Genomic DNA, 71,489 nt, shown 5'->3' with positions numbered 1-71,489 from the left:
TGCGCTCACCCAATGTAAATTAAAGAAATTAAGAGATGAGAGTTTGTCTCGTGATTCAGTTTACAGAGATGGATGATCCATAAGTTGATATGAAGGCGCAGAGCAACAGATGGATTGAATAGTGGTGGAGAACTTATCTCAAAAAATAGTGGTGGTGAATAGTTTCAGATCGCTGGGAGGGAGACGAAGTGAAAAGATCCAGGCCCTGTTCTTATCTGTAGTTGCTATTTCTTTGGGTTCGTGTATGTACTCGTCTCATCGATGGGAGAGGAACAGGTGCAAGATGAGGCGATATGGAACGGATTCCACATGGAATGACTGCGGCTATCGCTGGTTCTACGACAAATGAAACACACGAGGTTTGTGGTTTGTCTTATGTTGGTTGGGTACGACTGGAAACTGAATCGCGTCACATGGCGTGCATGCATGTTCTGAATTGATGACATGGCAAGATTGCTGAGGTGGATGGGCTGCATGTTGAGAGAAATAGGATGGTGGGGATGAACTATTTAGGTATTATAGATTGGTGTTAAAACTACTGTATTCCAACTTCTCTATGGTTTATAAACTATTTTACTAGCCATAGATTCATCAAAATAAGCAAACAACACATGAAAAACAGAATCTGTCAAAAACAGAACAGTCTGTAGTAATCTGTAGCTAGCGCAAGATCTGGAACCCAAAAAATTCTAAAAAAAAATTCTGGACGTGAGGAATTTCTCTATTAATCATCTTCAAAAAGAATTAACTAAATAGCACTTTCCAAATAAAAATGACAGCAGTTCTCGTGAGCGCTAAAGTTTCTGTTTTTTACAGCAAGTGTAACAAGACTTTCCCCAAGTCTTCCCAACGGTTCTACTTGGCACAAACACTAATTAAACATAAAAAACACAACCAAAACAGAGGCTAGAAAAATCATTTATTACTAAACACGAGCAAAAAGCAAGGAATAAAAATAAAATTGGGTTGCCTCCCAACAAGCGCTATTGTTTAACGCCGCTAGCTAGGCATAACAAGCAAGGATAGATCTAGGTATTGCCATCTTTGGTAGGCAATCCATAAGTGACTCTCATGATTGATTCATAAGGTAATTTAATTTTCTTTCTAGGAAAGTGTTCCATGCCTTTCCTTAATGGAAATTGGAATCTAATATTTCTTCCTTCATATCAATAATTGCACCAATCGTTCTAAGGAAGGGTCTACCAATAATAATAGGACATGAAGGATTGCAATCTATGTCAAGAACAATAAAATCTACGGGCACATAATTCTTATTTGCAACAATAAGAACATCATTAATTCTTCCCATAGATTTCTTAATAGTGGAATCCGCAAGGTGCAAGTTTAGAGAGCAATCGTCAAAATCACGGAAACCTAACAAATCACACAAAGTCTTCGGAAACGTGGAAACACTAGCACCCAAATCACATAAAGCACAGCATTCATGATCTTTAATTTTAATTTTAATAGTTGGTTCCCACTCATCATAAAGTTTTATAGGGATAAAACTTCCAATTCAAGTTTTTCTTCATAAGATTGCATCAAGGCATCAACGATATGTTTAGTAAACGCTTTATTTTGACTATAAGCGTGAGGAGAACTTAGCACGGATTGCAACAAGGAAATACAATCAATCAAAGAGCAATTTTCATAGTTAAATTCCTTGAAATCCATAATAGTGGGTTTAGCAACATCTAGGGTTTTAATTTCTTCAATCCCACTTTTATCAATTTTAGCATCAAGATCAAAAAATTCCGAATTCTTGGAGCGCCTTCTAGGTAAAGGTGGATCATATTCAGTCCCATCATTATCAAGATTCATATTGCAAAACAAAAATTTAATATGGGACACATCAATAACTTTTAGATCTTTATCTTTATTTTCGTAGGAACTAGAAGAACACGCTCTTATAAAGGCATCTTTCTTAGCACACATCCTAGCGGTTCTTTTTTCGCACTCATCAATGGAAATTATCATGGCTTTGAGAAACTCATTGATATCATGCTTAGGTGGAATAGATCTAAGTTTCAAAGAATAAACATCAAGAGAAATTCTATCAACGTTCCTAGCCAACTCATCAATCTTAAGCAATTTTTCTTCAATCAAAGCATTAAAATTCTTTTGCGAAGTAATAAATTCTTTAATATTAGATTCAAAATCAGAGGGCATCTTATTATAATTTCCATAAGAATTGTTGTAGGAATTACCATAATTATTAGAGGGATTACTAGGATAAGGCCTAGGATTGAAATTTCCTCTATATGCGTTGTTACCAAAATTGTTCCTACCAACAAAATTCACATCCATAGATTCATTATTATTCTCAATCAAAGTAGACAAGGGCATATCATTAGGATCAGAAGAAACACTCTTACTGGCAAATAATTTCATAAGTTCATCCATCTTTCCACTCAAAACATTAATATCTTCTATCGCATGCACCTTTTTATTAGTAGATCTTTCAGTATGCCATTCAGAATAATTAACCATAATATTATCTAGGAGTTTAGTAACTTATCCTAAAGTGATTTCCATAAAAGTGCCTCCCGCGGTCGAATCTAAAAGATTTCTAGAAGCAAAATTCAATCTGGCATAAAAAAATTGTATAATCATCCACAAATTTAAACCATGAGTAGGGCAATTACGTATCATTAGTTTCATTCTCTCCCAAGCTTGTGCAACATGTTCATGATCAAGTTGCTTAAAATTCATAATATCGTTTCTAAGAGAGATGATCTTAGCGGGAGGAAAATACTTAGAGATAAAAGCATCTTTGCACTTGTTCCATGAATCAATGCTATTTTTAGGCAAAGACGAAAACCAAGCTTTAGCACGATCTCTAAGCGAAAAAGGAAATAGCTTCAATTTAACAATATCATTATCCACATCTTTCTTCTTTTGCATATCACAAAAATCAACGAAGCTATTTAGATGGGTAGCGGCATCTTCACTAGGAAGGCCGGAAAACGGATCTTTCATGACAAGACTCAGCAAAACAGTATTAATTTCACAAGATTCAGCATCGGTCAGAGGAGCAATCGGGGTGCTAATAAAATCATTGTTGTTGGTATTGGTGAAGTCACACAATTTAGTGTTATCTTGAGCCATCGTGACAAACAAGCAAACTAACACACAAGCAAACAAAAAGCAAGCGGGCAAAAAGAGGCAAAGAGAGAAAGAGAGGGAGGATAGAGAGAGGGCGAATAAAATGGCAAGGGTAAAGTGGGGGAGAGAAAAACGAGAGGCAAATGGCAAATAATGTAATGCGGGAGATAAGGGTATGTGATGGGTACCTGGTATATTGACTTTTGCGTAGACCTCCCCGGCAACGGCGCCAGAAATCCTTCTTGCTACCTTTTGAGCACTGCGTTGGTTTTCCCCGAAGAGGAAGGGATGATGCAGCAAAGTAGCGTAAGTATTTCCCTCAGTTTTTGATAACCAAGGTATCAATCAAGTAGGAGGCTACGCGCGAGTCCCTCACACCTGCACAAAACAAATAAATCCTCGCAACCAACGCGATAAGGGGTTGTCAATCCCTACACGGCCACTTACGAGAGTGAGATCTGATAGATATGATAAGATAATATTTTTGGTATTTTTATGGTAAAGATGCAAAGTAAAATAAAGAAAAGTAAAAAAGTAAAGGAAATAACTAAGTAGTAGGAGATTAATATGATGAAGATAGACCCGGGGGCCATAGGTTTCACTAGTGGCTTCTCTCGATAGCATAAGTATTCTACGGTGGGTGAACAAATTACTGTTGAGCAATTGACAGAATTGAGCATAATTATGAGAATATCTAGGCATGATCATGTATATAGGCATCACGTCCGAGACAACTAGACCGACTCCTGCCTGCATCTACTACTATTACTCCACTCATCGGCCGCTATCCAGCATGCATCAAGAGTATTAAGTTAATGAAAACAGAGTAACTCCTTAAGCAAGATGACATGATGTAGAGGGATAAATTCATGCAATATGATGAAAACCCCATCTTGTTATCCTCGATGGCAACAATACAATACGTGCCTTGCTGCCCCTACTGTCACTGGGAAAGGACACCGCAAGATTGAACCCAAAGCTAAGCACTTCTCCCATTGCAAGAAAGATCAATCTTGTAGGCCAAACCAAACTGATAATTCGAAGAGACTTGCAAAGATAACCAATCATACATAAAAGAATTCGGAGAAGATTCAAATATTGTTCATAGATAGACTTGATCATAAACCCATAATTCATCGGTCTCAACAAACACACCGCAAAAATAAGATTACATCGAATAGTTCTCCACAAGAGAGGGGGAGAACATTGTATTGAGATCCAAAAAGAGAGAAGAAGCAATCTAGCTACTAACTATGGACCCGTAGGTCTAAGGTGAACTACTCACACTTCATCAGAGGGGCTATGATGTTGATGTAGAAGCCCTCCGTGATCGATGCCCCCTCCGGCGGAGCTCTGGAACAGGCCCCAAGATGGGATCTCATGGATACAGAAAGTTGCAGTGGTGGAATTAGGGTTTTTGCTCCGTATCTGATCGTTTGGGGGTACGTAGGTATATATAGGAGGAAGGAGTACGTCGGTGGAGCAACAGGGGGCCCACGAGGGTGGAGGGCGTGCTTGGGGGGGGGGGGGGGGGTAGGCGCGCCCCCTACCTCGTGGCCTCCTCTTTTGTGTCTTGACGTAGGGTCCAAGTCTCCTGGGTCTTGTTCGTTGAGAAAATCACGTTCCCGAAGGTTTCATTCCGTTTGGACTCCCTTTGATATTCCTTTTCTTCGAAACCCTAAAACAGGCAAAAAACAGCAGTTCTGGGCTGGGCCTCCGGTTAATAGGTTAGTCCCAAAAAAATATAAAAGTGGATAATAAAGCCCAATAATGTCCATAGCAGTAAATAATATAGCATGGAGCAATCAAAAATTATAGATATGTTGGAGATGTATCAAGCACAGAGATCCAGCGTTTGCACTCATTCACTATTTGTCTCCATCCTTCAATTTTGAGGCATCCATCTAGTTGGCGTTCAACCGAGTATCTATATTTGAAACTAGTCTTCAAAGGGAAAATAAATTTCAATCTCACCTTCAACATCCACCAGCGCAGGCACAACAACATTTGGGAGCTTCTATTGAAGAACATAATAGTAACATAGTTAGCAATGTAGTTTACTTAAGAAGAATGTATGAAAAAGATGGACTAGTGACACGATAGTAAAAATCTTACCAAGATATTTCTACGAATGTTCGCATCGCTCAACTTGAGGACCAGTGGCACGTATCCTATCGAAGGTTATTCTCATACACTTCTCAAATCTATAAGCCTTGCATAATCCTCTCCAATTTGTACAATGAAAATACGTGTGACCTACTTGATTGTAGATCGTAGCATCAAAAATGAAACCATGTTTCATCTTAAGGTAAGTTTTCCTATTATCCGGCTTATCCATATCATCGAAAGACAGCTTCTCTAGTAAATAATGTCTTGGATAGCAAGGGATGCACTAGTCGAATTATAAAAATCAAAAATTACACGTTAATGGAAAATCTTAAGGCATGCTTAATTAATAAGAAATATGTGCACTAAAGTCACATACCGTACAATATTCAAAGCCTTCTTTAAGCGCGAGGCAGAAGCACTTATCCTTTTCCAAGTGAGGATTGTCGCACATACCCTCGTTGTCGGTACAGTCATCACACTCGGGGATCCTGTCGTCGTCATCCATTTGATGTGTTCATAATTGAAAGATTCAAAATCAACGGCAGACCGGAAAGTGAAAACACGGATCACTATTCAGCATGGGTTAACTTTCGGTTTGTCGAGTCTCCCTTGAACAACTCTCATCTTTGGTGGTGTATATTTCAACTGTCAATGATGGTCGCTTCCCCTTCTTCTCCGGGTACATTACCAAGGTCTAGCACAAATAGAAGAGGGGGAAGCGACCCCCACAACAACTGTTGGGATTCTTCCTTCAAGAACATCAATCTATCACACATGGAGTCCCATAAGACTGAAAGTCAACCCTAAGCATCGACATTACATATATTGAAAGTCATGCCGAAATGTCCGGGTACTTGATATGTCCTACTTTTTAGCAAAAGTCATGCCAAAATCTACAAAAAAAATTGTCATGACCTTTGCTAAAAATAGGACATATCGAGTGCCTGAAATTTGCCAGAACAGAAATTAATCAACATTTCGACAAAAATAGGAACTCATAAGTTCCCTGTAAAACATTGCATCATATGTGGATTCATGTTGTTAGACAGTTGCCGAAATGGACTTATATTTTTCAAAAGAGCATATATATCTTCATTATGTTTCCCTCGTGTAGACAAATCCTAAACTAAATTCCAGGAGGTCATAGGATCAAATCCCGGGACAACCCTTATCTATAGCTCTTTTGGGTGCAGATCCTATATATGTTTTCTTAAGTTTTGTGTCTATTGCATCTACATACCATTTGCATGAATTTATCATTTTTTCTAGCCTTTGTTTGATCTTCTCAAAGTAAGCATCTTATTGTTAACCTGTAATTTTCTCAGATTTCCGTAAAACTTGGCACTTTGCAAAATTCTTAACTTAATCCATGTGCATCATATCATGTATATAGATGTGTCGCTCATTTTATCTGTACTACATGCCCATGTCATTTGCATTCTCACTAAAACTCATTAGCACATTGTTTGGAGCGGGCAAAGTACCTGTGAGAATGTTTCTTCCATGTGGACACTTAATGAAATTTCAAAGTGGCGCATAGTATTCCTCATGTAGAGTGGAGGAAGGGGAGGGGAGGGAGGAACGAGGAAGGCCGGTGCCCCGGCGCCGCCGGCCGAGCAGCCTGACCTAGGCCTCTGGGAAGAGTGGAGGAAGGGGACGAAGGGAAGAGAGGAGGATTACTTTGGTAGGGGACGACGAGAGCATGCCGGGGAGGCGGGGACGGCGGGAGGAGGAGCCAGAGCGATGACGAGAGAGGGAGGGAGAGTGAGGAACGGGCGGTAGGGAGAGGATAAGGGTCGTTTAGCTGTAGCGCAGGGCGCCGGCGAGGCCCGCGCTACTGCTAAGACCATTAGTTGTAGCATGGGGCTACGCGTCGCGCTGCTGTTAAGTGGGGGCCACCGGCTGGCCCTGTGTATTGACAGTAGCAGAGCGGGGTATACAGCTCACACTATTGCTATCTTGTTAGTTGTAGCGTGGGTTATATACCTCGCGCTACTACTATGGCCTGCCACGGGAGGCATGGTGAGGACCACTTAGTAGTAGCATCGTGTAAGCATACCCGGGCTACTACAACTTTGTACCTATAGCACGGTATTTTACCCCGTGCTACTACTAAGTAGCAGTAGCGCGGCTCACTTATCCTGCGCCGCTATTAAGTGGCTGCCTATAGGGATTTTTCTAGTAGTGTAAGGTTGTGTGGCGAGTAGGTTAAGGGATTGGAGTTGTTTTTTTATAAGAAAAGCAGTGCAAGAAGAGTCATGCTGAGAAGGAGAAGCATGAGTGAACTAGTTTGTGTGGGGCATGCATTATACATGGGCCTGAAGGAAATATGCCCTAGAGGCAATAATAAAGTTATTATTTATTAAAGATGGTTAAGTTTTCTAGCCATAGACATGAGTTGTCATTTGATTAACGGGATCACATCATTAGAGAATGATGTGATTGACTTGACCCATTTCGTTAGCTTAGCACAACGATCGTTTAGTTTGTTGCTACTGCTTTCTTCATGACCTATACATGTTCCTCTGGCTATGAAATTATGCAACTCTTGAATACCGGAGGAACACTTTGTGTGCTACCAAACGTCACAATGTAACTGGGTGATTATAAAGGTGCTCTACAGGTGTCTCCGATGGTACTTGTTGAGCTGGCATAGATCGAGATTAGGATTTGTCACTCCCATTGTCGGAGAGGTATCTCTGGGCCCTCTCGGTAATGCACATCACTATAAGCCTTGCAAGCAATGTGACTAATGAGTTAGTTGCGGGTTGTTGCATTACAGAACGAGTAAAGAGACTTGCCGGTAACGAGATTGAACTAGGTATTGAGATACCGACTATCGAATCTCGGGCAACTAACATACCGATGACAAAGGGAACAACGTATGTTGTTATGCGGTTTGACCGATAAAGATCTTCATAGAATATGTAGGAACCAATATGAGCATCCAGGTTCCGCTATTGGTTATTGACCGGAGACATGTCTCGATCATGTCTACATAGTTCTCGAACCCGTAGGGTCCGCACGCTTAACGTTCGGTGACGATTGGTATTATGAGTTTATGTGATTTGATGTACCGAAAGTAGTTCGGCGTCTCGTATGAGATTGGGGACATGACGAGGAGTCTCGAAATGGTCGAGACGTAAAGATCGATACATTGGACGACTATATTCGGACATCGGAAAGGTTCTAAGTGATTCGGGTATTTTTCGGAATATTGGGGAGTTACGGGAATACGGGGAAGAAGTATTGAGCCTCATGGGCCAAGTGGTGGAAGAGAGGAGGCAGGGCGCGCAGCCCCCCTAGCCCAAACGGAATTGGACTAGGGGGCCGGCCCCCTTTCCTCCTTTTCTCCCTCTCCTTCCTTCTCCCCTTCCCCCTTCCTTTCCTCCTCCTAGTAGGAGTAGGAAAGGGGAGTCCTACTCCTACTAGGAGGAGGACTCCTCCTCCTGGCGCGCCTTACAGGGGCCGGCCGGCCTCCCCCCTTGCTCCTTTATATACGGGGGCAGGGGGCACCCCAAGACACACAAGTTGATTGTTCCAAGCCGTGTGCGGTGCCCCCTCCACCATAATCCACCTTGATCATATCGTAGCGGTGCTTAGGCGAAGCCCTGCGTCGATAGCAACATCATCACCATCATCACGCCGTCGTTCTGACGGAACTCTCCTGTGAAGCTCCGCTGGATCGGAGTTCATGGGACGTCATCGAGCTGAACGTGTGCTGAACTCGGAGGTGTCGTACGTTCGGTACTTGGATCGGTCGGATCATGAAGACGTACGACTACATCAACCGCGTTCTCATAATGCTTCCGCTTACGGTCTACGAGGGTACATGGACGATACTCTTCCCTCTCGTTGCTATGCATCACCATGATCTTGCGTGTGCATAGGAAACTGTTGAAATTACTACGTTCCCCAACAGTGGCATCCGAGCCAGGTTTATGCGTAGATGTTATATGCACGAGTAGAACACAAAGGAGTTGTGGGCATGGGTATATACATATTGCTTGCCGTCACTAGTTGATTCTTGATTCAGCGGCATTTTTGGATGAAGCGCCTAGACCGACATTACGCGTACGCTTACGCGAGACTGGTTCTACCGCCACGCTTCGCACACAGGTGGTTAGTGGGTGTCTGTTTCTCCAACTTTAGTTGAATCGGTTTCAATGAACATGGTTCTTTTTGAAGATCCAAAGGCAATCACTATACTATGTTTGTGGTTTTTTATGCGTAGGTAAGAATGGTTCTTGCTCAGCCCGTAGTAGCCACGTAAAACTTGCAACTACAAAGTAGATGACGTCTAACTTGTTTTTGCAGGGCATGTTGTGATGTGATATGGTCAAGACGTGATGATATATAAATTGTTGTATGACATGATCATGTTTTGTTGAAGTTATCGGCAACTGGCATAAGCCTTATGGTTGTCGCTTTATTGCATAAGATGCAAGCGCCAAATAATTGCTTTACTTTATCGCTATGTGATAGCAATAGTTTCAAGAGCAATAGTTGGCGAGGCGACCATGTGACGACACGTTGATAGAGATCAAGATGATGGAGATCATGGTGTCATGCCGGTGGCGATAGAGATCATGACGGTACTTTGGAGATGGAGATCAAAGGCGCAAGATGATCATGGCCATATCATGTCACATATTTTGGTTGCATGTGATGTTTATCCTTTATGCATCTTATTTTTCTTAGTTCGGCGGTAACATTATAAGATGATCTCTCACTAAATTTCAAGGTACAAGTGTTCTCCCTGAGTATGCACCGTTGCCAAAGTTCATCGTGCCGAGACACCACGTGATGATCGGGTGTGATAAGCTCAACGTTCATCTACAACGGGTGTAAGACAGTTTTGCACACACAGAATACTCGGGTTAAACTTGACGAGCCTAGCATATGCAGATATGGCCTCGGAACACTGAGACTGAAAGGTCGAGCGTGGATCATATAGTAGATATGATCAACATAGTGATGTTCACCATTGAAAACTACTCCATCTCACGTGATGATCGGACATGGTTTAGTTGATTTGGATCACGTGATCATTTACATGACTAGAGGGATGTCTATCTAAGTGGGAGTTCTTAAGTAATATGATTAATTGAACTTTAATTTATCATGAACTTAGTCCTAATAGTATTTGCATAACTATGTTGTAGATCAATAGCTCACGATGTAGCTCCCCGTTTATTTTGATATGTTCCTAGAGAAAAACTAAGTTGAAAGATGTTAGTAGCAATGATGCGGATTGGATCCGTGATCTGAGGAGTATCCTCATTGCTGCATAGAAGAATTATGTCCTTGCTGCACCGTTAGGTGACAGACCTATTGCAGGAGAATATGCAGACGTTATGAACGTTTGGCAAAGCTCGGTATGATGACTACTTGATAGTTTAGTGCACCATGCTTTACGGCTTAGAATCGGGGCTTCAAAGACGTTTTGAATGCCACGGAGCATACCAGATGTTCCAAGAGTTGAAATTAGTATTTCAGACTCATGCCCATGTCGAAAGGTATGAGACCTTTGACAAGCAATTTGCCTACAAGATGGAGGAGAATAGCTCAGCTAGTGAGCATGTGCTCAGAATGTGTGAGTACTACAATCACTTGAATCAAGTGGGAGTTAATCTTCCAGATAAGATAGTGATTGACAGAATTCTCTAGTCATTATCACCAAGTTACTGGAACTTCATGATGAACTATAATATGCAAGGGATAACGGAAATGATTCCCAAGCTATTCGTGATGCTGAAATCGACGAATGTAGAAATCAAGAAAAGCATCAAGTGTTGATGGTTGACAAGACCACTAGTTTCAAGAAAAGGGCATAGGGAAGAAGGGGAACTTCGAGAAGAACGGCAAGCAAGTTGCTGCTCAAGTGAAGAAGCCCAAGTCTAGACCTAAACCTAAGTGCTTCTACTGCAAAGGGACTGGTCACTGGAAGCAGAACTGCCCCAAGTATTTGGCGGATAGGAAGGATGGCAAAGTGAACAAAGGTATATTCGATATACATTTTATTGATGTGTACTTTACTAGTGTTTATAGCAACCCCTCAGTATTTGATACTAGTTCAGTTGCTGATATTAGTAACTCCAAACGGGAGTTGCAGAATGAACAGAGACTAGTTAAGGGTGAAGTGACGATGTGTGTTGGAAGTGGTTCCAAGATTGATATGATCATCATCACACACTCCCTGTACTTTCAGGATTAGTGTTGAACCTAAATAAATGTTATTTGGTGTTTGCGTTAAGCATGAATATGATTTGATCATGTTTATTGCAATATGGTTATTCATTTAAAGTCAGAGAATAATTGTTGTTCTGTTTACATGAATAAAACCTTCAATGGTCATACACCCAAGGTGAATGGTTTATTGAATATCGATCGTAGTGATACACATATTCATAATATTAAAGCCAAAAGATGCAAAGTTAATAATGATAGTGCAACTTATTTGTGGCACTGCCATTTAGGTCATATTGGTGTAAAGCGCATGAAGAAAATCCATGCCTGATGGGCTTTTGGAATCACATGATTATGAATCAGTTGATGCTTGCGAACCATGCCTCATGGGCAAGATGACTAAGATCCATTCTCCGGAACAATGGAGCGAGCAACAGACTTGTTGGAAATAATACATACTGATGTATGCAGTCCGATGAGTGTTGAGGCTCGCGGCAGGTATCGTTATTTTCTGACCTTCACAGATGATTTGAGTAAGATATGGGTATATCTTCTTGATGAAACATAAATCTGAAACATTTGAAAAGTTCAAACAATTTCAGAGTGAAGTGGAAAATCATCGTAACAAGAAAATAAAGTTTCTACGATCTGATCATGGAGGAGAATATTTGAGTTATGAGTTTGGTCTTCATTTGAAACAATGTGGAATAGTTTCGCAACTCACGCCACCTGGAACACCACAGCGTAATGGTGTGTCCGAACATCGTAACCGTACTTTATTAGATATGGTGCAATCTATGATGTCTCTTACCAATTTACCACTATCGTTTTGGGGTTATGCATTAGAGACAGCTGCATTCACGTTAAATAGGGCACCATCTAAATCCGTTTAGACGACGCCATATGAACTGTGGTTTGGCAAGAAACCAAAGTTGTCGTTTCTTAAAATTCGGGGTTGCGATGCTTATGTGAAAAAGCTTCATCCTGATAAGCTCAAACCAAAATCGAAGAAATGTGTCTTCATAGGATACCCAAAGGAAACAGTTGGGTACGCTTTCTATCACAGATCTGAAGGCAAGACATTCGTTGCTAAGAATGGATCCTTTCTAGAGAAGGAATTTCTCTCGAAAGAAGTGAGTGGGAGGAAAGTAGAACTTGATGAGGTAACTGTACCTGTTCCCTTATTGGAAAGTAGTTCATCACAGAAATCTATTCCTGTGACTCCTATACCAATTAGTGAGGAAGCTAATGATGATGATCATGTAACTTCAGATCGAGTTACTACCAAACCTCATAGGTCAACCAGAGTGAGATCCGCACCAGAGTGGTAGGTAATCCTGTTCTGGATGTCATGTTACTTGACCATGACGAACCTACAAACTATGAGGAAGCGATGATGAGCCCAGATTCCGCGAAATGGCTTGAGGCCATGAAATCTGAGATGGGATCCATGTATGAGAACAAAGTATGGACTTTGATTGACTTGCCCGATGATCGGTGAGTCATTAAGAATAAATGTATCTTCAAGAGGAAGACAGACGTTTATAGTAGTGTTACTATCTACAAAGCTCGAATTGTCGCAAAATGTTTTCGACAAGTTCAAGGTGTTGACTATGATGAGATTTTCTCACTCGTATCGATGCTTAAAAGTCTGTCTGAATCATGTTAGCAGTTGCCGCATTTTATGAAATCTGGCAAATGGATGTCGAAATTGTATTCCTTCATGGATTTCTTAAAGAAGAGTTGTATATGATGCAACCAAAAGGTTTTGTCGATCCTAAAGGTGCTAACAAAGTGAGCAAGCTCCAGCGATCCATCTATGGACTGGTGCAAGCATCTTAGAGTTGGAATATATGCTTTGATAAAGTGATCAAAGCATATGGTTTTATATAGACTTGAAGTGAAGCATGTATTTACAAGAAAGTGAGTGGGGAGCACTACAGCATTTCTGATAAGTATATCTGAATGACATATTGTTGATCATAAATAATGTAGAATTTTCCGGAAAGCATAAAGAAGTGTTTGAAAAGATTTTTTCAAAGAAAGACCTCGATGAAGCTGCTTACACATTGAGCATCAAGATCTATAGAGATAGATCAAGACGCTTGATAAGTTTTTTCAATGAGTACATACCTTGACAAGATTTTGAAGTAGATCAAAATGGAACAGTCAAAGAAGGAGTTCTTGCCTGTGTTGCAAGGTGTGAATTTGAGTAAAGACTCAAAACCCGACCACAGCAGAAAATAGAAAGAGGATAAAAAGTCATTCCCTATGCCTCAGTCATAGGTTCTATAAAGTACGCTATGCTGTTTACCAGTCCTATTGTATACCTTAGCATCTTTCTGGCAAGGGAGTACAATAGTGATCTAGGAGTAGATCACTGGACAACGATCAAAATTATCCTTAGAGCACTAAGGAAATATTTCTCGGTTATGGAGGTGATAAAAAGAGTTCGTCGTAAAGAGTTACGTCGATGCAAGCTTTTTACATCGATCTAGATGACTCTAAGTCTCGATCTGGATACATATTGAAAGTGGGAGCAATTAGCTAGAGTAGCTCCATGCAGGGCATTATAGACATAGAAATTTGCAAAATACATACGGACCTGAATATTGCAGGCTCGTAGGCTAAACTTCTCTCACAAGCAAAACATGATCACTCTTTGGGTGTTAATCACATAGCGATGTGAACTAGATTATTGACTCTATTAAACCCTTTGGGTATTAGTCACATGGAGATGTGAACTAATCACATAAAGATGTGAACTAGATTATTGACTCTAGTGCAAGTGGGAGACTGAAGGAAATATGCCCTAGAGGCAATAATAAAGTTATTATTTATTTCCTTATATCATGATAAATGTTTATTATTCATGCTATAATTGTATTAACCGGAAACTTAGTGCATGTGTGAATACATAGACAAACAAAATGTCACTAGTATGCCTCTACTTGACTAGCTCATTGAATCAAAGATGGTTAAGTTTCCTAGCCATAGACATGAGTTCTCATTTGATTAATGGGATCACATCATTAGAGAATGATGTGATTGACTTGACCCATTCCGTTAGCTTAGCACGATGATCGTTTAGTTTGTTGCTACTGCTTTCTTCATGACTTATACATGTTCCTCTGACTATGAGATTATGCAACGCCTGAATACTGGAGGAACACTTTGTGTGCTACCAAACATCACAACGTAACTGGGTGATTATAAAGGTGCTCTACAGGTGTCTCCGATGGTACTTGTTGAGTTGGCATAGATCGAGATTAGGATTTGTCACTCCCATTGTCGGAGAGGTATCTCCGGGCCCTCTCGGTAATGCACATCACTATAAGCCTTGCAAGCAATGTGACTAATGAGTTAGTTGTGGGTTGTTGCATTACGAAATGAGTAAAGAGACTTGCCGGTAACAAGATTGAACTAGGTATTGAGATACCGACTATCGAATCTCGGGCAACTAACATACCGATGACAAAGGGAACAACGTATGTTGTTATGCGGTTTGACCGATAAAGATCTTCATAGAATATGTAGGAACCAATATGAGCATCCAGGTTCCGCTATTGGTTATTAACCGGAGACGTGTCTCGATCATGTCTACATAGTTCTCGAACCCGTAGGGTCCGCACGCTTAACGTTCGGTGACGATTGGTATTATGAGTTTATGTGATTTGATGTACCGAAAGTAGTTCGGAGTCTCGGATGAGATTGGGGACATGACGAGGAGTCTCGAAATGGTCGAGACGTAAAGATCGATATATTGGACGACTATATTCGGACATCGGAAAGGTTCTGAGTGATTCGAGTATTTTTTTCTCGAAGTACCGGGGAGTTACGGGAATACGGGGAAGAAGTATTGGGCCTCATGGGCCAAGTGATGGAATAGAGGAGGCAGGGCGCGCGGCCCCCCTAGCCCAAACCGAATTGGACTAGGGGGCCGGCCCCCCTTTCCTCCTTTTCTCCCTCTCCTTCCTTCTCCCCTTCCCCCTTCCTTTCCTCCTCCTAGTAGGAGTAGGAAAGGGGAGTCCTACTCCTACTAGGAGGAGGACTCTTCCTCCTGGTGCGCCTTACAGGGGCCGGCCGGCCTCCCCCTTGCCCCTTTATATACGGGGGCGGGGGGGCACCCCAAGACACATAAGTTTATTGTTCCAAGCTGTGTGCGGTGCCCCCCTCCACCATAATCCACCTCGATCATATCGTAGCGGTGCTTAGGCGAAGCCCTGCGTCGGTAGCAACATCATCACCGCCATCACGCCGTCGTGCTGACGGAACTCTCCCATGAAGCTCTGCTGGATCGGAGTTCGTGGGACGTCATCGAGTTGAACGTGTACTGAACTCAGAGGTGCCGTACGTTCGGTACTTGGATCGGTCGGATCATGAAGACGTACGACTACATCAACCGCATTCTCATAATGCTTCCGCTTATGGTCTACGAGGGTACGTGGACGATACTCTTCCCTCTTGTTGCTATGCATCACCATGATCTTGCGTGTGCGTAGGAATTTTTTTGAAATTACTACGTTCCCCAACAGGGCCTAGGATCATACCTACACCTGCTAACAAAGTAGAAAAGTCAGAGAAAAGTAAGATTCATTTTGATGTATATGGTATACTTCTATCTTTCCAATGCAGTTTAAAGTATTTTCTCTCATCACACGGTAATCAAGACCAATAGCATTTTATACATAGTCTTCTTAATTTCTACATGCACTTAGCTCATTGGGGGTTGGATAATTAAAAAAGAGAGAGCTAGTGGCTTGCATCTTCCCAATGCATTTCTTACTTCTCTTTATAATTTGTCCTAAAATTTCTAGATGTATACTTTTCATCGAACGGAGGGAGTAATGGTCAATCCGGTTTATGTAGGATAAAAGGCGATGGTGCACACGAAAACAAACAACTAGGGATGGAAACACCATCGAACATCATAACCTAATAAATCCAAAATATCGATCGATTCACTTCAGTTCGACTCTTCATTTTTTTTGAAGCCGCCAGCAATTGCTAGCCATTATATTATGGGGGTAGGGAGCAATATTTACACAGCCGCTGACGCGGTTTGAGGTGAGAAAAGGAAGAGAAGAGAAATGAAATGAGGGCCAGGCCCCTAAGCCATACTTGGATGATCTCTCACGTTGCGTCCCCAAAAGGGGGCTGCAGACATTTCGCTCCCGCCAATCTCCAAGCCTCCAGGGATCCTCGCACTGCCTGGATAACAGCCCAGGGCGCAACGATCTTGTTGTGAAAAACTCTACGGTTTCGCTCGAGCCAAATTTCCCATGCGATGAGCATGGTGAGCGACCTGATTCCTTTCTGATGCTCGGCGTGTGTGTTGTCGATGATGTGTGCCCAGAACATCTCCGATCTGTCGCCCTCTGGCCAGGTGGTTGGAGCAAGAGCAGCGCAGCCGTGCCATCTTGCCGCTGCAGTCCAGATCGTCCTTGCCACCGGACAGTGCCAGAGCAGGTGCACTGATGATTCAAGATTCCAGACGCACAGCGGGCAGAAGTATTCATTTGGCCAGCCGTGCCTTTGCAGCCTATCAGCGCACCACAACCTGTCGAGCATTAGCAGCCAGGTGAAAAACTTGCAGCGTGGAGGAGCCCAGGCCTTCCAAAACATATTTTCGAAGTCTGATCCTATCCGGCCAGCGAATTGTAGCTTGTAGGCGGCCGCTGCACTGTAAGTGCCGGAGAGGCTTGTCTTCCAGATGATACTGTCCGGGACATCTGGCTGCAGTGAAACCTGGGCCTCGTTGATCATATTCCATAGCCTCCTGAATTCAAATATGTTGGCATCCAAAAGGGGTGGACGGCGGATGTCGTGAATCCATTTTTGGCCTTGCAGTGCATCCTTGACTGTGCAATTCTTGCACCTGCATCGGGCAAAAAGAGAGGGTGAGATCGCCTTTGGCGGCAACGGCCCCAGCCAGGTGGATTCCCAAAAGAGTGCGCGCTCGCCGTTGCCAACAGAGATGCTTGTTGCAGCAGCAAAGAGCTGGCGATCCTGGTCGTCACACGACAAAGGAAAGCCATTCCATGGCCGGTTAGCCTCATCCCACGACAGCCATAACCATCTCAGCCATAGTGCCCTAGCAAATTTAGTACTATCTAAAACTCCTAGTCTGCCAAGATCGGTCGGGGAGCAGACCATCTGCTAGTTTACTTTGCATTTGTCGCCGGATAGCTTCTCCTCCTGAGCCCAAAGAAAGCGCCTGCAAATCTTTTCAATGTCCTTCAAGACTCTAGCCGAGGCTTTGATTCCAGCGAGCGCGAATGTAGGGATGGCTAGGAGCACAGAGCGGACCAGCGCTCGTCGTCCCGCATAGTTCATCAGCCTCCCCTTCCATCCAGCCAGCTTGGCTTTGATGCGATCAAAAATGAACTAGAGGTGCACCTTCTTTAGTCTTCCTAAGGATATCGGCAAGCCTAAATATGTGATCGGGAAACTTGTCCGCCTTCCAGGGAAACCTTGCAGTATATTATCTAGATCCAATGACTGGCATTGGATAGGCGTGACAGTGGATTTTGAAGGGTTTACTCGCAGACCCGTTGCCTCCTCGAACTTTTCCAGGATAGTTAGCAAGCAGGAGACCTCCTCGTTGCATGGATTGGAGAAGATGATTGCATCGTACGCGTAGAGGCTGATGCGCAGCTTGACGTCGCGCCCAGGAAGTGGCGCCAGGTATCCAAGGGCGGCAGCACGATCTAGAATCCGCTGCAGCATATCGATGGCAAGGATGAAAAGAAAAGGGGAGAGCGGGTCACCTTGACGTAGTCCTCTGTGGTGGTCTATCAGCTCGCCCTCCACACCATTTAGAAGGACTGCAGAGGAGGAGGATTGCAGTAGCAGAGCGATCCAATCACGCCATCGTGCAGAGAAACCTAGATTCTGAAGTAGCTCAAGTAGATATTCCCACGAGATTGAGTCGAACGCCTTCGCTATATCCATTTTAAAGAGTAGTGCAGGTTTCTTCCTACGGTGCAGGCTGCGTGCGGCATTTCTAACGAACAGAAAGCTATCGTGGATGCACCTAGTCTTCAGGAAAGCACTTTGCGCTGGAGATATGAGACTGCCAAGTTTTGGGGCGAGGCGCAGGGAAAGGATCTTGGCGATGAGCTTAGCAAAGGAATGTACTAGGCTAATTGGTCGAAAATGGCCGACGTCAGTTGGATCCGGAGCTTTTGGAATTAGCACCACCATTGTTGTATTGAGGTCTTTGAAGCTGTGGCCACCGTTGAGATCATGGAATTGTTGTAGGGCTCGCATGAGATCAGTTTTTATGATGCGCCAGCACTGCCTATAAAAGACGCCGGAGAAGCCGTCCGGGCCAGGGGCACGGTCAGCCGGCGATTGTTTGATGGCGTTCCAAACTTCAGCTTCCGAGAAAGGTAGTTCTAGTCCCGATGTGTCTGGTTGGGGCAGCTGAATTTCATTCCAGTTTAATGTGCACGCACGGCGTTGTTGAGTGCCTAACAGTCTGGTGAAGTGATCCTTGATCACCTCCTCCTTTTCAGAATGACTTGTCACCGGCACACCATCCTTGTTCAAGGATAAGATGAAGTTTTTCCGTTTTCTAGCGTTGATCTTGGCGTGGAAAAAAGCCGTACTAGCATCTCCAGCCCGCAGCCAGTTTATCCTGGAGCATTGCCTCTTCCTCGCCCTATCAATGGTTGCTAAGCCCAAAAGGCGGAGTTTAAGCTTTTTCCTAAATTCTAGTTCAGCGGGTGTAAGTAGGCACTTTTCCTGAGCTGTGTCGAGGCGTAGGACAAGTTCCTGGGTCATGTGGAACTGCATTTTGGCATTGGAGAACAAGCTCCTACTCCAGATCTTCAGGGCTTTCGCAGTGCGTTGCAGCTTTGTATGCAAGGTCCGGACAGCACAACTAGAGCTACTCCCTCCTTCCATCTATATAGGGCCTAATGCGTTTTTTAAGACCGCTTTTGACTATTGACAAGATTAATAGTACATGACATACACAATGTGAAAACTATATCATTGAAAGCTCCTTTCACACACGAATTTAACGATGTGCTTTGTGTAAGTTGCATGTCATATATTATTGCTCTAGTATTTGGTCAAAGTTAACTTTGAAAAACACATTAGGCCCTATGTAGATGGAAGGAGGGAGTAACTGGTTTGGACCATGCAGATAGGACTGTATCATGGAAGCCGGGAAATTTTGGCCAAAAAGCTTCGAATCTAAACCTCGGTCCGCAAATGGGAGGTTTAGCACTGGTAAGGACAAGGGGGTTGTGATCCGAGACAGACGTAGATGCCGCGTGGAGCAGCATAGAGGGGAACAAGGCATCCCAGGCAGGGTTGCAGAAAACACGGTCCAGGGCAACCATGGTGGGGGGCTGCTGCTCGTTGCTCCAGGTGAATTTTCTGTTTTTGCATCTAATCTCAAAAGGTTCAGCATAGTTAATGGCATTTCGGAATTTACCCATGAGCCTACGATTGAGGTTGAGGTTATTTTTGTCCCTGGCTTCATATATTTGGTTGAAGTCTCCGAGCACAATCCATGGGTGGCCTAGTGGTGGTGCAGAGCCGCACATCTCAGCTAAGAAGCTGTCCTTGAGGCTATCATCTACTGGTCCATAGACCATGGTCAGGCAGAAATGCGAGTGGGAGGTCAGCAATCTAATGTTTCCAGTAAGGTTGAATTGCATGGCTATCAGGTCAGATGCGTGCACAAGGGCGTTGTTCCAGAAGAGGCTAATGCCGCCCCTGGTGCCCGCAACAAGTATGTGGAAGGCTTGATCAAGCAAGGATCCACCAATATCTCTGGTGGTGGCAGGGTCCCAGGCACTGATCTTGGTCTCCTGCAAGCATACGATTGCAGGTTTCCAGACTGCGATTGCTTCGTGGACAGCTAGACGTTTTGCCGGCATGTTGAGACCTCTAACATTCCATGAGACAATTGAGCAGCGGTTTTCACACATGATAAACTAGATAAGCCAGCCGAGGGATAACATTGCCACTTGATACGTCTCCAACGTATCTATAATTTTTGATTGCTCCATGCTATATTATCTACTGTTTTGGACTATATTGGGCTTTATTTTTCCACTTTTATATTACTTTTGAGACTAACCTATTAACCGGAGGCCCAGCCCAGAATTACTGTTTTTTGCCTATTTCAGTGTTTTGAAGAAACGGAATATCAAACGGAGTCCAAACGAAATAAAATCTTCGGGAACGTGATTTTCTCACCGAACGTGATCCAGGAGACTTGGACCCTGCTCCAAGGAACAAAAGAGGCGGTCACGAGGGTGGGGCCCCCCTAGGGCGCGCCCCCCTGCCTCATGGGCCCCTCGTTGCTCCTCCGGCGTACTTCTTCCTCCTATATATACACACGTACCCCCAAACGATCAGAACAGGAGCCAAAAACATAATTCCACCGTCGCAACTTTCTGTATCCACAAGATCCCATCTTGGGGCCTGTTCCAGAACTCCGCCGGAAGAGGGCCGTCATCACGGAGGGCTTCTACATCATCATAGCCTCTCCGATGAAGTGTGAGTAGTTTACCTCAGACCTTCGGGTCCATAGCTAGTAGCTAGATGGCTTCTTCTCTCTCTTTGAATCTCAATACAAAGTTCTGCCCCTCTCTCGTGGAGATCTATTCGATGTAATCTTCTTTTTGCGGTGTGTTTGTTGAGACCGATGAATTGTGGGTTTATGATCAAGTCTATCTATTAATAATATTTGAATCTTCTCTGAATTCTTTTATGTATGATTGGTTATCTTTGCAAGTCTCTTCGAATTATCCGTTTGGTTTGGCCAACTAGATTGGTAGTTCTTGCCATGGGAGAAGTACTTAGCTTTGGGTTCAATCTTGCGGTGTCCTTACCCAGTGACAGAAGGGGCAGCAAGGCACGTATTGTATTGTTGCCATCGAGGATAACAAAATGGGGTTTATTTCATATTGCATGAATTTATCTCTCTACATCATGTCATCTTGCTTAAGGCGTTACTCTGTTTTTAACTTAATACTCTAGATGCATGCTGGATAGCGGTCGATGAGTGGAGTAATAGTAGTAGATGCAGAATCGTTTCGGTCTACTTGTCACGGACGTGATGCCTATATACATGATCATGCCTAGATATTCTCATAATTATGCACAATTATATCAATTGCTCAACAGTAATTTGTTCACCCACCGCAGAATACTTATGCTCTTGAGAGAAGCCACTAGTGAAACCTATGGCCCCCGGGTCTGTTCTCATCATATCAAACTCGATCACTTTTATATTGTTTTGCTATTTACTTTGCCTTTACTTTTTACTTTGCATCTTTATATCAAAAATACCAAAAATATTCTATCTATCAGATCTCACTCTCGTAAGTGACCGTGAAGGGCTTGACAACCCCTAATCGCGTTGGTTGCGAGTAGCTATCGCTTTGTGCAGGTACGAGGGACTTGAGCGTGGGCTCCTACTGGATTGATACCTTGGTTCTCAAAAACTAAGGGAAATACTTACGCTACTCTGCTGCATCATCCCTTCCTCTTCGGGGAAAACCAACGCAAGCTCAAGACATAGCAAGAAGGATTTCTGGCGCCGTTGCCAGGGAGTCTACGCAAAAAGTCAACATACCAAGTACCCATCACAATCCCTATCTCTCGCATTACATTATTTGCCATTTGCCTCTCGTTTTCCTCTCCCCCCAATTCACCCTTGCCGTTTTATTTGCCCTCTCTCTCTATCCTCCCTCTCTGTTTGCCTCTTTTGTCTGCTTGCTTTTTGTTTGCTCGTGTGTTAGATTGCTTGTTTGTCGCGATGGCTCAAGATACTACCAAATTGTGTGACTTCACCAATACCAATAATAATGATTTCCTTAGCACTCCGATTGCTCCTCTTACCGATGCTGAATCTTGTGAAATTAATACTGCTTTGTTGAATTTGTTATGAAAGATCAATTCGCCGGCCTTCCTAGTGAAGATGCCGCTACTCATCTGAATAGCTTCGTTGATTTATGTGATATGCAAAAGAAAAAAGATGTCAATAATGATGTCATTAAATTGAAGCTATTTCCTTTTTCGCTTAGAGATCGTGCTAAAGCTTGGTTTTCGTCTTTGCCTAAGAATAGTATTGATTCATGGAACAAGTGCAAAGATGCTTTTATCTCTAAGTATTTTCCTCCCGCTAAGATCATCTCTCTTAGAAACGATATTATGAACTTTAAACAACTTGATCATGAACATGTTGCACAAGCTTGGCAGAGAATGAAATTAATGATACGTAATTGCCCTACTCATGGTTTGAATTTGTGGATGATTATACAAAAAATTTATGCCGGATTGAATTTTGCTTCTAGAAATCTTTTAGATTCGGCCGCGGGAGGCACTTTTATGGAAATCACTTTAGGATATGCTACTAAACTCCTAGATAATATTATGGTTAATTATTCTCAATGGCATACTGAAAGAACTTCTAATAAAAAAGTGCATGCGATAGAAGAAATTAATGTGTTGAGTGGAAAGATGGATGAACTTATGAAATTATTTTCTTCTAGGAGTGTTTCTTCTGACCCTAATGATATGCCTTTGTCTACTTTGATTGAGAATAACAATGAATCTATGGATGTGAATTTTGTTGGTAGGAATAATTTTGGTAACAACGCTTATAGAGGAAATTTTAATCCTAGGCCATATCCTAGTGATCCTTCTAATAATTATGGGAATTCCTACAACAACTCTTATGGAAATTATAATAAGATACCCTCTGATTTTGAATCTAATATTAAAGAATTTATTTCTTCGCAAAAGAATTTTAATGCTATGATTGAAGAAAAATTGCTTAAGATTGATGATTTGGCTAGGAACGTTGATAGAATTGATCTTGATGTTGATGCTTTGAAACTTAGATCTGTTCCACCTAAACATGATATTAATGAGTCTCTTAAAGCCATGATAATTTCAATTGATGAGTCTAAAGAAAGAACCGCTAGGATGCGTGCTTCCAAAGATGCCTTTATTAAAGCGTGTTCTTCCAATTCCTATGAAAGTAATGATGAAGATCTAAAAATTATTGATGTGTCTCCAATTAAATCTTTGTTTTGCAATATGAATCTAGATGAAACTGAATATGATCTTCCTTTACCTAGAAGGCGTTCTAAAAATTCGGAGTGTTTAGATCTTAATGATGAAATTGATGAAAGTGGGATGGAAAGAAATAAAAATCTAGATGTTGCTAAACCCAATATATTGGATTTCAAGGAATTTAATTATGAAAATTGCTTTTTGATTGATTGTACTTCCTTGTTGCAATCCGTGCTAAATTCTCCACATACTTATAGTCGAAATAAAGCCTTCACCGAACATACTGTTGATACCTTGATGCAATCTTATGAAGAAAAACATGAGTTGAAAGTTTCTATACCTAGAAAAATCTATGATGAGTGGGAACCAACTATTAAAATTAAAATTAAAGATCATGAGTTTTATGCTTTGTGTGATTTGGGTGCTAGTGTCTCTACTATTCCCAAGACTTTGTGTGATTTACTAGATTTCTGTAATTTTGATGATTGCTCTCTAAACTTGCATCTTGCGGATTCCAATATTAAGAAACCTATGGGAAGAATTAATGATGTTCTTATTGTTGCAAATAGGAATTATGTGCCCGTAGATTTCATTGTTCTTGATATAGATTGCAATCCTTCTTGCCCTATTATTCTTGGTAGACATTTCCTTAGAACGGTTGGTGCGATTATTGATATGAAGGAAGGGAATATTAGATTTCAATTTCCATTAAAAAAGGGCATGGAACACTTTCCAAGAAAGAAAACAAAATTACCATATGAAACTATCATGAGAGCCACTTATGGATTGCCTACCAAAGATGGCAATACCTAGATCTATTCTTGCTTGTTATGCCTAGCTAGGGGCGTTAAACGATAGCGCTTGCTGGGAGGCAACCCAATTTTATTTTTATTCCTTGTTATTTGCTCCTGTTTAGTAATAAATAAATTATTTAGCCTCTGTTTAGGTTGTGTTTTTTGTGTTTAATTAGTGTTTGTGCCAAGTAGAACCGTTGGGAAGACTTGGGGAAAATCTTGTTGAACTTGCTGTAAAAAACAGAAACTTTAGCGCTCACGAGAACTGCTGTCATTTTTATTTGAAGAGTGGTATTTAGTTAATTATTTTTGCAGATGATTAATAGATAAATTCCTCACGTACAGCAATTGATTTTATAATTTTTGGGGTTCCATATATTGCGCTAGCTACAGATTACTACAGACTGTTCTGTTTTTGACAGATTCTGTTTTTCGTGTGTTGTTTGCTTATTTTGATGAATCTATGGCTTTAAAATAGTTTATAATCCATAGAGAAGTTGAAATACAGTAGGTTTAACACCAATATAAATAAATAATGAGTTCATTAAAGTACCTTGAAGTGGTCTTTTGTTTTCTTTCGCTAACGGAGCTCACGAGTTTTCTATTTTGAGTTTTGTGTTGTGAAGTTTTCAAGTTTTGGGTGAATTCTTTTGATGGATCATGGAACAAGGAGTGGCAAGAGCCTAAGCTTGGGTATGCCCATGTCACCCCCAAGATAATCCAAGGACACCAAAAAGTCAAAGCTTGGGGATGCTCCGGAAGGCATCCCCTCTTTTCGTCCACTTCCATCGGTAATTTACTTGGAGTTATATTTTTATTCACCAACATGATATGTGTTTTTCTTGGAGCGTCTTGTATTATTTGTGTCTTTGTGTCTTAGTATTACACAATCATCCTTGTTGTACACACCTTTTGAGAGAGCCATACATGAATTAAAATTTGATAGAATACTCTATGTGCTTCACTTATATCCTTTGAGCTAAGTAGTTTTGCTCTATGTGCTTCACTTATATCTTTTGAGCTAGATAATTTTGCTCTATGTGCTTCACTTATATCTTTTGAGCGTTATAATTTTGCTCTATGTGCTTCACTTAGATCTTTTAGAGCACGGTGGTGGATTCGTTTTAAAGAAACTATTGATCTCTCATGCCCCACTTAAATTATTTTGAGAGTCTCTTACTAGCATGGTAATTTGCTTAATAATAATATGCTTGGTATTCAAGATTTGCGAAACTTTCTTTTGAGTGTGTTGAATACTAAGAAAAGATTGAAGCATGATAATTGTTTTGAGATATGGAGGTGATAATATTAAAGTCATGCTAGTTGAGTAGTTGTGAATTTAAAGAATACTTGTGTTAGAGTTTGTGATTCCCGTAGCATGCACGTATGGTGAACCGTTATGTAACGAAGTCAGAGCATGATTTGTTTATTGATTGTCTTCCTTATGAGTGGCGGTCGGGGACGAGCGATGGTCTTTTCCTACCAATATATCCCCCTAGGAGCATGCGCGTAGTACTTTGCTTTGAATACTTCTAGAATTTTGCAATAAGTATATGAGTTCTTTATGACTAATGTTGAATCCATGGATTATACGCACTCTCATCCTTCCACCTTTGCTAGCCTCTCTAATACCGCTCACCTTTCGCCGGTATCATACACCTACCATATACCTTCCTCAAAACAGCCACCATACCTACCTATTATGGCATTTCCATAGCCATTCCGAGATATATTGCCATGCAAATTTCCACCATCTAGTTCATCATGACACATCCATCATTGTCATATTGCTTAGCATGATCATGTAGTTGACATAGTATTTGTGGCAAAGCCACCATTCATAATTCTTTCATACTTGTCACTCTTGATTCATTGCATATCCCGGTACACCGCCGGAGGCATTCATATAGAGTCATACTTTGTTTTAGTATCGAGTTGTAATCATTGAGTTGTAAATAAATAGAAGAGTGGTGATCATCATTTAATAGAGCATTGTCCCAAAAAAAGAGAAAGGCCAAAGAAAAAAAAAGAGGCCCAAAAAAAGGGCAATGCTACTATCCTTTTTTCCACACTTGTGCTTCAAAGTAGCACCATGATATAGCGAGTCTCATATATTGTGCTTCAAAGTAGCACCATGTTCTTCATATAGAGAGTATCATATGTTGTCACTTCCATATACTAGTGGGATTTTTACGTTATAGAACTTGGCTTGTATATTCCAACGATGGGCTTCCTCAAATTGCCCTAGGTCTTCATGAGCAAGAAAGTTGGATGCACACCCACTAGTTTCTTTTGTTGACCTTTCATACATTTATAGCTCTAGTGCATCCGTTGCATGGCAATCCCTACCCACTCACATTGATATCTATTGATGGGCATCTCCATAGCCCGTTGATACGCCTAGTTGATGTGAGACCATCTTCTCCTTTTTGTCTTCTCCACAACCACCATTCTATTCCACCTATAGTGCCATGTCCATGGCTCACGCTCATGTATTGCGTGAAGATTGAAAAAGTTTTGAAAAAGTTAGAGTATGAAACAATTGCTTGGCTTGTCATCGGGGTTGTGCATGATTTAAATACTTTGTGTGGTGAAGATGGAGCATAGCCAGACTATATGATTTTGTAGGGATAACTTTCTTTGGCCATGTTATTTTGAGAAGACATAATTGTTTTGTTAGTATGCTTGAAGTATTATTATTTTCTATGTCAATATAAACTTTTGTCTTGAATCTTTCTAATCTGAATATTCATACCACAATTAAGAAGATTTGCATTGAAATTGTGACAAGTAGCACTCCGCATCAAAAATTCTCTTTTTATCATTTACCTACTCGAGGACGAGCAGGAATTAAGCTTGGGGATGCCTGATACGTCTCCAACGTATCTATAATTTTTTATTGCTCCATGCTATATTATCTACTGTTTTGGACTATATTGGGCTTTATTTTTCCACTTTTATATTATTTTTGGGACTAACCTATTAACCGGAGGCCCAGCCCAGAATTGCTGTTTTTTGCCTATTTCAGTGTTTCGAAGAAACGGAATATCAAACGGAGTCCAAACGGAATAAAATCTTCGGGAACGTGATTTTCTCACCGAACGTGATCCAGGAGACTTGGACTCTGCTCCAAGGAACAAAAGAGGCGGTCACGAGGGTGGGGGCGGCCCCCTAGGGCGCGCCCCCTGCCTCGTGGGCCCCTCATTGCTCCTCCAGTGTACTTCTTCCTCCTATATATACACACGTACCCCCAAACGATCAGAACAGGAGCCAAAAACCTAATTCCACCACCGCAACTTTCTGTATCCACGAGATCCCATCTTGGGGCCTGTTCCAGAGCTCCGCCGGAAGTGGGCCGTCATCACGGAGGGCTTCTACATCATCATAGCCTCTCCGATGAAGTGTGAGTAGTTTACCTCAGACCTTCGGGTCCATAGTTAGTAGCTAGATGGCTTCTTCTCTCTCTTTGAATCTCAAGACAAAGTTCTCCCCCTCTCTCGTGGAGATCTATTCAATGTAATCTTCTTTTTGTGGTGTGTTTGTTGAGACCGATGAATTGTGGGTTTATGATCAAGTCTATCTATGAATAATATTTGAATCTTCTCTGAATTCTTTTATGTATGATTGTTTATCTTTGCAAGTCTCTTCGAATTATCCGTTTGGTTTGGCCAACTAGGTTGGTAGTTCTTGCCATGGGAGAAGTGCTTAGTTTTGGGTTCAATCTTGCGGTGTCCTTACCCAGTGACAGAAGGGGCAGCAAGGCACGCATTGTATTGTTGCCATCGAGGATAACAAGTTGGGGTTTATTTCATATTGCATGAATTTATCTCTCTACATCATGTCATCTTGCTTAAGGCGTTACTCTGTTTTTAACTTAATACTCTAGATGCATGCTGGATAGCGGTCGATGAGTGGAGTAATAGTAGTAGATGCAGAATCGTTTTGGTCTACTTGTCACGGACGTGATGCCTGTATACATGATCATGCCTAGATATTCTCATAATTATGCACAATTCTATCAATTGCTCAATAGTAATTTGTTCACCCACCGTAGAATATTTATGCTCTTGGGAGAAGCCACTAGTGAAACCTATGGCCCCCGGGTCTATTCTCATCATATCAAACTCGATCACTTTTATATTGTTTTGCTATTTACTTTGCCTTTACTTTTTACTTTGCATCTTTATATCAAAAATAACAAAAATATTCTATCTATCATATCTCACTCTCGTAAGTGACCGTGAAGGGCTTGACAACCCCTAATCGCGTTGTTTGCGAGCAGCTATCGCTTTGTGCAGGTACGAGGGACTTGAGCATGGGCTCCTACTGGATTGATACCTTGGTTCTCAAAAACTGAGGGAAATACTTACGCTACTCTGCTGCATCATCCCTTCCTCTTCGGGGAAAACCAACGCAAGCTCAAGATGTAGCACTACTGAGTACACAATCCTGACTAGCAAGCCACACCACCGACGACCACCACCAGTAGCACTCTACGATCATCGGCGGACTACAGCTCCTACCCCGCACAAGGAGGGACGCAACACTGGACACCATCCAAACTAGCAAGTAGATGCAGCGAGGGGCACCACCAGTAGCACCAAACCCCTGGCTCCGGCGAACTGCATCTGCTAACCCTAAACGAAGAAGAAAGGGCCCTAATACCGGCCGGCGACATGCCGCCGGCCTCTGCTAGAAACTACATTGGCTTACTGGCATAATCAAACTAGTCGGCACCTATGGCCGAGCTGCTTGGGCCCTCCAACCCCGCCGCGACACGGAGTGTCGCACCGTCTAGGCCGGTGAGAGCCGCAAATGCGTCGATCTCCTTCTGGCTGATTGGCTCGTCGAAACGCTTGATGAAACTCTGAGCGGCCTCCTTCATCATCGCCTCCTCCGGGCCAAGATCGCCCAGCGCCCGAACTAGACGCATAGTCGCACGATTGGCAACCGGGACATCGCATTTTGCTTTTGCGTGGCGTGCGCTCCGCCTGGTAGGAGCAGTCGCCGGCTTCGCTTGTTTCTGGTGAACAGTCTTCGGGGTGATGGAGATCAGCGGCTGCGGGACGGTGGAGAAGAGGGTGCGAGCCACCGGTGGCTTGTTCTGCCCCAGTTCTAGCCCCCCACCATGGAAGCCAGGTATTCAGCAGCAGCGGTTGGCGGGCTCTTCTTGGGGGCAGAGGTGGGCCGTGCCCTGAGAGGGGTGCGGCTGCCAGTGCGGGCCGGGGTGCGCGCCGTCCCCTGCACCTTGGTAACGGCAGGGGAGAAAGACAGTGGCTTGGCGAGCGCTGCTTCAGCAACAGCGTTGATCTCGAAAAGCATGTTGTCCGTCCAACGGGGAGGGGTGAGGGCGGTGTAGCGGTTTGTGAAGAATTCTGCCACTGGATCTTCAGGGCTAGCCATGTGTTGCTCATCTCCAGGGGCGTCAGCATGCAGCGGCGCATCCCCCTGCTCATCAGCTTGTGGCAGAGTCTCCATGTCGGCCGCGGGTTGTGGGAGTGGATGTCCGTCCGCAGGCAGCAGCTGCTGGGGGAGCAGAGGCCTGGGTGGTGCAAGCAGCCGCACCAGACCTGGCTCTGGCCTCGGAGTGGCTGCAGGGAAGGGCGCAGCGTCGGCCTGGGCCTGGGGCGCCTGTCGTGGGAGCTGATGACGGTGGTGGCGCGGGCCAGGGGTCCTGCTGCGGTGGCGCTCCATGCTTGAGGATCGCGGCATCGATGAGGCCCTGCTCTGGCGCCCAATGCCGAGCAGGGTGTCCTTCCATGAGCGACGGCTAGGGCCGCTCCCATCATCTTGGTCACCACGCCGAGACGGGGCTGGCATGCCCCGACAGCCCGTGGAGGCGACGCGTGGGGCCAGCCTGCGCCTGGTAGGAGCTGTTGGCGGCGGGGGCGGGGCTTGCAGCAGAGGGGCCGGTGGAGGGGCTGGGGCAGCAGGTTGGAGCAGCATGTGGGCTGGTGCAGCAGCAGGGTAGTACGGTCGGCGATCTTCTACGTTGAAGGTCCAGTCAAGCGAGTTGACCTGAGGGAGAGGTCGGCGCTCGTCGTCGTCCGATCCAGAGGACGGCAGCCCGCTGACAGCAGAGGCAGGGGAACGCAGCTCGCATGGGGTCCAATCTTCGACGCGGTCGAGGTGGAAGAGCAGAGAGCTCCTCTCCCCCTCCGGAGGCTCTGGCACCGTGCGACTGGCCTGCAGCGGGGGCGAGAAGCCCTGCATCTCCACCACGCGCCCAGCGCCGTCTTCAAAGCAGGAGAGGCAGTGCCGGGTGGGGATGTCGGTGAGGCTCCACACCCACGCCCAGCAGGCGAAGGTGCGCATGTCCCGGCGCTCGCTGGTGTGGCTGTCAAGCCTGTCGATGATGCAGAAGGGGCCGAGCACCTCCTCCGCGCCCTCCAGCGTCCACATGTACAGGGGCAGCCGCTCGATGACGATGCGGACATGCAGCAGCCATTTCTGGCGAACAGCATGGTCGTCCGGCCTCCAAGGCTTGGTCCGGAAGGGCACCCCGTCGACGCTGATGGTGTTGTGGCGCAGGAGAGCGTCGCGGTCGGCGGGAACATCAAAGTGGACGAGGAAGTCTTCCGGATGATGACGGGTGACACGCAGCAGGTGCAGGCCGATTCGCAGCAAGGCCTCAATGGTACGGCCCACCAGCATCGAGTTGGCGGCGTTGAAGCTGTCAGTGGCCGTCAGGAGCACGGCATGGTGCCTGAGGACGAAGCGGGCGTGCTCCATCGCCCTGGAGCGGATGACCACCCCATGGCTCTGGCGCTGGCGGCGAGGCGGGGATGCAGGGACGAAGGCGGCATCCATCGCCGTTTCCGGGGGCGGTGGCGGTTGCAGACGGATCGGAGGCGACGGCGGAGGTGGTGCTACTGGGGTGGGGAAACGTAGTCGATCACGGACAGGGCCCCGGCCCGGCGGGGCTGGGGCGCGGGGCGGGGCGCCGGCCGTCAGCAGCGGTTTCTTGGCAGGGCACGCGCTAGATTGGTGGCCCGGGAGACGACAGGTGAGGCAGTGAGTTGGGTCTCTGCATTCAATCCTCCTGTGCTCCGAGCTAAGGCACCGCACGCATAGGCCCTTGCAACGCCTTAAGAAGGCCTTTCTAGCAGCTTCAATCTCCTGGTTCTGGCGGCGTTGGCGCATTGAAGGTGGAGGGGGATTCCCATTACCCAGGGGATTGACGCGGCGCAGCTTCCTTGAATGCGCCTGCGTCCATCCATCCTCGGACACCGGCTGGAAAACAGTCGGGGATCCGGCACTGGCGGATGGGGGATGATGATCAAGGAGCGCAGACTAGGACCTGGCGGATCAGCGGGCGCAGCGCATGGGGATGCGCGGGGATCCTGGGATCCGGGGCCATCAATGCCCGGAGCAACTACAATTGATTTCAGGCGAGCGACCTCACCAGTGCGAGGCAGCGGGCGGGCCAGCAGGGCAGGGGCAAGAACTACTGGATCTGGAGCGGGGTGCGCAGCCAAGCCTCGGGGAGGCGCAGAACACAGCGGATCCGCGGAGGCCGAAGGCAACGGGATGGGAGATGGAGAACCAGCATCAGATCTGACCTCACCTTCCACCGACGAGGCCCAGTCGAGCGTCTCCGAGTCCGCCGGGGGAGCCGGGGAGGGTGGGCGTGGACTGGGCATAGGCGCGGAGGGGGGCTGGGGCACGCTACTGCCCGGCGGGCAAGGGGGGGGCGGTGGCCGCCGCGGCCGGAGTGGCCAGCGGTGTAGGGCTGCGGGGAGAGCTCAGAGGTTGCGGTTTGATCTTGAGGACTCTTCATTTTTTAGATGTAAAAGTGTTGATCTCTAATTGTAATGACCCGTAAAAACACTCGCAGCCGACAAACGGCGGAAAAAATCTACTAGCAGGTTTACACAATACTCCCTCCTTCGCAAAATATGAGATGAGGTTAACTTTTTTGGTCTTTATCGCTCAACTTTCACTATACTTTTCACTCATTTGTATGTCTACAAATTGGTATAAAAGGCATATGAAACAAAATTAATTTACAAGACAAATTTGATAATACCATTTATACATGTTTAATTCATATACGTTTTGCCATATACTATTCCTTCGTCTCAGAATGTAAGACTAGTGTCAAAAATCGTTTTACACTATAGGACGAAGAGAGTACGTGTATGAGATGTCGTGAAAAGTCAAGCATGCCTTATATATTTTTTCCCGCAAAAAAGAAAAAGAAAAACATGCATTACAGTTTAGGAGGGAAGGGGTGCAGTAGCCATGAAAACAAGATAGAGCTTTTTCTCCACGAACTTTCTGATCGTAACAAGCACATGGCGATCTCAAGTTGCCGCCGGTAGGTGGTAAAAATTAATAAACAATGCAAAAAAGGGTAAAAACAAACGTGACAAATCCATTCGAAAAGTGGGGATAATACTGTAATCCAGTAGCTCGACACTCTACTGATCGTACTTGCCGGCGTAGGAGCAGACTCTGACAGCCTATTTGATAAACACTTGGCAAGGAAATGAGAGTTTGCACAAGAATGTTTATAAAAGAATTAGACATGGAAAGTAGATTTTTACTTCCATTCCCTTGTTTGACATATGATGGGAATTCACGTGAGATAAAACTCTTCTTACGAATTAACAGGATACCCCTGGAAAGAAATCGATGGGAATTGGCTTTCCCAACTCCCAGTCTCCTTCCTATTTAAACTCCCATCCCCTCTAATCAAACAGTGAATTTTTAATCTCCTTATCCCTTAACTCCCAGTCTCCTTATCTTTAATTTCCCTGAACCAAACACGCCGTGAGCCTCAGCCCGTCAGTCCAAGTCAATCAATCATAGCATGGAGAAGAAGATATGATTGATATATTAGTCGTTTAAAAATTGTACTAGATGAGACAGCGCCGTTGTAACAACCTCCTCTTTTGGACCCACCGATCACAGCCTGCTCCTCGCAGCGTACACGTCGACGCCGTCGCCGTCGCCGTCGCCGGCGTGCCGGCGGACGAAGTCCGTCACCTGCGCGTTGAACTCCTCGGCGCAGTTAGTCTTGAACAGCTCCATCGCGTGGTACCCTGCGCCGTCCATCTGCGCCTCGACGGCCACCCCGGCCTTCCGCAGCGCATGCACCAGCACCCTCTGCCGGTCCCTCGGCGGGTCCTTCTTGCGGCCGAGCACCAGGCACGGCGGCAGCCTCCGCAGCCGCTCCGCCCCGACGCCGGCCAGCATGGCCTCCGGGTTGCAGTACTCGTGGTCCCGGTCGGCGCCCAGCGGCAGCGCGAGCTCCCAGAGCAGGTCGTTCGCCGGCAGCGGTAGGACGCGGTCGTCCACCGACGCCGCCTCCGCCGCCGTCCTCTCCACGCCGCCGTGGTGCGCCTGGTTGAGTATCAGCCCCCGCAGCTGCACGCCCTCGTCCACCGCCGCCAGCGCCGCGCGGAACGCGATGCTGGCCCCGTTGTGGCAGCCCATTATGAAGATGGGCCTGCCCGGCGAGCCGGCGGCGTACGACCGCACCCAGCGGACGGCGTCGGCGGCGTCGTCGAAGGCGGCGGGGAGGCGGTGCTCGGGCGCGAGGCGGTAGTCGACGGAGGCGACGGCGGCGGGCACGGAGGCGGCCAGGACCGCGGCGTTGTTGTGGAACGGCTCGGAGGCCGCGCGGAAGAGCACGTAGCCGCCCCCGTGGAAGTAGACGATCAGCGGCAGCCTGCCGCCGCGGGGCGCCGTGGCCAGGCCCGGCACGAAGAGGCGCACGCTCGTGCCCTTGGCGTCATCGAGCGGGACGTCGTTGGAGTGGACAATGCGGCGCGCGGGGCCGCCGTCCGCGGTGGTGACCGCGACGGGCTCCCCCGAGGGCGCTGCCGGGAGGAGCTTCGCCTGGCCGTTGCGGGTGAGCGAGCCGTCCGGGTTGAAGCGGATGTTGAGGTACTTGTACGGGTCCATGGCTCTCACCACCCACCGCGTCGCTGTGAAAAGCTGCCGGCGAGGCGAGAACGGCGTCGACCTGGGCGCTGCTCTCAGTCTCAGTCACACGATACGGCGGTGGAGCTGCGCAGCTGAGCGCGGAGCGCATATATAGCTCGCGCGGACTGGAGCTGGCGCGCGGTTGCCGGTTGGTAGTTGCGAGGTGAGACTCGGCTTTGAGAAGCGCACTAGCGAGCTCGCACTGCTCCCACTGGAGAGCGACGCGGGCGCGCGCGTGACACCCGGGGCGTGGTGGTGGGTTGTCACATGATCGACGGGTGACGCCGCGGCGCCGTCCACACAGTGACACGGCGCGTGGGCTACAGCCGAAATCGGACGGCCGGGGGCGCCCGAGCCCCTCCAGAATTCTTACCTGAGATTGGACGGACGGATGGATGGACGGGAAAGCCGGGAAAGGAACCTGGCGGCGAGGGATCGATACTCCGGCTCGCCTGCCTGTCACCTGATTGATTGACCTTAATGGCGCGCCAGCTAAACGCCACATGCACCTTGTACGAGTGGCCGGCGTGCGGCCACCCCGGCCGTGCCGTGCCGTTACTGCTACTCTATCGTGCAACAGCGGCGAAGTGACGAGTGGTGAATGCTGATCCAGATCTACCGATCCGGCAATTAAATTTCTGAAAGAGAATGCTCGCAACAAGTGTACCGCCCGCTGCTTTGTTGCTCTTAAATTTGATTTGAAACAGTTCACATTTATTATCGTTTATTATCTCGGTCTCAAACGAGTGAACAACCAACATAACATAAGTACTGTCCTGCCCACTTTTCCTTTGCGGCGGCTACACAGGCGACCATGGAGTGAACTTTGATGTGATGCACAAATTCATCAACATGACAAATATGCACAGTAAACAACTTCTTCATTCGTAGTGAATTTTGAGGACAATATTAACCAACATGTAAACAGTGGAATAAACTCAAACAACATGCAGATATGACAAATGATCTAATGTGGAAAAAAATCTCCTATCTTCTTTTGCGGGTAAGTGAAAAAAAAATCTTCAACTAAGTAGTAAAATCTTCTCAATTTGTGGAGTCAAAATTCATGACTATGGACCGACCGGATCACACAACTTCACTATAAAAATAATGAGTGTAAAGTCTTCTCTAGAACTTTCAAAGAAATTTACACCAACTCTTCACGTTGTTAACTGGCAACAACAGCCATAAGAGACAAGATTTCAGCAAAGCGGAGTAAACACTTATGCCCCCTTCTGAATTTTGCAAACTTCTGAACCAAACATTATCAAATTTGACAAGCAGATAAACACACGAGTTTCTGAGATCCCCTTCAGAGTTCGGCTCAATCTGACACCTTTGCCTATCCATTATGGTTGCCTCTCAAAACTAATTTGTGCTAAAACTGCAACGATTTTAACTAACAAAACCACTCCCAAATCAGATGCTCTGGTAACCCAAACCTCAAACCAGCTGTCCAGATCAAAGTACTGGAAGCAAGGAACGAGCTCATCAAGTTTATTGTCAAACCAAGCACATTTGAGCCTCCAATCACTAGTTGGAACATTATCCAGCGAGATGCAACAAATCTGGACATAACCTCTTCTTCTTCCTCCTCTCTTTCACACGTTGTATTCTTGTCGTGTGCTCTCTCTCACTCACTCTCATAATGGCGGCCAACACCACCTAAGTGGAGTGGCTAGGGTTTTCTCCTACTCTCCTCAATAGGAAGTACTCACAATTGTTGGATGCAGTTGACATCAACGGTTCAGGTGCGTTGGACTTGTGGGTTGAAATTGGGATGCCAACAAACTTCCATGTGGGGGGACTAGACCCAGCAGCCTCGCCACTCGGGACCTTGGATCCGTGCTGCAGCGGTGAACTTAAGTTTCCTAGAGTTAGGGTTTTCTTTCTCGGCGACGGTGTTGTGGTGGTGACGCGGTATCATGCGAAATAAGAATAAGGTATCTTCGATACCTTTTTCGCTTCGTGGCGGTGTTCTCATCAATGACGAAGAGGAGGACGGGGGAGGGGGATAGTGAACGAAATATGCCCTAGAGGCAATAATAAAGTTATTATTTATTTCCTTATATCATGATAAATATTTATTATTCATGCTAGAATTGTATTAACCGGAAACATAATACATGTGTGAATACCTAGACAAACAGAGTGTCACTAGTATGCCTCTACTTGACTAGCTCGTTAATCAAAGATGGTTATGTTTCCTAACCATGAACAAAGAGTTGTTATTTCATTAACGGGATCACATCATTAGGTGAATGATCTGATTGACATGACCCATTCCATTAGCTTAGCACCCGATCGTTTAGTATGTTGCTATTGCTTTCTTCATGACTTATACATGTTCCTATGACTATGAGATTATGCAACTCCCGTTTGCCGGAGGAACACTTTGTGTGCTACCAAATGTCACAACGTAACTGGTGATTATAAAGGAGCTCTACAGGTGTCTCCAAAGGTACATGTTGGGTTGGCGTATTTCGAGATTAGGATTTGTCACTCCGATTGTCGGAGAGGTATCTCTGGGCCCTCTCGGTAATGCACATCACATAAGCCTTGCAAGCATTGCAACTAATGAGTTAGTTGTGAGATGATGTATTACGGAACGAGTAAAGAGACTTGCCGGTAACGAGATTGAACTAGGTATTGAGATACCGACGATCGAATCTCGGGCAAGTAACATACCGATGACAAAGGGAACAACGTATGTTGTTATGCGGTCTGACCGATAAAGATCTTCGTAGAATATGTAGGAGCCAATATGAGCATCCAGGTTCCGCTATTGGTTATTGACCGGAGACGTGTCTCGGTCATGTCTACATTGTTCTCGAACCCGTAGGGTCCACACGCTTAAGGTTTCGATGACAGTTATATTATGAGTTTATGAGTTTTGATGTACCGAAGTTAGTTCAGAGTCCCGGATGTGATCACGGACATGACAAGGAGTCTCGAAATGGTCGAGACATAAAGATTGATATATTGGACGGCTATGTTCGGACACCGGAAGTGTTCCGGGTGATTTCGGAGAAAACCGGAGAGCCGGAGGGTTACCGGAACCCCCCCGGGAGAAGTAATGGGCCATATGGGACTTAGTGGAGAGAGAGAGAGGGGCTGCCAAAGGTGGGCCGCGCGCCTCCTCCCCCCTGGTCCGAATTGGACTAGGAGAGGGGGGGCGGCGCCCCCCTTTCCCTCTCCCTCCCCACTTCTTTCCCCCTCCTAGTAGGAGTCCTACTCCTACTAGGAGGAGGACTCCTCCTGGCGCGCCTATAGGGGCCGGCCGGCCTCCTCCCCTTGCTCCTTTATATACGGGGGCAGGGGCACCCCTAGACACAAGTTGATCTTCGTGATCGTTCCTTAGCCGTGTGTGGTGCCCCCCTCCACCATATTCCACCTCGATCATATTGTAGCGGTGCTTAGGCGAAGCCCTGCGACGGTAGAACATCAAGATCGTCACCACGCCGTCATGCTGACGGAACTCCTCCCTGACGCTTTGCTGGATCGGAGCCCGGGGATCATCATCGAGCTGAACGTGTGCTAGAACTCGGAGGTGCCGTAGTTTCGGTGCTTGATCGGTCGGGCCGTGGAGACGTACGACTACATCAACCAAACGCTTCCGTTGTCGATCTACAAGGGTACGTAGATCAGACTCTCCCCTCTCGTTGCTATGCATCACCATGATCTTGCGTGTGCGTAGATTTTTTTTTGAAATTACTACGTTCCCCAACAGTGGCATCCGAGCCTAGGTTTTATATGTTGATGTTATATGCACGAGTAGAACACAAATGAGTTGTGGGCGATATAAGTCATACTGCTTACCAGCATGTCATACTTTGGTTCGGCGGTATTGTTGGACGAAGCGGCCCGGACCGACATTACGCGTACGCTTACGCGAGACCGGTTCTCCCGACGTGCTTTGCACATAGGTGGCTTGCGGGTGACAGTTTCTCCAACTTTAGTTGAACCGAGTGTGGCTACGCCCGGTCCTTGCGAAGGTTAAAACAGCACCAACTTGACAAACTATCGTTGTGGTTTTGATGCGTAGGTAAGATTGGTTCTTGCTTAAGCCCGTAGCAGCCACGTAAAACTTGCAACAACGAAGTAGAGGACGTCTAACTTGTTTTTGCAGGGCATGTTGTGATGTGATATGGTCAAGACATGATGCTAAATTTTATTGTATGAGATGAACATGTTTTGTAACCGAGTTATCGACAACTGGCAGGAGCCATATGGTTGTCGCTTTATTGTATGCAATGCAATCACGCTGTAATGCTTTACTTTATCACTAAGCGGTAGCGATAGTCGTGGAAGCATAAGATTGGCGTGACGACAACGACGCTACGATGGAGATCAAGGTGTCACGCCGGTGACGATGGTGATCACGACGGTGCTTCGATGGAGATCACAAACACAAGATGATGATGGCCATATCATATCACTTATATTGATTGCATGTGATGTTTATCTTTTATGCATCTTATCTTGCTTTGATTGACGGTAGCATTATAAGATGATCGCTCACTAATTATCAAGAAGTGTTCTCCCTGAGTATGCACCGTTGCGAAAGTTCTTCGTGCTGAGACACCACGTGATGATCGGGTGTGATAGGCTCTACGTTCAAATACAACGGGTGCAAAACAGTTGCACATGCAGAATACTCAGGTTATACTTGACGAGCCAAGCATATACAGATATGGCCTCGGAACACGGAGACCGAAAGGTCGAGCGTGAATCATATAGTAGATATGATCAACATAATGATGTTCACCAATGAAACTACTCCATCTCACGTGATGATCGGACATGGTTTAGTTGATTTGGATCACGTAATCACTTAGAGAATTAGAGGGATGTCTATCTAAGTGGGAGTTTTTTAAGTAAATTAATTGAACCTAAATTTATCATGAAACTTAGTACCTGATAGTATCTTGCTTGTTTATGCTTGATTGTAGATAGATGGCTTGTGTTGTTGTTCAGTTGAATTTTAATGCGTTCCTTGAGAAAGCAAAGTTGAAAGATGATGGTAGCAATTACACGGACTGGGTCCGTAACTTGAGGATTATCCTCATTGCTGCACAAAAGAATTACGTCCTGGAAGCACCGCTGGGTGCCAGGCCTGCTGCTGGAGCAACACCACATGTTATGAACGTCTGGCAGAGCAAAGCTGATGACTACTCGATAGTTCAGTGTGCCATGCTTTACGGCTTAGAATCGGGACTTCAACAACGTTTTGAACGTCATGGAGCATATGAGATGTTCCAGGAGTTAAAGTTAATATTTCAAGCAAATGCCCGGATTGAGAGATATGAAGTCTCCAATAAGTTCTATAGCTGCAAGATGGAGGAGAATAATTCTGTCAGTGAGCATATACTCAAAATGTCTGGGTATAATAATCACTTGATACAATTGGGAGTTAATCTTCCAGATGATTGCGTCATTGACAGAATTCTCCAATCACTGCCACCAAGCTACAAGAGCTTCGTGATGAACTATAATATGCAAGGGATGAATAAGACTATTCCCGAGCTCTTCGCAATGCTAATAGCTGCGGAGGTAGAAATCAAAAAGGAGCATCAAGTGTTGATGGTCAACAAGACCACTAGTTTCAAGAAAAAAGGCAAAGGGAAGAAGAAGGGGAACTTCAAAAAGAACGACAAGCAAGTTGCCGCTCAAGAGAAGAAACCCAAACCTGGACTTAAGCCTGAAACTGAGTGCTTCTACTGCAAGCAGACTGGTCACTGGAAGCGGAACTGCCCCAAGTATTTGGCGGATAAGAAGGATGGCAAGGTGAACAAAGGTATATGTGATATACATGTTATTGATGTGTACCTTACTAATGCTCGCAGTAGCACCTGGGTATTTGATACTGGTTCTGTTGCTAATATTTGCAACTCGAAACAGGGACTACGGATTAAACGAAGATTGGCTAAGGACGAGGTGACGATGCGCGTGGGAAACGGTTCCAAAGTCGATGTGATCGCAGTCGGCACGCTACCTCTACATCTACCTTCGGGATTAATATTAGACCTAAATAATTGTTATTTGGTGCCAGCGTTAAGCATGAACATTATATCTGGATCTTGTTTGATGTGAGACGGTTATTCATTTAAATCTGAGAATAATGGTTGTTCTATTTATATGAGTAATATCTTTTATGGTCATGCACCCTTAAAGAGTGGTCTATTTTTATTGAATCTCGATAGTAGTGACACACATATTCATAGTGTTGAAGCCAAAAGATGCAGAGTTGATAATGATAGTGCAACTTATTTGTGGCACTGCCGTTTAGGTCACATCGGTGTAAAGCGCATGAAGAAACTCCATACTGATGGACTTTTGGAACCACTTGATTATGAATCACTTGGTACTTGCGAACCGTGCCTCATGGGCAAGATGACTAAAACACTGTTTTCCGGTACTATGGAGAGAGCAACAGATTTGTTGGAAATCATACATACAGATGTATGTGGCCCAATGAATATTGAGGCTCGTGGCGGATATCGTTATTTTCTCACGTTCACAGATGACTTAAGCAGATATGGGTATATCTACTTAATGAAACATAAGTCTGAAACATTTGAAAAGTTCAAAGAATTTCAGAGTGAAGTTGAAAATCATCGTAACAAGAAAATAAAGTTTCTACGATCTGATCGTGGAGGAGAATATTTACGAGTTTGGTGTACATTTGAAACAATGCGGAATAGTTTCACAACTCACGCCACCTGGAACACCACAGCGTAATGGTGTGCTCAAACGTCGTAATCGTACTTTACTAGATATGGTGCGATCTATGATGTCTCTTACTGATTTACCGCTATCGTTTTGGGGATACGCTCTAGAGACGGCCGCATTCACGTTAAATAGGGCACCATCAAAATCCGTTGAGACGACGCCTTATGAAGTGTGGTTTGGCAAGAAACCAAAGTTGTCGTTTCTAAAAGTTTGGGGCTGCGATGCTTATTAAAAAAACTTCAACTTGATAAGCTCGAACCCATATCGGAGAAATGTGTCTTCATAGGATATCCAAAGGAAACTATTGGATACACCTTCTATCACAGATCCGAAGGCAAGACTTTTGTTGCTAAGTTCGGAAACTTTCTAGAGAAGGAGTTTCTCTCGAAAGAAGTGAGTGGGAGGAAAGTAGAACTTGACGAGGTAACTGTACCTGCTCCCTTATTGGAAAATAGTGCATCACAGAAAACTGTTTCTGTGACACCTACACCAATTAGTGAGGAAGCTAATGATGATGATCATGAAACTTCAGAACAAGATACTACTGAACCTCGTAGATCAACCAGAGTGAGATCCGCGCCAGAGTGGTACGGTAATCCTGTTCTGGAAGTCATGCTACTAGATTATGATGAACCTACGAACTATGAAGAAGCAATGGTGAGCCCAGATTCCGCAAAATGGCTTGAAGCCATGAAATCTGAGATGGGATCCATGTATGAGAACAAAGTATGGACTTTGGTTGACTTGCCCGATGATCGACAAGCAATTGAGAATAAATGGATCTTCAAGAAGAAGACTGATGCTGACGGTAATATTACTGTCTACAAAGCTCGACTTGTCGCAAAAGGTTTTCGGCAAGTTCAAGGGATTGACTACGATGAGACCTTCTCACCCGTAGCGATGCTTAAGTCTGTCCGAATCATGTTAGCAATTGCCGCATTTTATGATTATGAAATTTGGCAGATGGATGTCAAAACTGCATTCCTGAATGGATTTCTGGAAGAAGAGTTGTATATGATGCAACCAGAAGGTTTTGTCAATCCAAAAGGAGCTAACAAAGTGTGCAAGCTCCAGCGATCCATTTATGGACTGGTGCAAGCCTCTCGGAGTTGGAATAAACGCTTTGATAGTGTGATCAAAGCATTTGGTTTTATGCAGACTTTTGGAGAAGTCTGTATTTACAAGAAAGTGAGTGGGAGCTCTGTAGCATTTCTGATATTATATGTGGATGAAATATTTCTAATTGGAAATGATATAGAATTTCTGGATAGCATAAAGGGATACTTGAATAAGAGTTTTTCAATGAAAGACCTCGATGAAGCTACTTACATATTAGGCATTAAGATCTATAGAGATAGATCAAGACGCTTAATTGGACTTTCACAGACCACATACCTTGACAAAGTTTTGAAGAAGTTCAAAATGGATCAAGCAAAGAAAGGGTTCTTTCCTGTGCTACAAGGTGTGAAGTTGAGTAAGACTCAATGCCCGACCACTGCAGAAGATAGAGAGAATATGAAAGATGTTCCCTATGCTTCAGCCATAGGCTCTATCATGTATGCAATGCTGTGTACCAGACCTGATGTGTGCCTTGCTATAAGTCTAGCAGGGAGGTACCAAAGTAATCCAGGAGTGGATCACTGGACAGCGGTCAAGAACATCCTGAAATACCTGAAAAGGACTAAGGATATGTTTCTCATATATGGAGGTGACAAAGAGCTCATCGTAAAAGGTTACGTTGATGCAAGCTTTGACACTGATCCGGACGATTCTAAATCGCAAACCGGATATGTGTTTACATTAAACGGTGGAGCTGTCAGTTGGTGCAGTTCTAAACAAAGCGTTGTAGCGGGATCTACATGTGAAGCGGAGTACATAGCTGCTTCGGAAGCAGCAAATAAAGTAGTCTGGATGAAGGAATTCATATCTGATCTAGGTGTCATACCTAGTGCATCGGGTCCAATGAAAATCTTTTGTGACAATACTGGTGCAATTGCCTTGGCAAAGGAATCCAGATTTCACAAGAGAACCAAGCACATCAAGAGACGCTTCAATTCCATCCGGGATCTAGTCCAGGTGGGAGACATAGAGATTTGCAAGATACATACGGATCTGAATGTTGCAGACCCGTTGACTAAGCCTCTTCCACGAGCAAAACATGATCAACACCAAAGATCCATGGGTGTTAGAATCATTACTATGTAATCTAGATTATTGACTCTAGTGCAAGTGGGAGACTGAAGGAAATATGCCCTAGAGGCAATAATAAAGTTATTATTTATTTCCTTATATCATGATAAATGTTTATTATTCATGCTAGAATTGTATTAACCGGAAACATAATACATGTGTGAATACATAGACAAACAGAGTGTCACTAGTATGCCTCTACTTGACTAGCTCGTTAATCAAAGATGGTTATGTTTCCTAACCATGAACAAAGAGTTGTTATTTCATTAACGGGATCACATCATTAGGTGAATGATCTGATTGACATGACCCATTCCATTAGCTTAGCACCCGATCGTTTAGTATGTTGCTATTGCTTTCTTCATGACTTATACATGTTCCTATGACTATGAGATTATGCAACTCCCGTTTGTCGGAGGAACACTTTGTGTGCTATCAAACGTCACAACGTAACTGGTGATTATAAAGGAGCTCTACAGGTGTCTCCAAAGGTACATGTTGGGTTGGCGTATTTCGAGATTAGGATTTTTCACTCCGATTGTCGGAGAGGTATCTCTGGGCCCTCTCGGTAATGCACATCACATAAGCCTTGCAAGCATTGCAACTAATGAGTTAGTTGTGAGATGATGTATTACGGAACGAGTAAAGAGACTTGCCGGTAACGAGATTGAACTAGGTATTGAGATACCGACGATCGAATCTCGGGCAAGTAACATACCGATGACAAAGGGAACAACGTATGTTGTTATGCGGTCTGACCGATAAAGATCTTCGTAGAATATGTAGGAGCCAATATGAGCATCCAGGTTCCGCTATTGGTTATTGACCGGAGACGTGTCTCGGTCATGTCTACATTGTTCTCGAACCCGTAGGGTCCGCACGCTTAAGGTTTCGATGACAGTTATATTATGAGTTTATGAGTTTTGATGTACCGAAGTTAGTTCGGAGTCCCGGATGTGATCACGGACATGACAAGGAGTCTCGAAATGGTCGAGACATAAAGATTGATATATTGGACGGCTATGTTCGGACACCGGAAGTGTTCCGGGTAATTTCAGAGAAAACCGGAGAGCCGGAGGGTTACCGGAACCCCCCGGGAGAAGTAATGGGCCATATGAGCCTTAGTGGAGAGAGAGAGGGGCTGCCAGAGGTGGGCCGCGCGCCTCCTCCCCCTGGTCCGAATTAGACTAGGAGAGGGGGGCGGCGCCCCCCTTTCCCTCTCCCTCCCCACTTCTTTCCTCCTCCTAGTAGGAGTCCTACTCCTACTAGGAGGAGGACTCCTCCTGGCGTGCCTATAGGGGCTGGCCGGCCTCCTCCCCTTGCTCCTTTATATACGGGGGTAGGGGGGCACCCCTAGACACAAGTTGATCTTTGTGATCGTTCCTTAGCCGTGTGCGGTGCCCCCCTTCACCATATTCCACCTCGGTCATATTGTAGCGGTGCTTAGGCGAAGCCCTGCGATGGTAGAACATCAAGATCGTCACCACGCCGTCGTGCTGACGGAACTCCTCCCCGACGCTTTGCTGGATCGGAGCCCGGGGATCGTCATCGAGCTGAACGTGTGCTAGAACTCGGAGGTGCCGTAGTTTCGGTGCTTGATCGGTCGGGCCGTGGAGACGTACGACTACATCAACCAAACGCTTCCGTTGTCGATCTACAAGGGTACGTAGATCAGACTCTCCCCTCTCGTTGCTATGCATCACCATGATCTTGCGTGTGCGTAGAATTTTTTTTGAAATTACTACATTCCCCAACAGATAGTTTGTTCATCACTCTTCTGAAGTGGTCAATATGATGTCTCCGGCTGCTAGCGACCGCGACGACACTCACACCACAGGCTTTGGTCTTCTAGCTCCTTCCCAGTTGCAGCATTTTCCTCTACATCGTTGTTGCAGAGTTAGTGAAGGTTTTGTTCTGGAGGTGGTTTGGCTCTAGGATCTGTAATCAACATAGGGCTTCTACGATGAGTATTTCTTCTCTTTGGCGTTGGTCTAGCTGGACCTAAGGACGGTGACTTCTCGATCGCATGCAGCGGTAGTGGCAGATCCAACACTGATGTGTGCAATGGAAGCCGTGATCCCTGACAATGGAGTTGGGTAACTCCCAGCCCAATGGCTAGTGGTATAGAACCATCAACCCTTGTCTTTGCTCGTCACTTCGGCAAGTTTTCTTTCCTAGGTCTGTTAATAGGCAGTTTCCTAGGCTTTCGACATCTTTTGAAGGTTGAGGTTTGTATCGCACTCTGAGGTCCTAGTTGTAATTTACTTGTTTCCTAGGGCCTCTTATACTGTTGGAAGTCAAATGCAAATTTAAAGCATTTTTCAGGAAAAAAACAACATTCATATTCAATATCTATACCACTATATACTGTGACAATGACTTTAAATACTAGTCGTTGGATATGATCCATCCAACTATTGAGAATGACAAATTTGAGCATTATCATCGTTTAATAAGATTATCTAGCCAGGGGATTTTGTCATTTCACCTTCTAATGTAACTCCCACACTATTATCTCATGCATTCTAGAAGTATCTTATGATTCTCTAATTATAGAAATATATACAACAATCTAGATTCTAGAGGGGGTGAGAAATATTGAAATAGAGTTGGATCTTGTGCAATATTATCCTCGAAAAGGGGATAAATATTTTTTGCATGGTAATCATGTCTCACTCATATAATAAATATCAAGGTACAAGCCACACAGAAATCGACTAGACAAAATTGAAAAGACAAGGGAACACTAGCCTTTGCAGAAATGACAACCAACCAAGAAAGAAAATTACAATCAAGACTGATGACTCCCTTAAGCTTGACTCCAATGCCAGTCACCTGCCTCTAACATCACCACAATAGCCACCAAAGAAGAAAGTAACCACCTCTTCACCTGAGCTTGACGCGGCTTCATCGTTGATATGCTACTTTTCGGATAACCAAAATAGCTTGCCAAAGGTGAAGCCAAGGTTATGAGAATCGAAAATTTTAATATGATTGGAGCTTCGATGGTAGGATTGCAAATCGAAATTCTAACTAGCAGGATTGTAGAAGCGTAGATTCTATGAACTAAAATCATAAAATCAGAGTGGCTAGTTTGGATTGTAAAGTCGTAGGATCGTACACTATAATCATGATTCGGACAACCTTGGGTGAAGCCATTGCCTTTGAAATATATTGACCAGGACAAAACCCCAGACACGCCATCAAATTTCAGATCTGACCCTCCCCCCTCAACTAAGACGAGGAGGAGGAAATCATAACTTCCAACCACGAACCCAACACACGATCCACCATCTTTCAGATGTCGCTGAAGCAGAACACAATCCACATCCGCTCCTGGACAACCTCCTAAGCTCCACGTCGGTGTTGGAGCAAATATCGTCGCAACGACGGAGCTCGAGGACACAAGTCCACCACAAGGATGCTGCCTCCACACTATCCTTGCTTGAACATACTAGTTTTCAAGTCCATCCTCACCATAGAGTCAATTGCCTCGCCGAGGAAGAATCTGAAGCTTCTTTATTCAGCGTCGCTATAGTCATCGCCAAACCCAAGACGCCGAACAACCCTAAAACCTAAAGCTACACGATCCTCACACATGGATCCGACAACCTCCCTCGCCATTGACGAATGAAAGGTCGCCGTCTGAGGGGAGCCGCCGAAGGACGGCGGCAGAAGGCTACTCGCCTGGGCCGAGATCACTTTTCTTCCATTCCTCTTGAAGAAAGAAAACGGGTTCGCTCGGAGTAAGGAGATAAATATCAAAATATTTTATTTTCATGTTGTCCTATATTTGTCAAGAGTGCAAATGCATACAATTTATTAGTATGGATTAGTGTAAAAATATCATAATGATTGCTTCAATAAAGACATGACGCTCGCGTTTCAACACTTCGTTGACGGATAATAAGTTTCCATTTGGCAAATTGAGCGTAGATTAGATGGTTAGTTTAACAGGGTTCAAGTTCTCGATTTGACATTGACAGTCGCATTTTTTTGATTTATTCCAGGCCTTCCGCGACGACCATGTGCATTCAGTAGGAGAAGATATTCCCGTCGACTACGACGGTGTCTTTGGCGACTTCGTCAATCTTAACATAATGTGCCGGCTCAGTCTTTCGGAGGTGTTAATAAGGATAGAATGTGTGTGCGTACCTTCTTGTAAGGTGAGCAGATGTGTGTATGTACCGTGTTAGGAAAAAGTTTCCATTTGGTCCCGTGACATAGCGTCTTGTTTTGTTCTTCTTATTAAAAGCAGACCTTGACTTTGGCTAAAACCCGAATTTGACTTCACAACGGAGCTCACTCACAAGTTTAGCAGCTGAGCAAATCCGACTTGGACGGCATACTCTATGCATATTTCGACGGTTGAACCATCAAGACTTCAGGAGAGGCGCACCTGAGAACTCGAGACCTAATTTCTTGGTTCTTTGCGGGGAGAAGATCCAATTTGACACCACGCCGCGCATGAAACACGGTACTATATTCTAACGTGTACCGACCGAGTGTTTCTATATTCTGTTCTCTTGGGTGGTTGAAGTGCCGAACCATCTGCTCCAACTAGCGCTAAACACACACTCGTTTTTGCGCCAGCCGGAGACAATCGGGCACAGTGAGAACCAAATAATGTAAGAACGTGCTGACACCCCGTCCACTCCGGTGGTCTTATTCGTGGTCACCACGTCGCAGTGGACGTCCCTGTACTCGTTTCCTGTGAGAAAGGACAAGCCCCGGGGTCCGGGTGTCGTCGCCGCCGCAACGAGCCGAAGCCCCGAGGGATGCCGACCATGCACCGCCGCAAGGGGGGCATCGGGAGCCGCCAGACCGAGACCGCGCGCAGCAGCACCGTCCCATATGCCCAATTGCCCATATCTGCATGTAGCCGTAGCATCATCATCCTTTCGAGGAAAAGTCGAACGTTGTTGGCGTGCACGCCTGGAGGAGGCTACGGCCTACGAGCACGACCAGGCGGAGGCGCGCACCGGCCAAAGGCCCTGAGAGGCGGCGCGCACTGTGGGCCGGAGCGAGACCGGTTCCGCATCTCCCAACAGCGGCCGCCCCGCCGCGGCGTGGGCGACGGATGGACGGATGGATGGATGGACGCGGCCGAACTCGTGCCCCATGCGCACAGTGAGTGGCCAGAGGAGGAGCTCCGACGGAAAAAACAACGCTCGCGTCGCTGTCGGGGCAGCGGCATCGGCGGACGCGTGCGTGCCCGGGAGGAGACTTGCTTGCTTGACCCGGCCTAGCAGCACCAGCAGTCCCCATGTGCGTTCCCATTCACCAAGCAGGGACGGAAAGCCATGCCCGTCCTGTCCGTTTCGTTGCGCAGATTCTTCCCTGGAAAACACAGCTTCTGTGTTTGGGCCGTCCTCTATAATTGTTTTCAGAGGCCCCTACTATATCTAACCTGCGAGAATCAGATTCTCTCAAAACTAGGAGTACGACCGTTGTGGTTTTTCCTCTTATGTTTGTCCTATGTATTTGCATGTGCACTGAAATTGGTCTTCAGTTTCACACGCACAAATCGAGGTTGTCACCGTTCAGCATCACCGCTCCGTCGGTCGGTGGCAGGGAGAGGAAAACCAGCGCCTCTGCTTCAGTTAGTAGTTTAGATTAGGGTTTTAAGTCCTTGTAGGATCGGCGCTCGGCCGGACGTACGATGATGCTTCTTCTTTGAGTTTGTCTTTCAGGCACCGATCCTCCTCGAATTCGTTTGTCTGAACGTAGACGGTGCTCCGGCATTGATTCATTTCGTCTTCTTTTGATGACGAGGTTAGGATTTCTCATCATGTGGCAAGATTTTGTGCGAGGTGCTTCAGAACTATGCAAGGGTTCAACGGCAACAACTGCGGCTCCAGGACGTTGGTCCTTAGGGGCACGTGCACGAAGACTTCTCAACGTCATCCACAAGGTCAGGCCGGCTCTCCTAGGGGAGCCGCAACAAGGGTGCATCGGCGGCTCATTCTGACGGCAATAGTGGTCGTTCGGTAGTTTCAAAATCTTGATGTAATTTTTTATTATATTTGAGATGATTTGTACTTACAGTGAACTTTTATAATAGATGTGATGTTTTACGCCAAAAAAGACAAACAACACACACTTCGCACAACATCTCAACTCATATTATTTTTAAGTTTCAATTTAAATTTAAAAATAGTGTATCCCACAAATGCATCAACAAAACATGAACCATCATAGCAAAGTTCAATCAAAAGAAAATCATCATGCACGCATTGAACCAACATAAAAAAGATCACATGACATCGACATCACCACTCGGTCCATCATTGTGCATCACACACTCCATGCAATCCTAGATGTCAGGATCTCCGGTCACCCAATCTTTCAAAATATACTCCATCAATGGCATTTGGGTCCATCATCATGAGCAGGTTATCCTTAGCCACAATCTCTTGCTTCAATCGGTTCTTCTTGAATTGAAGCCTACGCTTCTCCATCTTGGTCTTGCGCCTCTTACGTATTGTTGTTCACCTCTTGCCGTCCTAACTTCTCTTGTTGCTTCCTCTCCCCCAAGTCTATCTTATTGAATTGCTTGAGCTACCATCTCTTTCTTTGCATTGATTGACTTATCAATCTTGTCTTTCACGGCCGCCACCTCTCCTTGTCGCATGAGCATCTCATTCGATCTCTTCCTCCAGTCAGGATGCCCCTTACTTGATCCACCCCTATGCCTCCTCTCATCTGCATCACCATAATGTTCACACTCCAGAAGAATGAGGTAGTTGACCTCGATTTCTTCGGAGGACCATTCTCGTTCCTCATCATCCACTTCTCAATGTTCTTGAACTTTGTCTAACAATGTTGGGGGACAAATGGTTTTCCCTTTCACTTGGCCATTTGCTTTTACCTCTCTTGGGATATCCACTCCTCCAATGTACAAATCCAAGATGATTTTGTTCTCGAAGGTAAATGCAAATATGTGGAAAATATGTTGTTGACATAGATGAGAAGTGCTCACATAGTCATAAATGGTGGCACAAGTAGGAAGCACGTTCCTCACTTGCTCCAAACAACCCGCACATCGATTGCAATCTCAAGGACCATACCCCCAATGACTTGTAAGGGATCCTTGTGAACGGTTAGACGGATGCGGAACTTGATCATGGTACCATTTATTGATGCGCCTCCAATAATTTACATTGTGTTTGATCATTTCCAGTGACCGCATCAAGTGACACATGCTCCCATGCCAACGCCAAAGGTATGTCTTCTCCATTGGTGTAGTTTGTTTGTCTGCATGCTCTCTTCGATGCTTATGAGGCATAGAATTCGTTCAATTTTGTTTCTTTCATCACTTCATCTATTTTCCCAAAATGCTCAACCAACATCTCTAGAGAGAAGTCTTGATGAGTTTCTCTTGACTAGTCATTCATTCAAAATGAATCATGCTGAAGAAGGATGGCGTAGGGATCGACGATCCTACCAAACGGATAATCCATCACTAAATAAAAAGAGTGCACAATTGCCACTTTGTTCGAATGCAACCAGTCACATTTCTACCATTGAACCTAAAAATCAAAGTACAAAGGGAAACCATTTTTTATCAACTTGACATTTCGCTGAACACGTGCTTGGTCTCGGCGTTCATCATCATCTGTTAGACAGTTGGGTTAGAGGGATGTATGGAGGAGGGGTAGACACGACGGATGGGGTTGGGGCGTTCACCTTCTTGTTTCGGTTCATCGTGCCCTTTGCCTAGAGCGCCCGACCGGCGCTACCTTACAATGGCGGTGGGGGAGGGGGCTCATAGGATGGAGTCGGTGTTGGGGTGTCCCGAGCGACGGGGCCGATGTCCCGAGCGTCAGAGTCATCGGTTGAGGCAATGCGACAATTGCAGTGACGTAGCGGGCAAGAAGAAAGAGTGGGAGAGGAAATATCGCTAGCGCCAAAACTCTTCAGGATAGAGTGCGCTGCAGGCTAACGGCAACGATTTGAAGTTCCCTTCAAATAATTTAGGGAGTTCGCCTTAGAGAATCCGCTAGTGCAATTTTACAGTATGTTCTTTATAATAGCAGTTTATTTTTATCTTCTTGGGAATCTGCTAAAGTTGCGCTCTTATCTGGTGATGAATGTCACGGTTTTCGGAGAAAAACGATGGTTGTCTGTATGTGTATTCAGGTACCCAGGAAAGATGCAGAGAGTGCATGCTACAACAGGCATGCCGAGGATACTGAAGACATATATGCCTAGTTTACAACATGGAAATTAGTCAAATGTACAGCACAACTCATCATCTCTAACCACAGCGTTTACAAAATTTTCACTAGCAGGTATGGGCGACAACAACATATGGAACTCATGAAATCCAGAAATGTACATAACTGTTATGTACATTTACCAAACACGTAATCAGCCTTTAGAGTACACAGGGCGTCAAAAACCACCAAGCCCTTGTCATATTTGGAAGGGAAACCAGGGTCAAACGTGATCTGAAAGAACCGACGCAGAAATCCTCTTCAAGGATGAACACACTTTGGAGATGTCAGATTCAGTGTGACCAGCTGAAACGAACAGCCGGATTCCGACGGGGAGCTTGCATCTGTCCAGAGTTGACCTCTTCGACGCCACAATGAAAACGGAATCTTCCTTCAAAACCTGTTGGAGGAAAGGCGTGTGAATGTGTGGGCTTATGGAAGTTGATGTAAACTGCACCTGGAAGTCTAATCTGAGTCCGTCTGGACTTACCTGCTCGGCAATGGTTTCAAGAAGATCTAGGTCAGTGGCCAGAGAACCAGTCGATTTCTTCAGCTTAAGGAAGACGATCGGTGACAGGGCATGGCTAGAAATCTCAAGTCCTGGTGCATCTGACAGTCCTGTGATGAAATACATAAAAGGAATCAAGGTGGTGACCAGAAGCAGCTAGCTAACAAACATGTTGTGGCATGCCTTACTGTTCACACATATATCTAATTCCACAACTAGCAGTTAAATGCCAAGAGAAACATCTTTACCTGCATGCAGAAGAGCAACATTGCTCCTTAGGTTAGCGAGAACTGAAGGATTCTCCTCCAGGTAGTTTACAGCAGAAACTGCGGCACTGGCAAGATAGGGTGGCAGAGAGGCAGAGAAAACATAGCCAGCGCTGCTTAGACGCTGCAAAAATGGAACTCCTTGGTCATTCAAAGCTCAAAATATTTAACACAGTTCTGTTTATATCAATCGATGTTCCACTAATCTGAAATTGCATCTACCTGATGATCAACAACTCTAGCACTTCCTGTACAGAACCCACCATCAGTAGCTAATGCATTTCCCATTCCAGCAGTGATGATATCAATTTTGTCAATCTGCACAATGCAAGGAAAATCTCAGAAATAGAAAGAACATGGCAAGAAGTATACAGCTCTTCAGTGCTGCAGCAAAGTTTTTTCTTTAACACTTGGAATAAACACCAAGCACTCACCGGTACACCATAATGTTCGGCAAGGCCCCGCCCAGACTTGCCGAGCACACCAAACGAATGAGACTCCTCCAGAATAACACGGAACAGATACTTCTCCTTCAATTTGACTATCTCATCCAAGGGGGCGATTTGACCAGAATTCTGCAGTCACCACGAGAGGGGGTTTCATCCGAAGGTTATATCTAAAATATTTCATGCGTTTACAATCAAGATAAATATTTAATGTTGAAAACCTCCACAATAAGAAAAAACCTACACTTATCTAACAGAAAACAACCACAAAAGGCAGCACACCTGGTAGATAGATTCCACAACAATGTAGCGTCTAATCTTCTCGGTCCGTTTGTTTCCACGAGTAAGTTTTTCCAAAGTGCTAGCGAGTGAGGCCATATCATTATGCTTGAAATAAACCACGGTACTTCTCGATAGATAGAGACCATTTTGCACTGCCCAGTGAACACCCTCATCACTGCAATGCACATAGAAAACTTGCTTCAGTTTAACTTGAAAAAAGGATATTCAGTGCAAAGTATTAGTGACGTATAAGGTGTAAAACTGAAAAAGCAAGAACAATGGTGCCTGAAGGTACTATGCTATTTTCATATATATAAATATATTCTCAAAACAGGAAAGTGAAGGTTGACTCACGCCACTATGATATCTCCTTTCTTACAAAATGCAGGTATAACACTGAATATGGTCGATATCCCATATGAATACAGAATGGAGTCCGGTGTTCCCAGGAAATTGGCTATTTTTGCTTCACAGTCAAGGTGGACATCTGCAAGTGTTCGACATAAGAAAGTCAACTCCTTCATATTTGCAATAGAGGTAATTGGCTATGAACATGAACAAAGAATATACAAACCAATTGTTCCATAGAAGCCACGTGGACCACAGGATCCAACACCATATTTCTCCAATGAACCAACACAAGAATCCTACAATTCACTCATATCGATCAGAAATTCCAGACTAGTATATAGCTGACAAACATTGAGTTTTCTCTTACAATAATTTTCTCGTTGCCAATTAAACCAAGGTAGTTCGCTGATGCAAAGTTTACAACTTCTTTCCCCTCAATGGTCGTGTGTGGTCCAGCAGCACTGTATCGAAAAAATACAGATAGCAGTGTTACTTATGGCCCTCGGAAGTCAGGACTGATTACATATCCCCCACAAATAAAGGACAGAATATAGATGCCCAGCAACTACACACATCCTGTAATTGTGACTTGCTCGTGTTGTAAATATTTACATTTCATATTCCATGGATCAAAGCAAATGGATCTAGAATAGATTCACAACCACATACAAAAAATCTCTAGAATGGTAGCTGCCAATGGTTTTCTAAAAAAAATATCTGCCAATGGTGAGCTTAAATCAAACAAAATGATATCATTTGCAGATACTACTGTGAGAGGTTCTCTTCTACTGTTTTTATTTCATTTGTTCTGCCAATGGTGAGCTTAAATCAAACAAAATGATATCATTTGCAAACACTACTGTGAGAGGTTCTCTTCCACTGTTTTTATTTCTTTTGTAAATACTTAAACAGTAACCAATATTCTATAGTAGGAAGTACTTCAGGCAGAGCAATGCTAACGCCAGGGAGTTTACAGTTATTCATCAAATTTATAGGAGTGCACACTGGTTACGCTTCCTTGTAATCGCAAAGACATAAACAGAAAATACATTAAAAAGAATACCACTCCAATTAACAAATCAATAAGCCACACAGACCTTTCCAAGATTGGTGGGTCAATGTGGGACTCCTCCTTGATTGGGGGACATAAAGGTTCTGGTTCCCATTCATCACATAGCTCATCAACCTCCTGCGGAGATTAAAATGCAAACTGTTACCCAAATATTTCATGAAGGGACAACAAAAACCAATAGTTATTACTCCCTCCGTTCCAAAATAGATGACTCAACTTTGTACTAACTTGAACAAACTGCGAACAAAGTACAAAAACCACTCAACCTTTTCGCTAAGTGGCTTCTTTGGAGGTTTGTAGCTCTTCCTGGAAAGCTGAAACACTATGACGGCAATAAGAAGTCCTTCCACAACCAAGTGACCTGAATCAATGACACCGCCTCAAAATGTCAAAAACTATACCAGCACCATCATGAAATCACACATTATTTGTTGATGGGTAGAAGAGGATTACCATCGATATGAACCCCGAAGACGACGGCACGGGCAAGAGGAGCGTTGAATGCAGCTGAGACACGAGCAAGCGCTGCCGTGGTGGCATTCACAATCGGCAATGCCATGTCCATGTCCCAGCTCTATGGCAAAGCCTTTTCCAACAAAGGGTAACCTCAGCCTTTCAAATCTGCCAAACAAACAACGCTCCTTTCCTCAATCAACCAGATCGGTCAAAGAAAAGCAGAATCTAGTACGGGAACACACACAAAACTGATCCCAAAGATCGAACAGACACAAAGGCGTCATGTTCAACCCGGGTTATTTTTACAACAGGTACAGTAAGAAGTCACGCGCTTGGATCCAATCTGAGGGCGAACTCGTCCCAATAAAGCTCTTAACTTTCCCACTTTCTGCACGCTCCTAGTAAAATCTAAATCTCACCCGCATCGAGGGACATGGGCAGCGAGATAAGGTTCAATGAAGGCCTTGCCTATGCGGCCCCAAACAAACCCGGATGGCCGCTGCCGGCGGCGGAGATCTCAGAGGAGAGGATGCCGCGTTTCGTTTCGTTTGGTTGGGAGGAAATTGAACTAATGAACACCAATCTTCAAAAGAAAACCCATCTTACCTCCGGCAAAGAGCCATTGTCGTCCTCGCGAATCCCCAGAACTCGAAATTCTAAATTCCAATGGAAGAGAAGAGGGAACATGAGCTCTCCTCACCTGGGACACCCTAACCCGATGCGCCGGACGGCGGTGCTCGTGCTGATTACCAGGTGCCAGCACCGGCGCAGGATCGCAGCCCCGCAATGGATGGCAGCACGGGGTTAACAGAGCAGAGGGGGGCGAGGGATTCGGAGAAAGTCAGTGCTGGAGAGAGACGACGACGATGAGGAATAGAATACGGAGGGAGGAGGAGATGGGTTGGGTTTTGTTTGAGTGGGCTTGTGTTCGGGCGGCGGTCGGTCGGTCATCTTTGGCTGGCTGGGCTGTGTCTATACTTTTCGGCCGGCCAGCGCGTTAATAATGAGGAAGATTCAAGGCTCTCGGTTATCCGCGTGCTATATGTTTCGCTGGGGTCCCGTCGACCTCACCTCTGCATCCGCGGCCGGCCCTCTGCCTCGCCTCCCCCGAGATGCAGATCGAAAGAAACGAAAAAAGAAGCAGCGCCGGCGGCGGCGGTGGCGGTGGCGGCGGCAAAGTGAGAAGATGACGGAAGTACCTGTCGGTGGCTGGACTGGGGGGAGCCAGGTCGTTGGCGTCGGGCGGGTCGGTGACGCCTCCGGATCCGCTCTGGCCGTCTGGGACTCTGGGTAGGTGGGCAGCTCTTTCGGGGGGATCTGGTTTTCGGGGGGCAGAAACAAACGGACATATGAGCGGGTCAAGTCGTGGCCATCCGAAACGCGGAAGGAGGGAGGGAAGGTTCCGTTCCCCTTCTCCCTCGCTCGAACTCGACGGCGCCACCGCCACCGCCGTCCCCTTCCGGCACCATGCCCATGCCCAAGGGGGACATGGGCATGGCGGCCGCGAGGCTCACGGACGACCTCCTCGTGGAGATCCTCGCGCGCGTGCCCGCCAAATCGCTCGCCCGCTTCAAGTGCGTCTCCAGGCACTGGCTGAGCCTCACCTTCCACCGCAGCCACCGCAGGAGGCTCCCCCAGACGCTGTCCGGCTTCTTCTACAGCAGCACCGGCGGGGAGTGCTTCCTGGAGTCACCTGTCCAGTTCACCAGCGTCGGGGGCAGCCGCCGCCCTCTGGTCCGCACCTCTTTGGCGTTCCTCCCCAGCCACCGGCGCGTCGACCTCCAGGACTGCTGCAACGGCCTCCTCCTCTGCCGCTGGTACCACGTCTCTGCCCGTGGCGACGAGTCCCGTTACGTCGTGTGCAACCCCGCCACGGAGAAGTGGGTCGTCTTGCCGGACTCCGGCCAGGCGGGCGAGGTGGGCGCCGCTCGTATGGGCTTCGACCAGGCCGTATTCTAGATGGCGGTCATATTCAGCAGTCACAGGGTCGCCTGCATTATGCCAATTTTCATCAAGATGAAGATGGCCGTGTGGTTCGACTAGCAGTTCATGTTCTCGAGGACTATGACAGCAAAGAATGGATATTGAAGCATAGCGTTGAAACTTCATATTTATCCGGAGGAACGCATGTTCTTGGCCTTAATGTGGACTTCCATTTGATTGCGGTTCATCCGGAATGTAACTTGATATTTTTCACTGTGGGGCGGGATACCACCTTCATGTGCTATAATATGGGAGTAAATTGCAGAAAACCATTAGTTTGAGGGCTAGGTTAGCAGAAATCACTATGTTACAGTTTCTTGGCAAAAAACACCAACTCTCTCGTAAACAATTTTGCAAATACCACTGATCGGACACCGATAAGTGGATTTATGACAGGTGGGGCCCGGTTTTTGCCGACGTGGCGCTGTCAGCTGGTCCGACAGCCGTTAGACGCCGTTAGACGGCGCCGTTCGTTCTGTTTCCTCTTATCCCCCGTTTCCCCCGTCTTCTTCCCCCGTTTCCCCCTTCTTCTCCCCTGTTCCCGGTCGTGCGGCGCACCGTCCCCGCCCCCCGTCGCGGCCATGAGTCCGGCGAAGTCGAGCGATGCTGGCAGCGGCGCCCAGCCGTCCACTGGTGAGATGTGCGGGAGCTCGAACCCTATGAAGGCGACGGCAGAAGAAGAGGAGGAGGAGGACCCGTAGTACTCGGTGGAATTCAGGGCGGCCAGATCTTCCGTCGCGGCGGTGAAGGCAAATCCAGTTGGAAGCCAGCACATTGCTTCAGCTTTCGGCGGCGTCTAGTGAGATCCCAGTCCCATTCCCCTCCCCAATCACATTCCCCTTCTGTTGCTAGGGTTAGGGTTAATGTAGTTCTAGGGTTTGTGTGTGTTATAGTTCTGTAATTAGAATGATATAGTTCTTTAATTAGATGCTTACAACTAGGGTTTCTGTAAATAAAAGGATATGAATTGTTGCACTCAAATGATGTTCTGCTCTGGTCTGCACTAGCTTGCTTCAGTTTCCCTTAAGTACTTATAGTGCACTATTGTATTATTATTTGCAGTCTTGAAGATGAGGTTTGGGAATTGAGGATGCATTTTCATGATAGAGATAATATTGAAAGGAGTATGATGATGTCAGACATCATATATTACAATTTGGTAGCACTGATGGAGACAGAAGGGTATGGTTTTAGAGATTATATGTATTATGTGAGGGACCCTGGGCTAGGGATTGAAGAAATGGAAGAAATAGATGATGATGATAAGTTAGAGGAAATTTTAGACCACATAGCAGAGCAGAATAACAAGATATTGAATGTGACAATAGTTAGGGCCAGTGCAGAGAAAGTTCCCAATATAAATACCAGTGTTAATGTCATTGAGATGCAGACCCCAATAGAACAAATTGGAGAGCCCAAACTGTATCAGATTGATGATGAAGGAGTGTTGTTCAATGCTGAAAATGTGCATGTAGAAGCTGAGAGTTGTGATGCGGGAGGAGAACAAGAGCCAATGCCCTTGCAGTTTGACACACAGCAGAGCAGAATAAATGTGAGCCTAGAACCTGCTTTAGGTGATGCAGTAGTGGAAGAATACCATGTGACTGACAATTCAGAGGAGCAACTGTTAATAGAGCAAGAAATGGAGGAGAAAAGGAGAAATGAAATTGAAATGTTTAGGAACAACAAGAAGGAAAGAGTGAATGAGACTTGTTTGAACAAGAAGGAAAGAGTGAAGGAGACTTGTTTGAACAGGAAAGCAGCAGTGATGGACAATGAAGAGGATAGTGATGATGATGATCTAGTAAAATATGGTGATATCTTAGCTAGGCTTGAGGAGATGAGAAGACAGAGGAATGACCCAGAACTTCATTTTGAAGGGGACACGGATGTTGAGGAAATGTGTGACTCAGAGGTGGATGATGAGCTGTATGTGCCACAAGGTGAAGAAGAGGATGTAGAGGAGGAAGAGGAGGAGGAATTGGAGGAAGAGGAACAAGAGGATGAGCTAGGGCAAGGTGTACCAAACAAGAGAAGGGCCAAGAGACAAAGAAAAGGCCCAACAAGCAATTCACATGGGAGTATAGAACACATGTTTGAGGAGGACTGGATTTCATCATCTGATGAGGACAAGAAACCACAAGACCTTGGTGTGGAAGATGATGATGGTGTTGAGGCATTGGCATATGTGTTGCCCAATGGTAGAAAAAGCAGAGCAAAGAAGATGACGAAGAGGTTATGGTTTGATGAGCACAGAGCTCATCCAGAGGAGCAATTTGTGAAGCATCTTTGCTTCTTAAATGTGTACCAGTTTAGAACTGCACTTCAAACCCTGCACATTGCTCAAAACAGGAACTTTGTCTACCACAGAAACTACGGTGATAGGGTGATAGCACAGTGCATAGATGAGCAATGTCCCTTCTATATAGCAGCTTCTCAGATTGCAAATGAGAAGTCATTTACAATTAGGAAGGTGTATTTAGTGCACACATGCCCTTCTATGTCAGAGAACACTAAAGTCACTGCTAAGTGGGTTTCAAAATTTTGTGAGGAGGCTATCAGAAATGACCCATGCACAACAATCACAAGTATTATTAATACTGCAAAGAGCAAGTATGGTGTGGACATATCAACACACATGGCATACAGGGCAAAGAGGGCAGCAAAGGCTGTTGTGTTAGGAGACCAGAAAGCCCAGTACACCAGGATTAGGGATTATTTACAGGCTGTGTTGGATACAAATCCAGGTTCAAGATGCATTGTGACAACAAGATATCTGAAGGAGCATCCAAGCACTAACCCTAGGTTTCATGCACTGTTCATATGCTTGAATGAATGCAAAGAAGGGTTTCTCAATGGCTGCAGACCATTCATAGGTAAGTCAATAATATTTGTGCTAAGTGCTACTAATGTTTGATTTCATGTGCTAATCAATTGTGATTTCATTTATTTGTTGTAGGTCTGGATGGTTGTTTCATCAAGCTCACTACTGGTCAACAAATTCTAGCTGCAACTGGAAGAGATGGGAACAATAATATTTTCCCCATTGCCTTTGGAATTGTTGATAAGGAGGACACTAACTCCTAGACCTGGTTTTTATACCAGTTGAGACAAGCATTAGGTGGAGAATCTGGGAAGTTTGGGAACTACACAATAATTTCAGATAGGCAGAAGGTAATCAGTTGTAATTACTTTCTTTATTTACTCTCTTGTATTTACTTTCTTGTATTTACTTATTGTACACACAGGGCCTTTTAAAAGCCATTACCAGAGTGTTTCTCAATTGTCCCCAAAGGTTTTGTCTTAGACATATCTACCAGAACTTTCAAAATGCTGGGTTTAGAGGGCCTGAATTAAAGCAATACATGGATGCAGCTAGTTATTCATATACTGAACATGGTTTTAAAACTGCAATGGCTGCATTAAAGAATGAGAGTGAGGCTGCTTGGGAATGGCTAAGCAAAATACCTAAACACACTTGGGCCAGACATGCAACGGATATGAACTGCAAAACAGACTTAGTTGTTAACAATCTAAGTGAGGTTTTCAACAAGTGGGTTCTAGATGTCAGGGCTAAACCAATTAGGACCATGGTGGATGGAATTAGGACAAAGTTAATGGTCAAGTTCAATGCAAATAGAGCAAAGATTGAGACTGTAAGATGGGAAATTTGTCCAACATATGCTGAGAAATTAGAGGAAGCAAAGAAGTTTGCAAGGAACTGTCATGCTTTGATGGCTGGGCCCAATCTTTACCAAGTCACTAGTGGGGAGAGAACTTATGCTGTGAACCTACAACATAGGACTTGTGGGTGCAAGAAGTGGGATATGACAGAAGTTCCTTGCAATCATGCTATTTCTGCCATACACAAGGCTAAGCTTCAGCCAGAGGACTTTGTTCATGATTTCTTCAAAAAAAAGATGTACCTGGCAGCTTACAGTCCCATTATATATCCTGTACCTGAACCTGATATGTGATCAAGGACAGACAGTATGGACATTGAGGCTCCAGTTTTCAAAGAACACAAGGGAAGGGCACAGACTAAGAGGAGAAAGGGCCAATATGAGAAGCCAGCTCCCAAAGACACCTCAAAAATGGCCTCAATTACCTGCTCTAATTGCAAAAAGGTTGGCCATAGATACACCAACTGTAATGTTGCTTTGAATCCATCACTGGCAATGAGAAAGAATAGGCATGAGGTAACCAATGTCCTAATATTGACTATTTGTTGCTGCTTTGAATTCATCTTCCTGTTCTTACACTATTTGATCTTTTTGTAGCCAAGCGGCAGCTCCTATGAACTTGATGCAGACACACCAGCAAGGAGGGCCTCTTCTGCTGCTGGTGCTGCTGCTACTGCACCATCACCAGCAAGGAGGGCCTCTTCTTCTGCTGGTGCTGCTGCTACTGCACCATCACCAGCACAGAGGGCATCTTCTTCTTGTGCTACAGCACCTGGACCAGTAAAGAAGAGGGCCTCTTCTGCTTCTGCAACAACACTTGGACCACCAAAGAAGAGGGCATCTTCTGCTTCTGCAACAGCACCTGGACCACCAAAGAAGAGGGCCACTTCTGCTGCACCACCATAGAGGACAGCTGCTGGTAGTTCATCATCTGCTGCAAAGGGTAAAACAGCAGTAACTAGATCTTCAGCTGCTGCAAAGGGAGCAAGCGCATCTTTCTTGCCTCCAAGGCCAACTGGTGTTTCCCAAAGAATCAGGAAGCCCACCCAGAAAATTAGAGATTACTTGACTGCTTTAGGTGCTCCATGGGAATGATGCATTTTAGGTGTGTGAAAACTCTTGTGATGATGGTCAGTTTGGTTGTGTGTCAAAATACTGTCAATTTGGTTGTGCCAAACTGCTGTTGAGATGTTTGGTTGTGTCAAAATACTGTCAATTTGATCAGTTTGGTTGTGATGATGGTCATGTAGTTGAGATGTTTAAGTTAAGTTGTGATACTATAATGCTTCAGGTATCTTTTCTGGTATTTTGTGATGATGAGTTTATCATACATTTTGTGATGATGAGGCTAGATGTCGACAAAGCCATCAAAGATGCCAAAAAACCATCGAAGATGCCTAAAAACCCTAGTGAAGGCTAGATATCGACAAAACCATCGAAGATGCCTAAAAACCCTAGTGAAGGCTAGATGTCGACAAAACCATCGAAGATGCCAAAATACCCTAGGTGATGGCTAGATGTCGACAAAACCATCGAAGATGCCTAAAAACCCTAGTGAAGGCTAGATGTCGACAAAACCATTGAAGATGCCAAAATACCCTAGGTGATGGCTAGACGTCGACAAAACCATCGAAGATGCCTAAAAACCCTAGTGAAGGCTAGATGTCGACAAAACCATCAAAGATGCCTAAAAACCCTAGTGAAGGCTAGATGTCGACAAAACCATCGAAGATGCCAAAATACCCTAGGTGATGGCTAGACGTCGACAAAACCATCGAAGATGCCTAAAAACCCTAGTGAAGGCTAGATGTCGACAAAACCCCCAAAGATGCCAAAATACCCTAGGTGAAGGCTAGATGTCGACAAACCCCCCAAAGATGCCTAAAAACCCTATTTGATGGCTAGACGTCGACAAAATCATCAAAGATGCCTAAAAACCCTAGTGAAGGCTAGATGTCGACAAAACCATCGAAGATGCCAAAATACCCTAGGTGATGGCTAGACGTCGACAAAATCATCAAAGATGCCTAAAAACCCTAGCTGAAGGCTAGATGTTGACAAAACCCCCAAAGATGCCTAAAAACCCTATTTGATGGCTAGACGTCGACAAAATCATCAAAGATGCCTAAAAACCCTAGTGAAGGCTAGATGTCGACAAAACCCCCAAAGATGGCTACAAACTCTATTTGATGGCTCAAATACATAAATTCTAAAAAGATCAGATTTCATCCAAATACTCTAAATACCATCACATTTAGCATTAATTCAAATCCATAGATAATCATAGTACTAGATTAGTACATTACAGATCCATAGTTCAGGAAATTAAAACCATAATCTCATTAGAGCACAGCCAACCACACCCTACAAAAGGTAAGCAAATGTCAAATGATAGTGCCCTCTTCCACAGCCAGGTGATCATTCATTTAGGATGGCCTTGATCCCCTGCAGCTTCAAATTGCTCTCCTGCAGCTTCACATTGCTCTCATGCAGCTTCACATTGCTCTCTTCAACACTCTTCTGCATCTCATCAATTTGGATATGTAAGTTCTTCCTCTCTTCAGCTAGCTTGAGCTTCATGTTCCTAATGACACTGGCATGAGCAACTGCCAGGTTCTTCACCATCTCATACTTCTCCTCCAACTTCTTGGTATCAGCATCTGTCTTTTCTATCTCTACCCTACGTTGTTGGGCATCCACAAGTGCATTGACATCTTCAACCAGCTTCTCATAGCTGGCCTGCAACTTTTTCTTCTCTTGTGTCAGGTTATGAACTTCAAAAGAATTTATCAGAGTATCCTCAACCCTCTGTCTCTTGTTGTCTTCATACATCAACCATAACTTGTGCAATGCATTCTCAAGGGTATTGGGCCAAGCAGGATCAATCCATTTAACTAGTCCACAGTCTCTACCTTCCTGAAATAAGGTAGTATTCAAAACCATATTAAAACCTTTCATCACAACCAAAGCTAAAAATATTATATTTCAGGAAGAAAGCACTGATGTTCTGCTCAATTATACAATGATGTGCTGCTATTAGGAATAAACTAACCCATGCATCCACTGTACTTTAATCTAATTAACATTGTTGCTAGAGTAAAAAATGACTGCCTAAACACTCTCCTCAGAGTAAACAATGACTGACTCAACACTCTCCTAAGAGTAAACAATGACTGCCTCAATAGTCTCCCAACTTAACAATAAATAAACAATGGCCAAATCCTAACAATGATTGTGCTCTCACTTAGAAGCATATACCTTCTCAGCGCAACAGAGAAACATCCTCCCAGTTAGAATTCCTTCAAAAGCAACGCGCCTCTCTGCTAACTTCCCGTGACCATGGCACAAAACCTGCATTTCATCTTCAGGGCCCTCGAAATCGGAGTCCTTAGTTGAAGCAGGGACCTGGGAGTGCAAAGAAATGCATAACATTTCATCAGCTAACACACAAGCTCCTTTGAGAAAAATATCCCCAAATCATAGAACAAACCCTAACCCTAACCATAGGGAAATATCCCCAAATGCATACCCGCATTCTGCCGTCGTCAGAATCAGAGCTGATGTACTGCCTAGTGTGCTCGCTGCTATCGTCGCTTTCACTCCAGGACACCATGACGATGCGGCGGCGGCGGCGGCGCGACGCGGAGCGGAGCGGCCGGCGGCGGCGAGCAAGAACAGAGCGAGAGCGAGAGCGTGCGAGAGCAAAGTGAGAGTGAGAGTGAGAGACAGAGGAGTGAATCACTTAAGTTCACGTGCGAGAGCGCCGTCTAACGGCGTCTAACGGCTGTCCGACCAGCCGACAGCGCCACGTCGGCAAAAGACGGGCCCCACCTGTCATAAATCCACTTATCGGTGTCCAATCCGCCGATCAGTGGTATTTGCAAATTGTTTACGGGAGAGTTGGTGTTTTTTGCCAAGAAACTGTAACGTAGTGATTTCTGCTAACCTAGCCCTCAAACTGGTGGTTTTCTGCAATTTACTCTATAATATGGATAGTCGACGGGTCAAAGTGATCTGCAATCTTGAAGATGGCAAGCCGCCATATCTGCCGTATGTGCCGTTGTACACAGAGTTACAATCACTGCACACATGATATCAATATCAGACTTCTGATGCCTTAATAAGAAGTGCATCTTTGACAGGAGTCGATTGCTGCCGTGGCTTGGTACGTCTGTTTGAATTGGTTCTTGTTTTCTCTAACTTGGATAGTGAAGTTAGGTTCCAATTCTTGCCAACCTTAGTATGTCTGCTTGAATTGGTTCATGTTTTCTATAAGCAACTGAATTTCGTAGACTTGCCTGAAAGACTAAAAGTTGTAATGCTGCCCTGATTCTAGGATTTGTAACTGGTGATGCAGTTAGTTTCCTGACGGGTGCATGCTTTTGCCTTTTGATTTTGAAGCGGTGGCGGTTCATTATATATGTTTGCTGATTTCTTTGAGTTTCTGTTTTTTGAGGTAATTCGAAGTTTTTGTTTTGTGTACTTGTTTCTACTACATACCAATAGTTTCTGGACACTGCTACTCAACTGTTTTGGTTGACTTTGTATAATGTTTTAGCAAAGCTGCTACGACCATTTGGTGAAAGGCCTGAATCATGATCGTCTTAATCTGTTTGCCCTCGGGGGAAGTAGAAGCATTTCATTAACAAAGACCTAGTAAACGACGCCATCTCTGCTAATGATATAATGTCTGAGATCATTTCCTATTTACTTCTAGATATGTTTCTGTTGATGGTGACGATAGTGCCGCTAGGTTGGTGCTAATTACTGTGGCATGCTTTAAATTGGAAAAGTTTGCAGCAGAACATCACCAAGCTGCGACTAGATCATACATAATGTTCATTCTTTTGTCAGACAACTCTCCCTTCCGAGAGAAAGTCGTTGTAGAAGAATTGGGACGGCGTCCTGATCCATTATTCGTGGCTTTTCTTCAGGTTGGTAGGTTCAAAGAGTTTGAAATCAGCAATGGCATGCACTTCCCATGGAACTATAATCTTACTTCTAGTTGTACGATACCTGTTGTTCTCAAGTACAACTGTCGTCCTGAATTAATTGTCGCTGAAATGAGTTAATTTCGGATGGAGGGAGTATTTTGTTAAACTCCAATGCAACTTTACGGCATTATTTATAAATTACTCGACATGGTTTTAGTTTTGAACTAAAACCACGACGAGTAATTTGGAACGGAAGGAGTATAAGAGTTGGGTGATGGATGAACAAGAGTAGGATGGGTGGTTGCACTACTGTAAACAACATATCCTTATTAGAACTATTGTAAACAACATATCCTTATTAGAGTTGTCGCAAATGTTTGCATGAAAGAGGAGAAAGATCTTAAACTTGCATTGTAGAGCAGTTTATTAATCAATTTGTGGAGACATACAGATGAAAATTGCAACGTTCATTGTCAGATAATGGTTTCATCCTTCACTAGCAAAACGGCCCATGCGTTGCAAGGGGAGAAAAAAAATCATAGTCTTCAATGGCCATGACCATATTTTGTTGCATCACCGAGATATACTATCACCCTCATTTTCGTGAAATCGTAAACAATTTTTGAAAATCATGAACATTTTAAACTCGTGAACATATCTGAAATCGTGAATATTTTTACAGATTTTTGTACATTTTTCTAAAATCATGAACATTTCTTGAACTCATCAACATTTTATACTATGTGCAAACATTTTCTAAAAATTTTGAACAATTTTTGTAACATATTTCTTGAGTAGGCGAACATTTCTATAATCGGCGAACAATTTTTTTGAAGATTGGTAGAATAATTTTTGAAATTCATGAACATTTTTTAATTTAAAGAACATTTTCCGAAATGCATGATCATTTTTTGAATCAAGAACATTTTATGAATCAATAAACTATTTTGTAAGTCACGAACCGTTTTCGAATTTTTAGGATATTTTTCAATTCATGAATATTTTTTAATACACTCAAATTTTTAAAAACCATGAACATTTTTTATTTCCCAAACATTTGTTTTAAAAATTGCAAACATATTTTTGAATACACACATATTTTTTAAAATCGTGAACATTTTCTAAATCCACAAACATTTAAGTCCCAAACTATTTAAAGTAGAAAGAAACGAAGACAAAATTTAAAAAATAGGCCTCTCTGTCGTGAAATTGTCACGGCAGATGTCCTAGTGTAAGGACTTAGTCGCGAGGCCAACACATCTATGTGGTAGCTTGAAGGGGTTGAGCGGAATCGAGAGACGCAACATACAAGATGAGGATTTAGATAGCTTCGGGCCCCGGGAAACATCATCCGGTAATAACCCTACGTGCTGTTTGTGGCTAGGTCTCATTATGATCATGAGGGAGTCGCCGTAAGCCGGCTCTCCTCTTTGTGTCTAGCCCTAGATGTTGTTTCTTGTTCCCTGTCCTCTTTGGGGAGCCCTGCCCCTCCTTATATAAGTTAGAGGGGCGGGTTACATGTGGAGTCCTAGTAGGACTAGGATTATTCTATCTTCTCTTACAAGTTGATTACAAGTCCGGGTCTTGCTTCCTCGTAAAGGAGATATTCCTCACGCCTTTCCTCTTAAGCCGGCCTACCATAACGCAGCCGGCCTTCTGGGCCTTGAGCCTCTTGGGCCCCCGGGTCTTGTCGCTCATTTGATCCGCTTGCCAGGTCACCCATAAGTCGCCAGGCTCGGGCGGGTCACTTAGTGAGTCGTCCAGTCAGGGCGGGTCATTAGTAAGTCGCCAAGTCCGGCCGGGTTATACATCTGGCCGGGTCATATCGCGGGGTATATCCCCGATATTAGCCCCCAAGTTTAATTTGGATTTATCCATGTTAAACTGACCTGCAACATAAACACAAGAACAAATTGACAGGTTGCACTCCGGGTTAAATATTCTTGTAAGCCGGCACTTGGTCATCCTTAAGTCCTTGTCATCTCCTCCTTCTGGAAAATCCGGGTCAATGGACCAACTTCGTAGTCAATTTGCTTGTAGAAGAAATATTGTAAATAAAGCATCCATTTGAGTCGGCCTTCAATGCTCTGACTTGACAAAAATATTGGTCTTCAAATATTCAACTTATATTCAGCCGACTTGAGATATAAAACTTGCCGGTTTATGATTACCAAAATTGCCGGGTTATAAATAGATGATGCCGAGTCATAATTGTCGCCGACGCCGGTTTATGATTTTTGCAGACACCGGGTCAATCTGATTTACTCAAACTGAAAATTTGAAGATATTTCTCCCTTATATCCATAATACCTGTAGCCCCCAAGGGCCGGTTTAATCAGCATGAATAAGTCGGGACTTATCACCATGGCTTTAAATGAAATCCAGTTGTGTAGCCCCCATGAGTCGGCTATAGTCATAGTAGTGTAGCCGGGTCATCCTAGAATTGTCTTAAGCAAAGAGCAATATGCATTAGCCCCCAAGTGTCATGTCATTATGTAATAATGAGCAGGGACTTTGTAAATATGATGATGTAAATTTGAGCAGTAACGTGTAGCCCCCAAGGGCCGACTTAGTAAGATAATACTAACCTGGGACTTTTCATTGAAAATAATATCATATGATGTAACCCCCATCCTGGGGCTTGAACCCACGTCCACAAGGTTAAGAGCTTTATGCTTTACCAACTGAGCAGTGGATCCTTCAATATATAATGGAATAAGGCTTGTGTATCTTGAATTTTAACAGGAGCAATTGGTAGCCCCCAAGGGCCGGCTCATTACAATGGGATGAGTCGGGTCTTCAATAAGGCCAATAAAAATGACTTTGCATTAGCCCCCAAGTGTCATGGTGCATGCTTGCAGCGACATGAGACTTGCATATTTGATGTAACCTCAACTTGAATAATGTAGCCCCCAAGTGCCGGGTCGTAAGCCTGCAGCGACTCGGGACTATTTCCTCCATTGTAAAATAAATCATGCCCATTGATAAAGATAATAGCTGTGGCACTAAAGCGACTTTGAAAACCTCAATCATAATATTGGTTATTGATAATCATAATAGAAATCCAGTCATGTTGGCTATTCAAAATTTGAATAATATAATCCGGTATGAAAACCTCAATCATTCAATATCATCATTGAAAATCCAGCCATGTTGGCTATTTAAAGAATTCAAATACCTTATCTGTTGACAAGTAAATCCAGAGTTTAAGTACCCGACGGCTCTTGACTGATGGCGATTCAATACGCCTTCATTGTAAACCGGAATTTTCATGACCCGACGGCTTATAGCCTTTTGAGAAAAATCCAGAACGGATAATCATTTTGAAGCATCAACTTTGGTAATGAGCTTGAACTTAATCATTTACATGTCATATTTCTGCAAATCCTGCAGAGAGTTTAAACAACATATGCCCTGGCGACTTAGCGTCAAAACCAGGGCGGGTCATAATATCTCACATATAACTACTGTGATATTGAATTTGTACTGCCGGCTTACATAACATGTGCAGTAAGGGTGATAACCCAATCCTTAGAAACCAATGCTTCCACATAGATGATGATTGTCATAAACTGGTGACTTATAGTCAAAAGTTAAGCCGGGTTAAGCATAAAACACTTATATATATTTGAGATATAATCCCAAAAAGGTCTCAAGTTAAGTAATTGTGGCTGCAATAAACTTTACCAGAGACAGAATAAAACTTTTTGAGGCTTCTGATTCGGATACGATCAGTAAACCGTTCCAAAGGGGTTAAGCTAAGATTCGAATACGATCATATAGCCCCCAGTGGCTTTGGCGATGCCGATCAAGAGGGTATCGACAGCTATGTTCTCTTTGGTTCGAATACGACCTATGTTTGAACAGGAAGCCCCCAAATGACCTTGAGAGTTGTTTAATGACGCTGATTCGAATACGATCCACGTCGATTCCCAAAGGGGTTGAGCTATGATTCAGATACGATCAAGAAGCCCCCAAGTAGGTTCGACAGTTTGCCAATCAAAAGGGTATCGACAGCTATGTTCTCTTTGGTTCGAATACGACCTATGTTTGAACAGGAAGCCCCCAAGTGACCATAAATTTAGTATTACGCCGATCAAGAGGGTACCGACAGCTATGCTCGATGAGCAGGAAGCCCCCAAGTGACCATAATAAGATAAGCCGTAAGGCAGGATATTCATGTTTGAACCGCGCATCATGGCAGCAAGCTCTTTTTGGCAACCTTTAATTTTTCTTAGAACTCGAACTTGCGAGAGATTTAATTCTTTTGAACCGGAACTTTAAACCGGATTTGAAAGCTTCAGAAATTTGTGAGGGACAAATTTACCTTGAGCCGGATTTGAGAGCTTCAAAGCCTTGTGGTAGATAAATTTCCCTTGAACCGGATGGTAAACCGGAAGCATCATTGTGAGCCGGAATTTTTCTGACGGCTTTTTAAATTTTCATTGATAGAGCAGTAATCTCTGGGGCCGGGTTATTTTTCCCTCCAATGACCCGGAATTCCTGAATGTACTGAAAGCGGCCAGTTCTGCCGAGTCATACCATTGTAGCCCCCGAGTCTCAAGACGACTCGAGGAGTTGGCTTGAGATTCTCCAGATTTTACCACAGCAGAGGTGTATATTATTGGCGGTGATAGTGTGAGGTGAACCCACAGAAGGTTGAGGTGACCGCGGCGGGTTATAAATGATCCCGTATGAGCCGTGCCAGCAACTCGGCCAATGGCTCCTTCCAACTGGCTGTTTGAAGTTAACCAAACTGTAGTGGCGGCGACTTGTGCACCTACCCATTGAACCATCCAGTGCAGACGACGACTGATAATATATGATAATTTGCCTCCAATTTGTTGGAAGAGAAACCGGGCTTCCCAAGTAGTGACTTGCTCATACTCAATGAACAGCTCACGCAGAGAGGCGCGGCCCGGTGTGTTGATGTAGACTAGGCCGCGAGAGACGGACGGTAAAGACGACCGCAACATCTGAAGTGGCACAGACAGATGAACCGGCCGTGGCGTTGGAAGTCGGTGCGGACGGGCAAGTTGTCCTCCTTGTTGTAAGCCAGCGTGGTCGCGAGAGACGGCCACGACGTTGTAAGCCGGTGCAGGAGTCCGTTGAGTAACGATAACCACCTCTGCCAAAAGATGTTGGCGTGCATCCATCTCCGCGGTATAATATCACTGTTTGTCATAAATAATTGCTCTGCATAAACAATATTGCAGATCAAGGCAAAGATAAACTTGTTTTTTTGACAAAACAACATTTGCTAATAAAACAAACTTGGATGGATATCACCTGATTTGTTTGGACGACGGATGACCCGCTTATCACGACAGAGGTGGCTCAGGCAGACTGGCGACTTAATATACCCCCGGCGGCTCAAAGCGGCAAGGGCTGCCCAACACGGCTCCGGCGGGTTGATGTAGATTAAGCTGCACGTGCGGTGACTTACGCACACATGTTTCATCAGTAAGCGGACGCAGACGCCGGTGCGTGATGGCGCTGACGTATACTTCATAGGCACAACATGGCACCACCTTTGCTGCACATAAAAATATACATACCAAAGTAATTGTTGTTTAATAAAAACAATATGTTTAATAAAATAAACTTAAATAGATGTCACCTGATATGTTAGGCCGGAATTTATCCGTCGCGGTGAAGCTAAAATCAACCACGGATGAGTCACCCACAGGAGGAAACGGATAAACTAGCCACGGCGTTGTAAGCCGGTGCGGACGGGCGAGTTGGCCGCGGCGTTGTAAGCCGGCACGAACGGACAAATTAGTCCCGTGAGTTGATGAAGCGGGGGACGGCGATTTACCCACGTAGCCGTTCAGCAGCATGGCACGGACCAGCCCTCATGTACAACACCACTCCGGTGGAATATGCCTTCTTCGGCAGCTTGTGATCTGACGGTCCACGAGGCACACAGTATGCCGCGCTTCTGTTAGTCTCCATGATTTGATTGATCTGATCCCGAATCACTGGATGTGAGCGGTGGTTTAACCCTTTGTTAATTGTTCTTCGCCTACGGAACGGTCTCCATCGCCAGCGACTTTGGCAGGCTGCGGCTACGCAAAGGCGGCAGCGAGGCCCGCAGGTAGAGACAACGGGTTTTCATGGCGATTTGGGAACGCACATGCAGGAGCAGACGCCCGTTTCTTCCGGGTCATCTTCCGGGTTCTGGCCCAG

General features: G+C 44.9%; 5 protein-coding genes and 1 pseudogene across 8 annotated transcripts; 3 read left to right on the top strand and 3 right to left on the bottom strand.

Annotated features, from left to right (window-relative positions):
- Window positions 1-33,035: 33,035 nt before the first annotated feature.
- LOC125552258 (putative carboxylesterase 8) lies at window positions 33,036-34,550 on the bottom strand. The gene has a single exon (XM_048715752.2). The coding sequence runs from the start codon at window positions 34,155-34,157 to the stop codon at window positions 33,156-33,158; it is 1,002 nt and encodes a 333-aa protein (XP_048571709.1). The 5' UTR covers window positions 34,158-34,550; the 3' UTR covers window positions 33,036-33,155.
- Window positions 34,551-51,256: 16,706 nt separating this feature from the next.
- Window positions 51,257-56,443, bottom strand: LOC125552259 (long chain base biosynthesis protein 1a). 4 transcript variants are annotated; one of them, XM_048715754.2, is made up of 13 exons: window positions 56,305-56,443; window positions 54,698-54,865; window positions 54,511-54,605; window positions 54,270-54,361; window positions 53,540-53,633; window positions 53,396-53,468; window positions 53,176-53,308; window positions 52,822-52,996; window positions 52,528-52,668; window positions 52,316-52,411; window positions 52,076-52,217; window positions 51,810-51,937; window positions 51,257-51,719 (listed from the first exon to the last, which is right to left on the bottom strand). In XM_048715754.2, the coding sequence occupies exons 2-13, from the start codon at window positions 54,807-54,809 to the stop codon at window positions 51,543-51,545; spliced, it is 1,458 nt and encodes a 485-aa protein (XP_048571711.1). In that variant the 5' UTR covers window positions 54,810-54,865; window positions 56,305-56,443; the 3' UTR covers window positions 51,257-51,542. The 4 variants fall into 4 exon arrangements, with proteins under 4 accessions (XP_048571711.1, XP_048571712.1, XP_048571713.1 ...); XM_048715755.2 differs by lacking the exon at window positions 56,305-56,443 and adding an exon at window positions 55,900-56,057; XM_048715756.2 differs by lacking the exon at window positions 56,305-56,443 and adding an exon at window positions 55,307-55,688.
- LOC125552261 (F-box protein At5g07610-like) lies at window positions 56,039-56,896 on the top strand. Its single transcript, XM_048715757.2, has one exon. It carries the CDS (start codon window positions 56,168-56,170, stop codon window positions 56,657-56,659), a length of 492 nt encoding a protein of 163 aa, XP_048571714.2. The 5' UTR covers window positions 56,039-56,167; the 3' UTR covers window positions 56,660-56,896.
- Window positions 56,897-56,982: 86 nt separating this feature from the next.
- On the top strand, window positions 56,983-59,600 carry LOC147976270 (uncharacterized). The gene has a single exon (XM_087518660.1). The coding sequence runs from the start codon at window positions 57,774-57,776 to the stop codon at window positions 59,598-59,600; it is 1,827 nt and encodes a 608-aa protein (XP_087374786.1). The 5' UTR covers window positions 56,983-57,773.
- Window positions 59,601-59,648: 48 nt separating this feature from the next.
- On the top strand, window positions 59,649-61,621 carry LOC147976269 (uncharacterized; annotated as a pseudogene).
- Window positions 61,622-62,784: 1,163 nt separating this feature from the next.
- LOC147976268 (uncharacterized) lies at window positions 62,785-64,015 on the bottom strand. The gene is made up of 3 exons (XM_087518661.1): window positions 63,896-64,015; window positions 63,625-63,771; window positions 62,785-63,282 (listed from the first exon to the last, which is right to left on the bottom strand). Exons 1-3 carry the CDS (start codon window positions 63,977-63,979, stop codon window positions 62,785-62,787), a joined length of 729 nt encoding a protein of 242 aa, XP_087374787.1. The 5' UTR covers window positions 63,980-64,015.
- Between the last annotated feature and the right edge of the window lie 7,474 nt (window positions 64,016-71,489).

Source organism: Triticum urartu, chromosome 4A, assembly GCF_056163025.1.
Source record: "Triticum urartu cultivar PI428250 chromosome 4A, HENAU_Tu73, whole genome shotgun sequence".
Classification (NCBI taxonomy): domain Eukaryota; kingdom Viridiplantae; phylum Streptophyta; class Magnoliopsida; order Poales; family Poaceae; genus Triticum; species Triticum urartu.
The sequence above is the reverse complement of the archived record's forward strand: the minus strand, read 5'-3'. Positions and strand labels throughout refer to the sequence as shown.

Excerpts from the sequence above, each read along its gene's own strand:
- LOC125552258 (XM_048715752.2), bottom strand. The coding sequence starts at position 34,157 with ATGGACCCGTACAAGTACCTCAACATCCGCTTCAACCCGGACGGCTCG.
- LOC125552259 (XM_048715754.2), bottom strand. The coding sequence starts at position 54,809 with ATGGACATGGCATTGCCGATTGTGAATGCCACCACGGCAGCGCTTGCT. Across the intron at positions 53,634-54,269 it reads GACCCACCAATCTTGGAAAG|TGCTGCTGGACCACACACGA; the intron begins GTCTGTGTGGCT and ends TTTTCGATACAG. Across the intron at positions 53,309-53,395 it reads TGGCTTCTATGGAACAATTG|ATGTCCACCTTGACTGTGAA; the intron begins GTTTGTATATTC and ends GAACACTTGCAG.
- LOC147976270 (XM_087518660.1), top strand. The coding sequence starts at position 57,774 with ATGCATTTTCATGATAGAGATAATATTGAAAGGAGTATGATGATGTCA.
- LOC147976268 (XM_087518661.1), bottom strand. The coding sequence starts at position 63,979 with ATGGTGTCCTGGAGTGAAAGCGACGATAGCAGCGAGCACACTAGGCAG. Across the intron at positions 63,772-63,895 it reads CTGACGACGGCAGAATGCGG|GTCCCTGCTTCAACTAAGGA; the intron begins GTATGCATTTGG and ends TTGCACTCCCAG. Across the intron at positions 63,283-63,624 it reads TTCTCTGTTGCGCTGAGAAG|GAAGGTAGAGACTGTGGACT; the intron begins GTATATGCTTCT and ends ACCTTATTTCAG.
- LOC125552261 (XM_048715757.2), top strand. The coding sequence starts at position 56,168 with ATGCCCATGCCCAAGGGGGACATGGGCATGGCGGCCGCGAGGCTCACG.